Source organism: Solanum lycopersicum, chromosome 4 (assembly GCF_036512215.1).
Source record: "Solanum lycopersicum chromosome 4, SLM_r2.1".
NCBI classification, from domain to species: Eukaryota; Viridiplantae; Streptophyta; class Magnoliopsida; order Solanales; family Solanaceae; genus Solanum; species Solanum lycopersicum.
In genome coordinates, this window is record NC_090803.1 from 62,593,312 (window position 1) to 62,662,801 (window position 69,490).

Sequence of the window (69,490 nt, forward strand, 5' to 3'; positions counted from 1 at the left end):
TAAAAAGATATTTAAAATTAGCAAATCGCTGCTATTGCAGCGATTTTACTTTTTTCGGCGAGCAAAATCGCTGCTCTACCAACGGTTTTACCGTTTTGGTTAAAATGAAAATTTATATACCGTTATGAAATTTTTGTTAAAAAAATTTTCCCTTTAGGCTCCAAACTCTCATATTGTATCCCAAAAATAGTGAGTACACATGTCATATGTGGCAATTCACGTGAAATACACTCAAATTAATCTGTATTATGTCACATAAGATGCATGTGTTTGCTTGTTCAGACAAAAGAATCTATGTACACACACCAAAAATAATTTTTAATTGTCATGTTGCGCTATTCGAAAAATTGAACTAATTTCAAAGTGAAAGTAGATTTCATTAATTCGATATTTTAAAAAAGAATTAGATATTCAAAATTTATACGCAAAGTACTATAAATTGTAATTTTTTGCATGTCATCAATATGATGAAAATGTACATTGTAAAATATTAGTTAAGTACATATCGTTTGACACTAAAAAAAATGTGACAATTAAAAATGGACCGAAATAATATATACTTTTCTCTTTATATATTAGAAAGAATAGCATATATATATATATATATATATATATATATATATATATATATATATATATATATATATATATATATATATATATATATATATATATATATATATATATATATATATATATATATATATATATATATATATATATATATATATATCGTTTGACACTAAAAAAAATGTGACAATTAAAAATGGACCGAAATAATATATACTTTTCTCTTTATATATTAGAAAGAATAGCATATATATATATATATATATATATATATATATATATATATCTTTGACTTCTTTAGAAGTGCCAATAGATGGTGTTGAATTATTTTTCAAAATAGTGTATTTTGAAAAATCGAGTGTGACATAAAAATAAAAAATCCGTGCTACTTAGCTTCAAACTCTTTTACGAAAATAATTTTTTAAAAATAGAATAAGTTATGTTCTTATTAAGAAGTCAAAATAGGAAGAATTTAAAACTCATGTATATATACAATGAAGTAACCATTTTATATCAAAGAAAAAGAAAAGAATGCTTGGACAATAATTGATTTGGTGAGGAAGACTTGTTAAGGACTGCCCACCATCACAGAATATGACATTACCAATAAATTAATGCAATAAACATAATTGAATACTCTAATTACAGTTAATTAAGGCATTTATAAGTCACAGTATAGAATATCATGTAATCCATTTGTTCACAATTGTTTGACAGATATACTAAAAATAGATATTTAAATTAATTGTCAATTTAAAAAATCAAAAAATAATTAATTTTTTTTTTCAATTTTGTCCTTAATAATTGCTCCATTTTGTTTAATTGAAAAGTTATGTAGACTTTTAATATTCTTAGTATTGTAAAATTATATTAGTCAAATTATATTTTATTTTAATTTTTTCTTGAAAAGAGTGCATGACTTTACCCGACAAACAATCGTGGACGAGGGAGTAACTTCCATATACTACTTGCAAGGTAATAGACAATATTTTCAAAGTTACTAGTCTTACTTATTATAAAATATATTGCTCCCCCGCGTAATTTATGTGTTCCCTTCGTTTAAAAAAGATTGTCCTAATTTGACTTGGAATGAAATTTAAGAAAAGAAAGAAGACTTTTTAATCTTGTTGTTCTAATTTAAAGTTATGTCAAATGCACCAAAATACCCTTTAATCTTGTGGTCTTAAACATGACACATGAAAAATTAAAGTTAAAATGTTGCCAAAAAAGAAAAGAGGTTATTCTTTTTTAAACAAAAGGAAATAGAGTTATTCTTTTTGAGACGGAGGAAGTATCATTTTAAAATTATCATACCTACCTTTTGTGAAGAGTGAAATATTATTTTTGAAAAACATATCAAAGTAATTGAAAAAAATGTATATACAAGAATAGAAAAGACATATTTACAAATTGTTAAACCATATCATTGGTTTATGAATTGTAGCATAAAGAGCATTTCATTGAAGAAGAGAAAGAGAAAGTATTTTCATATATGAACCAGATCCAAGTTACAGTCTATTTATACATCACACTCACTGTAACTAACTTTCTAATGTGCAATTTGATATAACAAATTTTACGTGACTGCTTAACAGACTTAACCGACTCTAATTACACTGTATTATTTAATACTCCCCCTCAAGCTGGATGGAAGACATTTAGGACTCCTAGCTTTGAAAGAAGAAATTGATGTTGTACAATCCCTAAACCTTTTGTAAGTAAGTCTGCCAGCTGAGATTTAGTTCCCACATATTCGAGCTTGACCAAGCCATCTTTGATCTTCTCTCTTATAAAATGACAGTCAATCTCAATATGTTTAGTTCTCTCGTGAAAGATTGGATTGGTAGCAATCTGCGTAACAACCTTGCTATTACAATATAATATGACTGGATTAGTAATGTCTACCCTTAGGTCTTTTAATAATCCAGTCAACCAAATAATCTCTGTTACTGTGCCTGCCATGCTCCTGAGTCACAATATGCTGATGGTATGTTGCTTCTTTGACTTTCATGAGATTAAGGAATTTCCAAGTTGAATTACATATCCTATCACTGACCTCCTGTATTGGGGAAAGCTGCCCAATCTGAGTCACAATATGCTGTCAAGCTTGTGATGGGTTTTCTTGCCAATAACACCCCTTGCCCAGGTGTTTGTTTGAGGTATATGCACACTCTCAATGTTGCATCCCAATGTGACTTCTTAGGATGTTGCATAAACTGACTGAGGACTTGGACTGCAAAACATATATCAGGCCTGGTGATGGTCACATAGATTAATTTCCCAACTAATTGTTGATAACTATGAATATCACTTAGCATAGGATCCTCAACACTTCCAACTATTGAGTCATACTCCAGTGTAGTATGTTTTACATTCATCTCCATGGGAGTGGAAGCTGACTTAGCTCCTCCCAATCCTACTGTGGAGAGTAATTTCAAAATGTACTTCCTTTGGTTAAGTAGTTACCCCTTTTCTGACCTCAATAATTCAATCCTTAAAAAATACATGAGTTGCCCAAAGTCTTTCACTTTGAACTTGCTATGTAGTGTCTTCTGGGGATCATCTATCAATTGTTGGTTGTTTCCTGTGATCATTAAATCATCAACATAAACCAGGATTACAACTATGTCATTCCCACACTGTTTAATGAATAAGGAATAGCCATGTGAGCTTTAAGTGTATCCTGCTTCCAACAAGGCAGTAAATAGTTTGATATTCCATTGTCTTGAAGCCTGTTTCAGGCCATACAATGATTTCAACAACTTACATACTTTAGTTTCCCCCTGTCTGTGGAAACCTTGAGGTAGGAACATGTAAACTTCTTCATGTAAATCACCTTGAAGGAATGCATTATTGACATCCATTTGAATCAAGGGCCAGTCTTGAGAGGCTACACCACTAATTAGAGCTCTCACAGTTATCATCTTTGCCATATGTGAGAATCTTTCATGGTAATCTAAACCCTCCTTTTAAGTATACACTTTAGCAACTACCCTTGCCTTGTATTTATCAATAGTGCCATCAGCCTTATGCTTTATCTTAAACACCTATTTAGATCCAACAACTTGTTTGCCTGGTGGTAAGTCAACAACTACCCAAGTGTGATTACTTTCCGAGGCTTAAAGCTCATCAGTCATAGCTGCAATCCATTTAGCATCTTGAGATGTTTCTTTGAAAGATTTTGGTTCAACTTGAGGAGAAAAAGAACACAAGTATATCTGGTAAGGAGTGGAAAAATGTGAGTACTGAAGGGAATCAGAAATAGGATATGAACAACTTGCAGATGATGGTTTATCCTTGGAAGAAGTGACATAATCACCTAACCATCCAGGTGGTTTAATATTTCTAGAAGCTCTAGACTGAAACTGATCAATAATTTGGAAAGGTTCTTCTGGAAATGGTAAAGGGGGTAATTCAGCAGTTGGGTTATTAGGAGTGGTTTCTACAATGAGACCAAGTATAAGAGCAATGTTGCAGTCAGTTGGAGGACCAGAAAAAATAATGAGATGAGGGGAAAAATAATCTAAATTTTGTAGTTCAAATATGTCAAGATCAGTAGAAACAAATTCAGTTTGGTAAAGGAAGGTGGATTCTCTGAAAGTTACATCTCTATACACAAAGAATACCTTATCAATCAAATCAAACAACCTATAACCTTTTTTAGTTTCAGAATAATCAAGAAAGATTGCCTTCCTGGCTCTAGGAGCAAACTTGTCCCCTTTTGGCAATTGAGCTGCATAACATAAGCACCCAAAAACTCTTAAATGATCAAGTCTAGAGATCTTCTTTAACAACATCTCATAAGGTGACCTACCACCAAGTACTTCAGTAGGGAGCTTATTGATCAAATACACAGCAGTCCTAACACATTCACCCCAAAAATGAATTAGGATAGAACTTCGAAATCTCAAAGCCCTTGTCATTTCCAAGATGTGTCTGTGTTACCTCTCTACTTTTCCATTTTGTTGAGGACTGTATGCCCAACTACTCTGATGTATAATACTTTGAGAAGCGAGTAAATCGTTAACAGAAAAGTTAAAAAACTCAGTACCATTATCAGATCTTAAGGTTTTCACACACAAACCAAACTGATTCTTTATTAAAGCAATTAAATCCTTGAGCACTACAATAACCTCACTTATAGAGTGAATGAGGCATAGCCAAGTATCTCTACTATAATCATCAACAGTAGTGAAAAAACATTGTTTCCTATCAAAAGTAGGTTTTCTTATATGGCCCCCAAACATCTACATAAATTATTTCAAATGCCTCTAAAGTTATGTTTTGCTAGGGGACAAATCTCACATTTATGTTGTACATACTTGTCTGAGAAATACTTCATTGATTGAATACGTTGTAGAATACCATTTGAGGCATGTCCTAATCTCAAATGCCATAATGTTGCATCCTCACTCATATTTGCAGTAGCCATAGCTTGTGCTGGTGACTGTATTTGATTCTTTAAAATGTATAATCCTTCAATTTCCTAACCAATCCCCAGCATCTTGCCATTGTAGAGTCCGTGAAAGACACAAAAATCAGGGAAAAAACACACTGAACAAGATAATTCCCTAGTTAACTTCGATACTGACAACAAACTAAATTTGAAGTCTGGCACATGCAAGATATTTCTAAGTTCACAATCCTATAGACACTGTGCATTGCCAATTCCTTTGATATCACATATACTTCCTGTTGGAACTTATACTCCTCCGCGATTTTCTTGTATTCTTCTAATAGTGGTTAACATCTCCTCATTATGTGTTATGTGGTGTATAGCTCCACTATTGATTATCCATTCATAAACTCTACTTGTTTTTTAGTTTAAAGAAGTCAAACCTGACATATTAGCAACACAATATGATGTTCCCGCTCTATCCATCCTATCTACCAAATCTTGATATTGAGGTGGTGTCATGTGACCTTCAACTTGCTTTTCTTTATCATTGAAGTCATGAAAATTCCTTGTGAAATGTGCATTTAGTTTGAAGTCAGGCCTGAAACCTTCAGCTGCTTTGTAGTCATTTTTGTAACCATCAATTCCTTTTCTTTTGCTTTGAAATCCTGGTGGATATCCTACCAATTTGTAGCAATCACCCTTGTAGTGACCTTTGAATCCACAGTGATCACATATTGTTCCAGAAGGTACAAATTTCTTTGGCCTAGGATTGTATGTTTGAGCTTTTCCTGCTAAGAGTGTTAAATGATCTCTTGTTCTCTCTGAAACTCCCAATGCTCTTTGACTTTCCTCTTGTGTTGCTACTGCATACGCTTCATTTACAGTTACTGTTGGTTTCCCAGCCAAAATGTTACTTCTAATACTGCTAAAACTCTCATTAAATCCCATTAAGAATTTTAGAAGACTTTGTGATCTTATATGTCCCACATAGGCTGTTGAATTCTCACAATTGCAACCTGGTGATGGAATCATCACATCCAATTCAGCCCACAAATCCTTGAGCTTCGAGTAGTATGAAGTTACAGAATCAGTACCCTGTTTAAGAGATGCAATTTCAGACCATAAATGATAAATTAGCGTTAGAACTAATCTATTAAACCTTTCCTCAAAATCTTCCCAAACCTTTTTCGCGTTTGAGGCATATATAATCCTTGGCATTAATTCACTTGTAACAGTAATCGCAATCCACGATAACACTATCGCATTACATTTTTCCCATTGTTCCTCCATTGCTCATTTGAAAGTTGTCTTCCTACACGATCCATCAATAAATTCAAGTTTCCTTTTCCTCTAAAAGCCAATTTCATCGATCGAATCCATAAAGAATAATTTTCTGGTCCAGTTAGATTGATTGGGACCAAAATCACTCCAGGTGCATCAGATGCTTGAACATAAAGTGGATGATTGTGATTCAGAGATGTAACTTCATTTTCTGCCATTGTTGTTGCTTCATCTGTCGGCATTGATGTTTCTTTAATGAGTTTTTCTTCACTGCTTCTCAGTACCTTTTTCTGTCTTCTTCTGCCGAGATCGATCCCTCACGATATGGGCTCTGATACCATGTTAAACCATATCATTGGTTTATGAATTGTAGCATAGAGAGCATTTCATTGAAAAAGAGAAAGAGAAAGTATTTTCATATATGAACCAGATCCAAGTTACAGTCTATTTATACATCACACTCATTGTGACTAACTTTCTAATGTGCAATTTGGTATAACAACTTTTACATGACTCTCAACAGACTTAATCGACTCTAATTACACTATATTATTTAATACAAATAATAGCAAAAGTTTAACTTAAAATTTAATAACAATTAAAAAAAAACAGTAACAACAATATGTCAACAACTAACACACAACATATAATGCAGTAACAAAAATTGGTGGATGAGAATTATGAGATTAATGTTACTGTTAATTTTACTGATATAATAGTATGAAAAATAAGTACGGTGCACCAAATTAAGACCAAACCACGACACATGCTCAAATATATGTCTATATACACCAGCCTTTCACTTTAAATCGCGATTTTTAATTTTTTTTGTCTAATATCATATTTTGTTATCTAATCTAGATGTAATTAATATGGTATAAATGATTTTTATTCTTACCCATATTGTTCAAGGAAAAAAAATTAGTAAATCTAATAATAAATCGAGTTAAAACACTCTTCTAAATTTTTTTCCCCATAAATTTAAATATTTTAAAATATAAACACGATCTAGTTCACTAGTCTATCATACCAAAAAAATAAAATGAAATTACTGTTGCGAAAACGGCATTTTAACGTGGGTTGGGGAATATTTGGAATTGTTATAAATAGTCAACCATTGAGATTTCCATTTATACATTTACGATAAACCAAAATAAGCAACACCAAAAATCGAAAATGAAGAAGCTTATCTTCCTAATTTTCAACATAATTATGCTTTCCATCGGCAATTGCGGTGGCCCTTTAATCTCTCGACTCTATTTCATTCATGGCGGCCAACGAATTTGGATACCCAGCGTATTACAAACTGTTGGTTGTCCAGTTATTCTCATCCCTTTAGCCATTGCCTATTTTCAACGCCGTAAAATTCAAGGACCCGAGGCTAAAATCGTCTTTATCACACGGCAAGAGTTCATCGCATCTGCCGGAGTCGGAATCATCGTCGGACTCGACGGTTACTTAAACTCATGGGGACCCGCGAAATTACCCGTTTCAACTTCGACTCTAATCAACGCGACTCAGCTTGCGTTCACTGCGCTTTTTGCTGTGCTTATAGTCAAACAGAAATTGACTGCGTATTCGACGAATTCAGTCGTTTTGCTTATCGCCGGAGCTGCGACTTTAGCCCTCCGGGCGAACGGTGACCGTCCGGCCGGCGAGTCGGCGAAGGATTATATGTTGGGGTTTGTGATGACGTTTGTTGGTGCGGTGTTATATGGATTGATGTTGCCGTTAATTGAGTTGATCTATATGAAGTCGAAGCAAGCTGTTACTTACATTACTGTATTGGAGATTCAGATGGTTCTGGGAATTTCTGCTACTGTTTTTTGCACTATTGGAATGATTATCAACAAGGATTTCCAGGTACATATTATACTCTTCTTCACTCAATTCAAAGGCTTTTCAATTTCTGCAGCAAATCCAATTTCAGATAAACATAATTTTGAAACTTACAAGATTAAAACCATTTTTCAATTAATTAAAATTTTAATTCTATACTATTACATTTAATAACAATTTTAAATAAATTTTGAAATAAATATTTAACAATTCGATCAAATCCGCATTGGGGTCTATAATGTCTATCTACTCCGTCCTGCTATTGTTAATAGTGTGATCCATCCGCTAGAATAAGTACACCAATTATAATCTTCCACCTGTCTTGTCTTTTGAATATTTACACGGTGGGTCCTTCGTTAATTAATCGTTTTAAAAATGCAGGTTTCAAAAATATCAATTTATTTATTGCAACAGAAAAATAATATTTGTTTCTATTTTTTTAAAAAAATGAAAATGTTTTAACTACAATAATCAATTTCTTTATTTCACACACCTATAAACTCGAGTATTATTAGCACAAATTATAATTCTTATAGATAAATTCAAATTAACCAAAATTTAATACGAATATATCGAAGAAAAAGAAAGGAAGTAACTGAGTAATTGTTTAGCCCATGTTCTGATTGGCCAGGCAGGCTCCCCATTTCTAGCTGTCATATGAGTTTTTTCGTCCGTACATTAAATAAGGATAGAGTTTCCTACATTTTTTTTCAAAGCGGAGCATATGACATGCAAATATAATCTTTTTCGTATCAATACGATGAAAGTATATTTTTTAAAAATAATATAAATTAATTCCTAAAAAATAAAATTTGATAAGATAGTGCATAATAATAAACTTATTTACCTCTACTCTTGTACCTACTTATGTATTGTAGAAAACAAATGTTACACTTAAAAGGAAAAACTATTTTTGATAAAGCTAATATTTTTACCATTATTGTTAACTCTTTTCTAATGTCTAAACTTGTTGCTTTCCTTTCATATCAATTATTTTCCTCCTACCTTTTTTTTTTTTTTTTACTTTGGGAAACTAATTAAAATGGAAGAAAATTAATTAGATTTGCAAAATCTAATTTCTAAAGCTAATCTTTTTGTTAAATGTAGTTTCATTTGCATTATTAACATCATATTTAGAATTTTTACAACATAGGTGCACTACTAAAATTGAAGAAAGAAGATTTTATTTTTTCTAAGTAGGTATTGGTCGTCATTTCTTTAGGTAAAATTATTCTAATAGTCGGTAGATAATATTAAATTAATTTTAAAAAATTTATATATAAAATACCCATTCACTAAAGTAATTATAAAATACGCTGTAAATCCGCTCTTGTAAATGCAATGCAAGTGCGCGCATCTAATAATAAATAAGAGAACAAATTCATATGGTTTGTGCTTTCTGTTCTGACAAAGAAAAAGAACGAATTTCCCTCTATTCTATACTTTTTAAGAAATAAAAAATAATAATTCTATGCTTTCACATATATAAAGTGAGTTTATTCAAGTTGGATTAGAAAGAATAAATAACAATAACGACTTATTTTGACAGGCGATTCCAAGGGAAGCAAGTCAATATACAATTGGAGAATCTAAATATTATATGGTACTCGTATTGTGCGCTATAATTTGGCAATTCGCGCTCATGGGTTTGGTTGGAGTTATTTTTTATTCTTCGTCTTTACTCTCTGGAATTATAGGCGCTTTTTTACTTCCTGTTACGGAAGTTTTGGCTGTAATTCTGTTTCACGAAAAATTTCAAGCGGAAAAAGGAGTTGCTATTTTTCTAGCTTTATGGGGATTTGTTTCATATTTTTATGGTGAATATGAACAAGGAAAGAAGGAGAAGAAAATGAAGTTGAAGAAAATTGAGAGTCAAATATCTCAACAATTAGATATGGGCCAAACAGGCGCAGGGCATGTTGTGTAGTAAATTTAACGTGATTGGCCAAATATTTTATTTTATTGTACTTGTATGAAAATTAATTAATCATTAGGTGCAAAAAAAAAAAAACAGATGCAAATAGTGTCTGTTTTTTATTTAAAAGATGTGATTCAAGAATTGATTGGTTAACCCACAACTACTCAATAGTCAATACACAGACCCTGATTAATAAGACATTTTATCCCACAAAATTGTTTAAAATATAGTTGTGTTGATCTATTATGAAAGAGTGAAATTTATCCTCATTGTTCTTGTCATACCAATATATATATATATATAAAATCCAATCCAATAATGTAACCTGCTTATACTATTATGCATATAAATCAGTCTTATTTTTAGCTACTCCTTTTGTTTATCCGGAAAAAAAATAAAAAAAGTTTAAGCGACAGGTCATGTCAAAGACGGGAACGAATATGTAGTACTCTGTTTCATTTTATGTGACACTTTTCATTTTTTGAGAGTCAAATAATTTAATTTTGACCGGACATTTGAGTATGGAATCATCAAATTTTTTGAAGTGAAATTCATATATTTGTAAACTACGTAAGAGTATTATAAGTCACAATAATTTATAATTCAAAATGTTAAAAAAATCTATGAAAAACTTACGATCAAAGATAGACTTGTTTGAATCTCGAAAAGCGAAAAGTGTCGCTACTATATATTATAGGAATATATTATATCTACCCATTTGCCTTTTTCAATTTAACGAGTTGAAATCAATATTAGAGGTTTGGATTTTTAAAATTTAAGGATATAAGAGAAAATTATTACTATTACAATACTTGTTTTTTTTTTATATATATAAAAAAAGAATTTTTTGTTGATATAGTACGGCTTATACCCATAAAATTAGTGTGAAAAGCTACTAAATTTTTTCAAACTTACGAATCCATAGTTAGCTCACATATTGCTCAATTATATATTTTTTGAAATTAATTAAAGTTAATTATGAGGTAGGTATCTTAATTAGGCATTAGTCAAACTACACATTTTTTAATACCTCAACTTTACCCACCATTGTCAATCTCTATGGTAGTTAAATTAGAGGGAAATCCAAAGATTTTAAATCTTTATAAAGAAGATTCGTTTGTTAAATTAACTAGTAAAAAGAAAAGAAAAAAAAAGCTTATGTACCTTACAGTGTGTCAAAATACAATAGATCAATCAAAACCAAAACCACTTATTTAATATGCAAATTCTAGATAAATCACTGTCTCCCACTTGGACAATCAAACCTAACAAATATTATTTCATAGGGTCACAATATCTATCTTTTTTGCACACACATTTGCATTTACTTTAGATTTAACGAGGTACATTCATTTTCCTAAGGTCAACTCTATTAATATCATCAAAAATGTCAAAAAGTCAAATAAGTGAACCACACTCAAATAGCGGGTGTGCACGATCTACAATTATGACAACATGAGGTCTCTATCTGATCATGTGTATAGTTAAATCGTTAAAGCAATAGTCTAAGTAAAAAATATCTCTAAAGATATTCAAATATAAAGAAACGAATAATTTTTATATAATCTTTAAGAATATATGCAGCAAATGTATAAAAATTGATAAATAGCTCTACAAATAATAAAATTTTCCTTTTTAAATCCAGACCTATTGACAAGTGTCTTGTTGCTCGAATAAAACCAACATTTTTCCTATGAAAAAAATGTAGAAATTAGTGACAATTGTATTACGTTGATAAGGTTATAGATTTACCTACATATATCAAAAGAATATGCAATTTAGTGAAAAAATAGTTGGGCTCAAATGTTTTGGGTTCTGTTAGGCTTAAACAATGTTATTAGGTCTGCTTCCTAGCCCTTTTTAAGTTTAACTTCAGACTCGTGAATTTAAAAGATTTGGAAATTTTCGAACATGGGCATAAATTCAAACTTTGGACATTTATGCATTGATAAAAAAATGTGTTAAATAATTCTTTGTTTTTCCTTAATAATTTTGAATTCCTAATTAGTTGTGCAGGTTTGCAGGCTTATAAAAACAGACTTTAATTTGATGCTAATACATGACGGTAAATTAATTGCATTAGTATGTGAAAAAGGGAATATCTTGAAGTAAAGAAAATAAATCAGAATTGGTACTATTGCAAAATTGTAACAATAATTACATGAGCCTCATCATGACCTAATTCTACAAAGAAAAAATAATAAAAAATAAAGTTAATGGTCTTGTTGCTTATGAAGAAAACAAATGAGACAACAAGACAAGTTCTGCTTATTACTGAACAGTCGAGTGACAAAAAATTTGGAGAACAAGCAGCTAATGCCAGCCCATGTTCGAGGCCGAATCAGAATTTAAACTTTGTCAGTTTTTTTTTAAGTTAAATGTTGTTAAATCTAATAACTTGCACAAACTCGATAAATTTTTCAAATGAAATATAAAATTTCGATCAAAATTATTGAATTTGACCGACTCATAAACTATATTCTAGTTCCGTCTCCAAATGATACCAAAACGACTCTGCCCTCAATCATTTACTTATCCTTACAATTATTTATTGTTCTACACCCTTGGATTTGGATTTTTCACTCCTTCCATCCCAATTCACCAATTTTTTATTACAAAAAATTTCATATACACTTAAATATTTTCACATAAATCGAGATGGAACCAATAATTATCGACAAAGTTAAACAAAATTGGAAATGGATAATCAAAGCAGCAAATGGAGAAAATTTATACTTGTACTCAATTGTATCACTCTTGGCATAGGCTATTGTGGTGGCCCTTTAATCTCACGTCTCTATTTCCTCCACGGTGGCCAAAGAATTTGGCTTTCGAGTTGGCTAGCATGCATTGGATGGCCAATTGTTCTCATTGTTCTCATCATCGCTTATTTTTACCGTTTAAAAACTCTGGGCTCTGATACCAAATTTTTCTGTGTAACTCGTCAGGAGTTCACATCATCAGCCGCGATAGGCATTCTAGTCGGCCTAGCTGGTTATCTTTACGCGTGGGGACCCGCGAAACTCCCCGTTTCTACTTCAACCGTTATTTATGCAGCACAACTTGGATTCACAGTAGTGTTTGCTTTTCTTATAGTAAAGCAAAAACTGACTTCCTATTCAGTGAATGCGGTTGTTTTATTGATAGTTGGAGCGGGAACTTTAGCGCTACGAGCGGAGAGTGATCGACCAGAAGGCGAGTCAACTAAACAATATGTTTTGGGGTTCGTAATGACACTTTTGGCTGCTGCTTCAACAGGGCTTGCTCTGCCTCTACTTGAGTTGATTTACGTAAAGGCTAAAAAAGATGTAACTTACATTATGATTTTGGAGATTCAAATGATACTTAATGTTTTTGCTTCTGCTTTTTGCACTGTTGGAATGATTGTTAACAAGGATTTTCAGGTACATATATGCATCAATTGTTATCTATTTCTACTAAACATGATGTGTTTTGGTAACTGTGGATGCAATTTTTGCAGGTGATTTCGAGGGAGGCAAGGGAATTTGAGCTAGGAAAAGCTAAATATTATTTGGTGCTAATATGGAGTGCTATTATTTGGCAATTTTCGACATTAGGAATCGTTGGAGTAGTCCAATATGGTTCATCATTGCTGTGTGGAATTTTGATTGCTTTGTTACTTCCACTCACTGAATTATTAGGTGTAGTTTTATATCATGAAACATTTGAAGTTACAAAGGGGCTTGCTATATTCCTTTCTCTTTGGGGATTTGTTTCATATTTCTATGGTGAAATGAAACAAAATCACAAGAAGAAGAGGGAGGAAGAAGAGAATCCAATTCCCCAAACAGAAATGGATCAAACTGATCTCTTTGTGATTTAAGTATGTAATTTTATTTTGTATCATGTTTTGAATAATTTCTACATTGGAAGTTACTGTTTAGTTTTTCTAACTGATATAAATATTATATACATTAAGGTCAAAAATGGTGGTTTAGTTGGAGCAGCCCATTAGGTTTTTGTTGGACTTCATGAACACTGACCCGTGATCCTTTCCACTGCACAGAGCGGGAGTTATTCGTTGCTCTGTGAAACCAGCCTCACGCGGTCCACCCCACTCTAGGAGCCAAGCAGCCGATGCCTTCGCTTGGGCTACATAACCCAACTCTATGCTTGGATAGGGCAGGCCAGAAAATAGCCCACAAAGTCCAGCCTTCTGGATCAGCCCAACATTCCACCATATTAATGCCCTCACTTGAGTTACAAGCTCATGTTACAAAGCTCGGCAAATAGTGTTCCTTTCTAATCATTTTTAAATAAGAAATATCACTCTTTGTTTGTCGATGTGGGAGAATCTATTTTATTATTATTATTATTATACTCCAATGTACCATAAATTGTGAAAACTTAAGGTAATTAAAACTTAATTAGCAGATTTCTCTGCGTCAAGGATGAGATGAAATCAAAAACTCTAAATATATGGATTAAACAAGTGTTAAAAGATGCAGAATTTCGTCTAGTTTTATGTATGCCCTAATGTTGTCATTGGAGTTATTAGAAGGAAAAGAAAATTTATCATGGGATGATATTAAAATACCATTATAATTATGGCTATAGAGAAGTTATAATACTTATGGCGGCTGACAAACTTTCCCAAGTTGGACTCCTACATAGAAATGAAAGATTCTTCACCCAAGCTATTTAAAATTTAGAATGTAATTATTAAATTTAAAACGTTTAACACTATAATTTGTTAAGTCATTGTCTATTATTGAGACTCCAAACTACTACCCTTTTGTCCATTTTTGTTGACCAATGATTAGTAGGGAACAATTGTCTATTTTTTTCATTCTAGGTAGCACAAATTATAAACCTAAAATTGAAGTGGAGCAAAATAATACAACTTGGATTACCTTAACGGAGAATATGGCACATGGACCAACTCAGTTTCGTTAGATTTGTTTAGCAGCCATAATATTTAACTCTTCCTCCGTTTAAAAAAAAAATGATCTAATCTTATGGTTCTAAATTAAAATTATGTCAAATGTACCAAAATGTCCTTTAATCTTGTTATCTTAAAAATGTCACGTGAAAAAATAAAATATTACAAAAAAAAAAGATCATTCTTTTTGAAACCCAATTAAAAAAAATAGGGTAATTCTTTTTTAAGCGAAAGTTGTAACAAATATAAATTCTATCCACCAAGAGGGTCGATCTAGAGTTGATTGTGGACAAATATAAATTATAATCACCACGAGGATCGATCTAGAGTTGATTGCGAATTTACGTGGACTTGATAATTTTATTTAGATGAGTAAATAAAGAAATTATTCGGTATTTATAAATATCTGATGCAAATTAAAATATTTTTTTTGGCATGTGCTTATTATTTATTTTTACTGTTTTGAGGTGGCTTTGCTCCATGATCATTATTGCAACAACCCCACGTTTATTATAAAGTTGAAGCAAGTCATATAATCAATTATTTTAGAGTTGATAAACTCTAAACAATAAGTTAGGATAAACATTAATACGTTGATTAAAATGTCATTTTTACCAAAGTTCGAAAGTTTTTTTATGAACTAAATTATGATACGTATATATAATGCACTATATATAGTCACATACTAGACGTGCCTGCTGCCCATAAAATTAAGTTATAAGAAGCACTCTTGGAAGAAAAAAATGTTATCTCATAAGCGCATTGCAATGGCTTATGCATATTACTCTCCGCCTCCACCTACTATGCCGGTGAATAATCCGAAACCGCCACCTCCGGCGGTGGCAGCACCTATAACCCCACCTCCAAATTTAACACCTCCCGGAGGTGGTAATAATATGTCACCTTCAAACCCACCCACACCACCAACATTGCCACCCCCATTATTTCCTTCGCCTCCATCAAGTTCAAATCCTGGATCAACCAATGCTCCTCCTCCTAGTCCTCCACCATCACCACAAACTCCGAGTTCACCACCAAACACTTCAAGAAGTCCTCTTTCACCCCCACAAACTCCGAGTTCACCACCGAACTCTTCCAAAAGTCCTATTTCACCTCCACAAACTCTGAATTCACCACCAAACACTGCAAAAAGTCCTCTTGCACCCCCACAAACTCCGAGTTCACCACCAAACTCTTCCAAAAGTCCTATTTCACCTCCACAAGCTCCCAGTTCACCACCAAACTCTTCAAAAAGTCCTATTTCACCTCCACAAGCTCCCAATTCACCACCAAACTCTTCCAACAGTCCCATTTCACCTCCACAAACTCCAAGTTCACCACCAAACTCTTCCAAAAGTCCCATTTCACCTCCACAAACTCCGAGTTCACCACCCAACAATTCCAAGATTCCGCCCTCACCAACTTCTACACCATCAAATGCCGCACAATCTCCAACTTCATCTCCAGGACCGCCACCTTCTATGCCACCAAAAAACTCACAATCGCCAAGGTTGGCACCGTCACCACTAGATGGTGGTAAAGTTCCTTCACCCTCTCCATCAACCCCCTATTCAAAACTAAGCCCACCTCCTTCAGCATTAACACCACTTCCCGCACCAACTTTTCCTTCAACTACCTTTCCTCCTCCACCATCAAGTAATAGTATTGATGTTGCCCCACCTTCAGGGGGAGGCGGAAAACACACTACAATTATCGCTGTAGGTGTATCAATCGGGGGTCTTTTCTTCATAGCATTTGCTATTGCTCTCTTTTGCTTATATAAGAAGAAAAAGAAGCGTGTCATGGTTCCAGCTGCAGCTTCTTGTTGATATATAAATATATTAATAATGCCGATACATAAAGCTACAACTCTTGTATTATTTGATTGTTAATATTTGTATCTTGTACCCCTTTTCTTCTAATAAAGATGTTATTTGTGTAAAGTTTTCATGTTATACTATCCCGTGATCTTAACTGACAACTAATTTAATATGGCAAAGAAGAAGAAAAACAGGAGATTTATGGTATTTGAGATCAGATTATCACTGGTTCATTTAAACACACAGTTTGGAATTTTGCAAGGAATTTAATAAGATCACCGATGTCTACTGTACATCATGATGGAATATTTCATGATTACTGGTTTATATTTGTATATGATAATGACACTACAGTTTCTCAAGACGAGAAAATTGCAAATTTTTTTATTTGGTCTGGAAATGCATCAAGGATGTGCCACAGAAGCACAACGCAAAGATTTGGATTGACATGAGAACTGCAGTTTTTAAGAGGCAAAAATAAACTTAACTATGCAGTGAGAAAAAATAAGATTTTTACGGCTATGGTGTTCATCTCACAAAAGTTTAGAAACAAATGACTCACATTATGCTCGATTCCAGGAAATGAAAAAGCAAAGGTTGAAGGGGAGAATCGGGAAAGAATATCAAAGAGAGAAAAAGATAGTCTACTTCACTTTAACCATTGATAAAAGCAAATAGAAAACTCTCATTGTTGTCCAACTTCAGCTTTTTTCTTTTGCCAGAGCCTATCAAGAGCACTATCGGCGTCACCCTGCAAAAGTGTTTACAAGTCAATTATTGAAGCACACAAATGATGAATGTCAAAAGAAATTGAAATAGAGATCATAAGATACATCCCAGAAAAGCAGAATTGTGTATACCGAATTATAAAAGAGTGATCTCTCTGTAACAAGTTTTTGACAAGGGATGATAAACGTAGCTGAACGACAGCCACCAATACAAGCAAAGAGCTAATAATGCTATTATATTACAGTACCAAAACACGTCACAAATGCTCAATTTTCTGTTTTGCTGGAAGAATGGGAAAAGAAAAAGTCCAATGTATAGGCCTTATAGGTACAAATACATTAGGCTAGTGAGCCATATGAAAAAGCAACCATATCATTCCACATACAATGATAAGTCAAGCATTTTTAGAGTCCACATCACACAATAAACAGTTAAATCTTCGTAAACTAATGCAATTTGAAAGGTACAGAAAACAAGCTGACTCAAAACAATCCAAACGTAAAACATGATATTCAGAAGTAACAATGAAGTTACCTGGGCACGAATAAATCCACAGAGAGCATAAGTTGTGAACTGGCCAGTGTATCGGCCAGACTCATCTAAATGGCCAACGTTGAGCTGGACAGATGCATGATCCTTGGAAGTGATCAGCCTGTTAGTGGCAGAGCTGCATCCAAATAGCACGTTCATTTTATACATCTATCCCTAATTGAAAGTATTAGGAAGTAAGAAATGCATACCACTTCCTCGGGATGTAGAGGTCCATGTTCTGTCCCTCGTCATTCTGCATCTTGACAATGGCTTTAAACTAATAGACTTTAAAATTAGAAAGCTCCTGCAGAAAAGCAAATTAGATGGCATGTCACTAAGGAAACAGAATTAGATTTTCTTTTTTTCATGTATAGCAAGTGTATCCAGAAGTACTTCAACATTTTCAAAGGGCATCCACAAAACTGATAACTAATTAGAGAATCCAATTCTACTTAATACCAGTTTGAATCAAATAAATATCAAGAGATTTCGAATGTCTAGACTTGCTTGGAGATTAAAATCATACAAATAGTCACAGATGTAATGCAGGAAAAAGCTTGATTACATGAACATGAATTGTGCATCAATAACCCCAGAATATTACAGAAATAATACGGGAGACGAGAACGAGATTGTACCTGGAATTTTGAAGAGAGACAGACAGGGCGCCGAATAATGGGAGCACAACGGCTGGTTAATGGTTGGAATGTAAAAAGCATGGATTGACTGAAATAACCTAGTTATTTTGTGCAATTACAGAATCTGAACCTTGACCAATCCCACAAATAACTTGACCAATTTCACAAATGATGGATGAAATGTTGAGGAATTTATGTATAAGTAAGAATAATTGGTTGAATAAATATTTTGATGAAATTAAAAATGCTTGATGGTGACCAATTTCTTTTGCTTGATTGACGTTTCTATAAGAAATTCTTGACATTTATTATATTAAACATATAAAATTTAAGTCTGAAATTTCAAAGCGGTTAAAAGTACGTTTTTAATTAAATACAGATCATCAAGTAATAACATGTTCGAAAGTAGATTTGAATCATTTTGCATAGTTCGATGCCGAGCATATTCATCATTAACACCCACATACAAAAGTCTCTATTTACCATAAAATCACTCCAATTCGTGTTTGACTTCCATTAAAATCTAACTAATAACTCCTTCAAGGACAAAGGATCAAGACAGACAGGAAGATCCTTTTCATTACCCAAGGGACGAACACATACACATATTTAGTCCTATAGCTGTGTTAATGAATGAAGAAAAATAGAGTGCAAAAGTAGTTAAGAAGAGAATTTTATTAAGTTGAGAGCAAGACACCTACTCCTCGGCCTGAAGAAAATTTGTTGCAACACCAATAGGCATATATAAGATAGCCTTCCTACACAGGTGGGATGGAATAGTTGAGGTACACAAAAACTGCCCCAAGAACCACCATCATTTCTTACTAAAAAATAAAGAAAGGCATAAAATCAAAACACCAAGAAGAAAGCATAAAACCCGTTCCAACAAGCACAAGTTTAGTGCAAAGTAAATAGCAACGTAAGAAAACCAGGCCAATTCATTAAAACAACAGCACATATTTGTTATCTCCAAAAGTTTTTTAACGGTAGAAAATCAAGTTAATGCACTAAAATAGTAACAAGCAAGTTCCATTTGTCTGATAATGAACTTTAAACATAAAACAGAACAGCCACTAAACAGAGAACTGCTGGTAATACAATACTAAATTGAAAACTCTCATTTTTCAAGAATGGTAACACCAAATAGAAAACTCTCATTGTTGTCCAACTTCAGCCTTTTTCTTTTGCCAGAGCCTATCAAGAGCACTATCGGCGTCTCCCTGCAAAAAGTGTTTTCAAGTCATTTTCACTTTTCAGTAACAGACAAATGATGAATGTCAAAAGCACACTACATAAATCACCATAACAAGATCCTAAGATAATATTCCAGCAAAGAAGACCCATATAATAGATCTTAAAAAGAAGCATCTCTCTTTCTGTAAAGTTTTTTGACAAGGAATAATACTAATCTAGCAAAATGCCAACCACCAATACAAACAAAGAGCTAATACTACTTTTAAAGTATACCTAAGCTAGTTATGATGATCAATTTTCAGTTTCAGTTTTGCAGAAAGAAGAATGGGACAAGAAAACAAGCCGAAGGTACACCTCCGGTTGTGCAAGATGTATTTGCATGAGAGGTAGTCACATCTCAGGTTAGTGAGCCATGAAAACAGCAATCATTTCACCACACACACAAAGATATGTTATGCATTTCAAGGCCCAGGAGGCACAATGAATAGTTCAGTCTTAGAAAACAAGTGATTCAAAAAATCCAGAAACGAACAGTTTGGCATGACTCAGAACAATCCGAAGGTCAAATTCCTCTACCATGATATCAAAGGTAACAAGGAAGTTACCTGGGCGCGAATAAATCCACAGAGAGCATAAGTGGTGAACTGGCCAGTGTATCGGCCAGACTCATCCAAATGGCCAACATTGAGCTGAACAGATGCATGATCCTTGGAAGTTATCAGCCTGTTAGTCGCAGAGCTGCATCCAAAATGTACATTAATAATCTAGGACAACCTAACATCTGAATCTAGTCAAAAGTGTTGGGAAGTAAGAAAAACATACCACTTCCTAGGGATGTAAAGGTCCATGTTTTGTCCCTCGTCGTTCTGCATCTTGACAGTGGCTTTACACAAATAGATTTAGAAGTGGAGAACACCTGGATTTAAATAGAAAGCAAGTTAAAGTGCAACTCACTAACAAAAGAGTCTCTTCTTTCATAGGTAAGCAAACCTACTCGACTCACACTTCCACAATAGATTATAATATAGAAGAATTCGGACGCAAAGTATTAAAACTATTTAAATTCGACCATCCAGCTTCACATTATACAAGTTTGAATCAATTGAAATACTACTATACTTCAAAAGTTCAAGCCATTGAGATTTGGAGATCAAGTACCTGTTGTGGAAGTGTGAATACAGAGATGGCTTGATAACAAAAAGATAACATTGTTTTTTAAAATCTTAATAATTGAAACATGTAGGGTTTAATGATCACATATTGGGATAAAATCAGAATTCTGTCATTAATCTTAACAAACAAAATTTCGAATTCGTAAAAGAAATTCCAATTGTGCCCATCCAGGATGGTTGAAGAGAAATGCAGCAAAGTGAAGATAAACATTGCAAAGCAAACTACTCGTAACACAATCAGAAAAGGATACAAATAGTAACTAACAAAAGTAATTAATGCTTCAAACAAAAGACGACATTAATTTACAGCCTCTTCTATGGTGATAAATCAATTATGCTATACAGGAAATACAATTTTCAATTCCAGCACAAAGCTTGATGACACGAACATGAATAATGAATTATATATCCAAAAGAAAGAGACAAATCCGATATACACTACAGAATTGGTATCATACAAAGGAGAAGAAACATGAGCTGTGCTTTTACCTGCAAGACTGACTGACGACAACAATGGATGTGCTTGGAGAAGACGAACGGCGCTGCGGCTTAAAGGTTTATTATAGCAGAAACCCTAAACCAGAGCTCATTGACCTAAATAACCCTAGTTCTTTGGCGCAATTACAAAATAAAACGATCCTTTGCCCCACCCTGACCCGACTCAATTAAGAAAGACCCGTGAAGAATTTCTTGCAAGTTTTAACGAGAAAATGACTAAAATGATCTTTAATGTATGAGTAATTCTTTATTCTGGTCCTTAATATATTTCAATCGATTGAAATGGTTCTTAATGTATAACAAAAGTTTATTTTGGTCATTAATATATTTCACTCAATCTAAATTATCCTTAATGTATAATAAAAAATTTTATTTTAGTGTTTTACACTAAATCTAACAGATATATTAAAAGAAGGTGTAAATCTAACAGATATATTAAAAGAAGGTGTTAAATATAATTGTTAGCTTTAAATAAAGAACTCCATAAATTCCAGCATCATAAACTCCTTTTGATATACATTAAGGACCATTTCAATCCAATGAAATATATCAAGGATCAAAATAAAGCATTACTCATACATTATGGATCATTTTGGTCATTTCCTCAAGTTGTAACTCATAAAACTCTTTAAGGGGTCGTTTGATAGATTATATTAAAATAATGTTAAATAGAGTGTATTAATAATGTTTATATTAACTATGCTTGCATTAATTATACATTAGATTATTTCTTATGCATTGTTTTGTTTGGTGTATAAGAAATAATATTAGATAAAAATATTTATTTACAAAAATATCCTCCAAAATTATGGTGAAAAAAAGATGTAAAAGGAGTTTTGATAGGTAATTTGGTATTTACCATGCAAACGCATGCATTTAATCCTTTTACATTACTAATACCTATAAATTCAATAGTATTAGTAATACACGCTCTCAATACACAATAGAGTGCATAATTTATACATAGCATGAAAAAGTATGTCAAATAAGGTACTATTAATACATAGAGCTAATACATGCAATAATTTTGCTTATATACTTTACCAAAAGCCCTGTAACACTTTGTTTAGAGGTATATTATTTCATAATATATTATATTGTATTATGTCGTATTATTGTGTTTTATACTCTCTTTTTTTAATGAATGTAATATTTTGAGATACTCCAAGGAGATCTCGACAAGGTGCCAGGGAAGGTAAATGCAGCCCAAGTGTATAAAATATCTTTTTTGGCTGTGAAGAATTTAATGGAAGGTTGACAAAACTAGAAAAGAAGTACCAAAAACAACAAAGTTTAACGCAAAACATGGCTCCATCTCTGACCTTACACACTTCTATCAACTAAAATATTCACTAAGCATACATCTGTAAACATTGAAACTATTGACAAGGAATCCCTCAGGCCTCATTACTATCTATGTTTTATGTCAGCTGGTTTTATATAATATATAGAGATTTTAACTTTCAATCTTGACATTCAATTTGCTCCTTAAAACCAGAGAAATAGTATTTTGATGCTTCTTAACTCAATGAAAATGGAACATCAATCCAAGTCATGCACTCGAAATAAGACCAAAATGTTAACCATCAAATTCATCACTCTCTCTTTTTTCACCTTGTTTCTAGTTGTCATCCTTTTCCATATCCAGTATTCATCCCCTTTTGATTTCTCCTTATCAGCAAGGTCCCAAACTCGACGAGCTTCTCTTTACCAAGAGAATTACTCTAATGTCATTGAAATGATGACTGCAAAACTCAAACATTCTGTCACTTTCCTCCCACTCCAAGACTTTAGATTCAGAGAAACAGCTACAACAGGACACACTTGGTTTATGAGCTCTTTGAACGATACACGCGAGGAAAATGAAGCAGAATACTTGTATTTCCCTTCTAAGGCATCTAGAGGACGGCTACTTTGCTTCAAGGGACGAGATATGAAGGATGGAACGAAGAATTCATATGCTTTGGCATGGAGAGAAAGTCTTCCAGACTCTGCTATTCTATTGGAAGGACTGACATTTGTATCGTATACATATTATGATCACACAAATTTGTGGCATGGGTTATGTGCAGTGGCTCCTTTTGTAAGATGGTCAATGAAAAATGAATGTCTGAAGCCAGAAAGATGGGTGCTATTCCATTGGGGAGAACTGAGAGTAAGAATGGGATCATGGATTCAACAACTTATGCAAACGAATTTCGGTGAAGTTAAGGTGGAAAGATTTGACAGAGGAGATAATGTACCTTATTGTTTTGAGAAAGCTGTTGTTATGAGGCATGAGATGAGTCAAATGGGGCAGGAGAATAAGCTGAAGACATTCGACTTGTTGCGTTGCAAGGCTAGGAGTTACTGTGGCATTAATCCTGCAGGCAAAGGTAGAGAGATTAATGAAAGAGGAGTTCCGATTACAAGACTTACTCTCCTGATGAGAAGAGGTTCGCGGTCATTCAAGAATGCAACTGTTGTGACTGATATATTTTCAAAGGAATGTGCCCGCGTTGAAGGCTGCATTATGCACGTAGTCCAGTCAGACGATCTATCTTTCTGCGACCAGGTACACATTTTTCCCTTTCTTCCTTCAGTACTCAGTTGTCACTCAAGAAAATTTCGATAAAACTACCAAAAAAACAATTCATCTGCAAGCACTGAAACAAAACTTATGTCCTTTATCAGGTGAAAGTGCTGACCAACACAGACATTGTTGCATCTCCATGTGGAGCACAGTTAACGAATATGCTCTTCATGGACCGCAAGAGCAGTGTGATGGAATTCTACCCGAAAGGATGGTTCGAGTATGCTGGCTCAGGCCAATATGCTTACCACTGGATGGCAAATCAATCTGGGATGAAACATCAGGGTGCATGGTGGGATCCAATAGGCGAGGAGTGTCCATCCCCTCAAGATCAGTGGCAGTGTTTTTCATATCATAAAGATGGCATGATTGGACACAACGAGACCTATTTTGCAGAATGGGCTAGAAGAGTCATCGATGAAGTAAGGCTAATGAAGCAGGAGCAAGCCTCTGCAGATCAAGCAAACAAGCAACAACATGATTCAAAAGCATGTGTTTGCTAGCCTTGTTGAAGTATTGAGTAGCACCTTTAGTAGTAGAGTTTATAAGAGTTGCAATCAAATGCATAAACTGTTTTGCCGAACATCATTAGCAAAACAGGCTCCTGTTTTAAGAAATGAAATATTGAACAATCTCCATTGCACAATAATCAATTTATTCTTGGAACACACACAGTAATCATTGTCATATACCAAGTATTATAATGAAAAAAGGATAAAGTGCCCTTTGCAGATTAGAAGAATTTACGTTAGACTAATATTCCGAGTTCCTACAATTGCATCCTTGATGCCCCCAATCACTGAAAATCAACCACTGCTTAGCATTTGTATGATGCCTATTCTGTTTTCCTCTCATCTTCATTAAAGCTTGCATCAGAAATCGAAAAAACAGCACAGAAAGATAGGATTGCCCTAATCTCCGTGAAAATGTGGACAAGTATAGATCGCAAAGAAGCAAAATAGTGAAAAAAGAACCACATGAATCATATGGTTTGGTTTCCTTTCTCGATGATTCTCCTGTTCAACTATCTCGTGTTTTTTTAAACCCCAGTTCAGTTTTGATCAATGTCATTTGCAGTGATAATGGAAAAAGTGTAAATTGTTTACGAAATAGGGAAGTCATTTAACTTGCAAGTAAGAATGATTTCCATAATCAACAAAATAAGCATACACCATGAGAATCACAGATAGACCGATCAATCAACACGTTTATAAACACTGCCAGACTAACTCTATAGGAAAGTTTATTCGCTCTAGCAAGCTGAAGCAGTCTAAAATGTTAGAAGTTTGCTAGAACTCATTCAAATTTAAAATCAGTTGAATATATACAGTTAGTTGACAAATTTCCGTCGCCTGCACACTAAAGAACAGAGGAAAGAAAAAATGCAATCGGGTTTAAGCTGATAACGGACAGTTGATATATTCATGGAGATCTGGCAAGGACGTATCTGTTAAAGCACCATAAAACCCATTCAAATAGCATAGAGCAACAAAGCATTCACGAATCTAGGCATGATAGCATCGACAGAAAGGAAAAAGAAGGTTACAAGTACACTGCATTTCGAAAAAATTTATAATAATAACGATTTAAATTCCAAACGATTATAGAGGCAGAAAGCTCTAACATACAAAATCTTATTCGTTAAGGTACATGAATTACAGAAAAGTGACTAAAAAGGTCTAAAAGAATGTCAAACATACTCGGAAAAGAGGAGAATAAATATTCATGGCATACCTGTTGGTTAATAAAACCATTCTGAAACCTTTCTTCTGACTTGATTTCTTGTGCTACCTGCAACAAGAACTATATACAAGTACTAGCAAAAAGGTAATTTGGGATAGAAATCTGAAACCTTGCAAAGATAATATAACAGGTAGGCCAGTAAATGAGAGATTCGAGGCGATGCACACCTATAAGGAACATATCGTATAAAAATATTCTACGACTCCTACATAACTTACACTCAAGGCAATGTTCAATTAGAAATACAAAACTACCGTCCTGTTTGAAAATTCAGTCTAAGATTGCAACTAACACACCTATGCTGCTGTGCCAGTTCTAGATACGGAGAGTAGAAGGTAGATAGATGCCGGTCTTTGTTCTATATCGAATATGTGATGACAATCAGAATGGTTAGATTCACTCACTTTCTTCTTCAAATAAAATCAAACAAAGAAGTCCTCCTTAAACTTCTAGGGACTTAGGCGTACACTGGTTCCATACTGAAATGGGGACAGAGAAGAATTAAGGCACTATCCATGTCTTTTGGCACCATTCGCAGCTCTACAGTATCAATATGGGTTCATAGGATAGCGAGGAGACGAAGAGGACTATACTGGCAGTGGACTATGACAAATGAGAAGTTGTATTACCTCAATGATGAGCCCAATTAAATAAACCAGTAAAAAACAAAATTAAGCCAAGTTGATTTAGACCACAAAATGTGGGATTTAGTCTCAAGATTATTGGTCGTCTGAATGGAGTAATATGCAGGCTATAGGAACCATAACTTCTGTCTGAGACAATCATGGATGAACTATATGGATAAAATAACTAATAGAACAAGAACTCATTTCTCCATGGATAGTAACTGTTAGAAAATTATTATGGAAACACAACCATGCTAATAGAGTAGTAACTCGAAATAAGTTAGTACTTGCTCCATGTACAAGTCAAACGATTAACTCCATAGAAACCAACAAGTGAAGAAAAATATTTAACTCAATGTGTTTTTATGCAAAGTTTGAGATTATATTTAATTGGTTACTGTAGGGAAGAAATCCACTCTAAAAGTTAAGTCCTCATTGGTGATTGATTGAAGAGATTAAAAAATATAATTATCACCCAGTTTAAACCCTGGAAAAAGCTAGCTCAATTGTATGTTAACTATGCGTTCCTCCACAACTGGAGTGTTCGCAGACCTAATACTTTGAACTCATTTACAATGCACTATTTGACGTAACGAACAATTTGGTTTGCATACTAGCCAAGTTTAATCAAAATTCTCAATCTACATACTACCTAAATTTAGTCAAAACTTAAAAAAAATACACAACACTCTCAAGAACAGCATCCTTGTTGTCAACGAGAATTATGTGGCTGACCCTAACGTGTTTCGGACTGAGGTGTAGTTATTAAGCAACATTTGTATCCGTTTTTCTCTTGAGAGAAGAATCCAACTGCGCGAATGGATTTCCTCACTGAAACTTACAGAATATTGCATAGATCTTGATTAGGGCCATGGAAGGTGGATCCCCAAGTTTAAAATACTATTATTAGTTGTGACTTGTGAACAATTTAATGCAAGTTTGACGAAACCATAAATCAAGTACTTTAAAAACAATTAAAGTAACGCAAAACATGGCTCCATCTCTGACATTAGACCCTCCTTATAAATAAAATATTCACAACGCATACGTCTGTATATGGGGATTGCTTTTCCAAATCTTGCATCCTGTGCGTATCACTTGAGTAAGAAATGCTAACATTAGCTTTACGTCAACTAGTTATTTCAATAGAATAATAGATTAACTTCCAATATCGAGACTAAGATTTGCCACAGAAATATTCAGCTCTAGCATAACTGATGGTAATGGAAGATCATCTCAAGTTATGCACACAAAGCAAGAGAAAATGCTTCTCCACAAAATTCATCAGTATCTTTGTTTCCTCCTTGTTCCTGGTTATCATCCTTTTCCAAATCCAGTATTCATCCCCTTTTGAGTTCTCTTTATCAGCAAGACCCCAAAGATGGGGTTTTCTTTCTCAAGAAAATAACTCCGGTGTTATCAAGACCATGACTGAAGAACTCAAAACCTCTGTTACTTTCCTCCCCCTTATAGACCTTAGATTTAGAGAAACAGCCACAACTGGCCACACATGGTTTATGAGCTCTTTGAATGACACACTCGAGGAAAATGAGACAGAACACTTGTATTTCCCTTCCAAAGCATCCAAAGGACGCCTTCTTTGCTTTAAAGGAAGGGATACTAGGGATGGAACAAAGAATTCATATGCTTTGGCATGGCGAGGAAGTCTTCCAGAATCCGCTATTCTATTGGAAGGCCTAACATTTGTATCGGACACATACTACAACCACGAAAATCTGTGGCATGGAATATGTGCGATGACTCCTCTTGTAAGATGGTCAATGAAAAATGAGTGCTTGAAGCCCGCAAGATGGGTGCTATTCCATTGGGGAGAACTGAGATTAAAAATGGGATCTTGGCTTCAACAACTTATGCAAGCTAGTTTTGGTGAAGTCAAGGTGGAAGGATTTGATAGAGGAGATGTACCTTACTGTTTTGAAAAAGCCATTGTCATGAGGCATGATCTAGGCCAAATTACGCGGGAGAACAAGCTGAAGGTGTCCGACCATTTGCGCTGCAAAGCAAGGAGCTATTGTGGCCTTAATCCTGCAGGCAAAGGTACAGAGACGAATGAAAGAGGATTTCCAATTATAAGACTTACACTGTTAATGAGAAGAGGTTCTCGCTCTTTCAAGAATGCAACTGCTGTGAGTGATATATTTGCAAAAGAATGTGCCCGAGTTGAAGGCTGCATTCTGCACATAGTTCAGTCGGAAGATTTATCTTTCTGCGACCAGGTATATATTTTTCCCTTCCATCAGTATTAAGTAAACCCCATAATTTCACTTGAGCAGTACTTTACAGAAGAAATATACAACTAAATCTTACCAAGAAACTTCCATCAGCAAGATTCAGATTACACTAAATTCAACTTCAGTAGTATACAGGTAATCATTGATTTAATGTCAATGTCAGGTGAAAGTGCTGACCAACACTGACATTGTTGCATCTCCACATGGAGCACAATTAACAAATATGCTCTTCATGGACCGCGAGAGCAGTGTAATGGAGTTCTTCCCAAAAGGATGGTTAGAGAATGCTGGTGTAGGACAATATGCTCACCACTGGATGGCAGATCAATCGGGGATGAAACATCAGGGTGCCTGGTGGGATCCAATAGGCAAAGATTGTCCGTCGCCACAAGATCATCTGCAGTGCTTTCTTTTTCATAAAGATGGCATGGTTGGACATAACGAAACCTATTTTGCAGAATGGGCAAGAAGAGTGATTGATCAGGTTAGGCTAAGCAAGGTGGGGCAACCCTCTGAAGATCAAGCAAAGCAACAACATGATTCAAAAGCATGTACCTGCTAGCTTACTGTTAAAGCATTAAATAGCATAAATAAGGGTAGACTTTAAGAGTTAAAATCATATGTATACACTGTTTTGCCCGACATCATCTGCAAAACAGGCTCTGTTATTTTAAAGAAAGAATTATATAACATACTCCATTGCACCATAATCACATTTTTCTAAGGTAAGCACCCACTGGTCATTGTCATATAGCAAGTATTACAAAGAACAATAAAATGAAAAGAAAAAGGTTAAATAGTAGCAACCCACGGTTTTCTACAGATTAGGAAGCTTTACATAAGACTAATATCCGGAGTTCCTACAGTTGCCCCCCTTGCTTCCCAAATCACTAAAAATCTGCCACTGCTTAGAATCAGTTTGATGGCTTGAATAGATTGTGTCTTCATCAGAACTTGTACCAGGAAACAGCAAACCAACATAGACAGTGAGTTGCACTTATCTCCGTGAAAACTTGGCCAACCAATATATTATAAAGAAGCAAAATAGAGCAAAAAGAACCACATGCATCACATGGTTTGATCCTTCCTGGATGATACTCCTGTTCAACCGTCTCATGTTGTTCTTTACTCCTGCCTGAGCTTTGATCAATGTCATTTGCTGTGATAAAGGGATAAGTGTGAGTTTTTAAGGAAATGGGGAAGCCATGTAACGTACAAGTAAGAATGATTCCATAATCAATAAATTAAGCATACAGGATGAGAATCCCAGACAGACTGACCAATCAACATGTTTATAACCCGCACATATTACCCTCAATAACGAAGGAGAAAAAAAGTGGGCTTATCAATTATCATAGTCAGTTGATGGAATATCTAACAAGGACATATTTTCAAAAAACTTGAGAGAGCATAAAACAACGAAGGCATTCAGGCAGGCTGGCATGGTAAGGAAAGGGAAAGGAAGGTTACAAGTACAATATCAGTTCTAAGAGAGTTATAGGAATAACAAATGTAATTCCTAGATTATAGAAGGAGAAAGAGTGAGAAAGAGGGGGCATAAAGGAAATAAAGGTAACCAATTAAAAACTTTTTCCTCATTTAGAAAATTAAATATAATTTTGGTTCATGTAAATTGTTATCTAGTAATAGTAATAAGAGAATAAATACCAAAAAAGCTCCAATATACAAAAATTTAATTGTTAAGGCATACATGAAATAAATAGAGAAGTGACTAAGATGTCTTGAAGATGTCATACATACTAGGAAAAAGGGAGAATGAGTTCATGGCATACCAGTTGGCTAATAAAATCATTCTGATACTTTGCTTCCGACTCAATTTCTTGTGCTACCTGCAAATATAAAATATTTATAAGAACAAGCAAAAGGGAAACTAGGTATACAAATTGAAACCATGACAAATATAATATACTCCCTCTATCCCATCCCCAGTTTATGTGACACTCTTTCTTTCGTATTCAATCCCTAAAAAAATGACACATTTCTATAATTAGTAACAATGAGCTTTAAACTTCCATTTTATCCTTACTAAGATGATTTATAGTCACAAAAATATCTATACCTTATTTTAGACCACAAGCTTCAAAAATCTCCCTTTCAAACGCCATCCCATAAATTGGGACAGAGGGAGTAGCAAGTAAGACCAACAAATGAGGGATTGGAAAAGATGCATCTAATAAGGGCATATGGTACATAAATATCTTCAGGATTTACACCCAAAGCAATGTTCAACTAGAAATACAAAACTTTAGTCCTGTTTGAAATTTCAGCCAACATTTGGATCATTATAACACTAACTACATGATTAAACTAAGCTAAAGTAGCATCAAATATAAATATGCACATCCATTATATATTTTCGGGAAATAGAAAAACTATTATTTGGCTCAAGACCTGCAATTTCACTTATTTATCCCTATGAAGTTTGAACCTAAGATAATTTGACTAGGTAGAGTATCCATTGAGTACAATTAATTTACAATACGCGTTATTATCATTCTTTTACAAGTTTCAACCACCGACTCTTCATCTATCTTTTAGACAGAGAATTAACCAAAATAATTATAGGTAATGTAAAAAGGATCTACTAAGTTAGACCAATAATCTTCTCATGTGACTTGTCTCGCTTTACCATTGTACAATCACTTGAAGCCTAAACATAGCAATTTATTATCAAGTTAAGGCATCGTCATTGACTTATATTACTAGAACTGCCTCTTATTTTCATATACTGAAACTAGCGGGAGATTGTTAGATGATGTCTCAATATATTTTGAAACAACGGATTTTATTAAATAGTTTCAAGTCTTTTGGATTTCTAAAGTAGTTTATTAATATCCAAAATGAATTTTGTATCAGATCCATTCTTGATGTCTAAAATTCATATAAGGGAGACATTGATCAAAAATATAAATCCTAGATTCATGAATAGAAGATCAACATTTTTGAAAAATCACCAAGATAGAGCTACCATAATATTTCTGTTTGGTCGTAGAGAGACTTCAACTATCTATCTATTTGCTCGCTGAGATACTTCAACTATATTAAAGAAGCGTGTTTACGTGTCTCCAAGCCTAGCAAGTTTCATGTTGGTTTTCTAATGAATATTATGTTCTAACAGAACAACACATCACCAAATTTCAAATTTAAATTATTCGTACAAACGCCACCAGTTATGCAATAGCTATTCTCCTACAAAACCAAAATCGGAAACAAAGACAAAGTGTTGGGGAAACATACATTTCTGAGCTGTTTTACTTGCTTGCGAAGACCTGTGATCTCATCATCTAAATCTCCGTGCATCGGATCAATCCGCAACTGTATTTCATCTGCACTACCTACTTGCCTCGTGCTCAATCCATCTCTGATTAATCAAACACATTAAACAACTTAATTTCCTCAAAAATAAACCAAAAGAAAGTGTAATTTAGAAAATGATTTAAAAAAACTTTATTTCCATAAATACCTGGATCTATATGAAGCAGCCCCGTAGAAATCACCGCCTCTATGAGAGCTAGAAGCCATTGAAAGAGAGTACTGAAGAAACCTCGAAACCCTAAGAAAAACTTGAAACTATCGTACAGGGAGTGAAACTTGCTGCCAAAGATCGTCGAGAACTCGAATTTTCTGTTCGGTTACAAGAAAATTGCTGTGAGTCACAGCCTGTTACCTTTTTCATTTGGTATATCTGATGACGTTGATAGTGCATGTTCACCGTTCGATTAAACAATCTAACGGCTATTAATTTGCCAATAATATGAGTTGTGCTCAAATGTAGACCCAACTGCTTATTGGGGTGATGGGTAAGCTCAACCAATGATTTGATGCCACGCAGGATAAAGTTATGTGTCAATTTCGATGACCGTTCACCTCCTAAAACAAATAAAATTAAATAAACATGCAGTTTCTCTATATCTTTTTACCAACTTACTTCTAGGAGAGTTTTTCGAACGAGTTTTTCTATCCTTACCTACTGAGATCTAGTTTATGAAATTTTATTTATTATATTGTTGTGAATTTTATTTAGTTTGAAATTTGAAACTAAAGCTAAGTTATTTGGCAATTGGAAGTGTAATTACTAGGGTAGTAATTATCAACCGAGGAATTATTTAAATCTGTTTAGTTATCACAAAGTAATTACACTCTAATTACATATATTTTATTTGGATGTCCAACGTGACTGCAAATGTTCTGTTTGAATGCACAATTACAAATATAAAATTTATTAAATTATAAAAATTAAACTAAATTATTTTTAAAAAACTATACGGACAAATAAGAATCTTTATAAATGACATTAAATTAAATATTTAAGATAAATATTTCATTGTAAAATATATTAATTAATAAACATTTTCTTTAACTAATATTATGAAAAATATTTATATTTTTTCAAATTAATATATTTCAATTGAATTAATCATAAATTAAAAGTATGAAGTTTCTACGAACATCATGAAATGCATGTTTGATTACAAAATTACTATGTAATAAAATGTCATAAATTATTAAATGTTTGACAAAGTATAATCTAGCAAGTCTAATTAAAAAATGACGTGTAATGTGAATTCAATATTACTAAAACAAATAAATTTGAAAATACATTATAGCTTATAATTCAAAATAAAAAATTGTCATACTACTCTTATAGTAAAATTCAAAATATGGTGCATAAATATGATTTAAAAAAAAAAATCGTAAAAAAAAAACTTCAAGCATATAACCTTATTGAATAATACATTTTATTTTAATTTAAAAATCAAAATATTAATAAAAGTATGCTAGTGAAAAAATAAACATGGCATAAAGAAATAGATAATAATACGAAAAAATTGAATAGAATCACGTAAAGTGAGATTGAGAACAAGAAGAAAATAAGATATAATAGGAAAAATTATGCGAATAAACAAACTTATACTATTTAATTACTCATCATGGCTTTAGTTTGATATAATTACCATTCGTGACTAACATTATACATTAATTACGTGGGCTGACTTCAGTTTGTATAATTAGTCATGTTTGTATATGTATAATTCGCCAGGATATACAAATAAATATGTATAATATACAATTTGTTAGCCTATATACATATACAATTCACCTCTCTCCCGCTCTCTGCCCTCTCTCGCTCGCCTCTCTCTCCCAATCTCGCTAACCATTTATACATGTGTATATGTATATGTATATGTATATGTATAATATACAGTTATATACAAATATATACATATACAATTCACCTCTCTCTCACTCTCTGCCCTCTCTCATTCGGATCTCTTGATCTCGCTTGCCTCTCTCCTATCTCTCCCAGTCTCGCTCGCCTCTCTTCTCCCTCTCCCAATCTCTCTTGCCATATATACATTACATATGTATAATATAAAATTATCTAACCAATATACATATACAATTCACCTTTCTCCCACTCTTTTCCCCCTCTCTCTCACCTCTCTCTCCCAATCTCGCTCGTCTCTCTTCTCCAAATAACATGTAGCTACAAATTGTAATTATCAAACTATAGCTATAGAGAGTAATTTATTATTTTGAAGTGGCTATATGTGAAAGTTTCTCCATATAATAATAAAAAATAAAAAATAAACTTTTACAAATTTTAAAATAATAAATATAAAAAAAGAACTTAAAATAATAAAAGTAAAAAATAAAAATAAAACTAGAAATAAAAAAATCAAAAAGTAATCCGCTAATAGTTACAGTATATAATTTACCAGCAATTTATCGTCTCTACTTATAAATTATAAGATGTAATTACACCATACTTATTAATCATATTGCTCATTACTGACCAAATAATTACTTATTCAATCAAATAACTTGTTCAATTAAATAGAATAAATAATATAATTATATATAATTACACCAATTTAATTATCAAAATATTCTTCCGAAAACCGGCCCAAAAAGAAATTGAAATAGGGATGGCAAGAAACTTTGCCAACCCTATAATCGAGGTCCACACTAAGCTGAAACAATAAATATCCATAAATATAACTATCAGCCAAATACTTACTTTATTATAAATTATAAATATAAATATAAATATCATTTATTTGTTTGTTGTCTTGGAAGTTGATACTATCTGTTACCGTCATCGATTACTGTTATCAATTGCTTCCTCTATTCTATTTACTTCTTCAAAATTATACATATTAAAAAAAGAATTATTAATATAATAAAAATAAAACTAGAAATAAAAAAATCAAAAAGTAATCCGCTAATAGTTACAGTATATAATTTACCAGCAATTTATCGTCTCTACTTATAAATTATAAGATGTAATTACACCATACTTATTAATCATATTGCTCATTACTGACCAAATAATTACTTATTCAATCAAATAACTTGTTCAATTAAATAGAATAAATAATATAATTATATATAATTACACCAATTTAATTATCAAAATATTCTTCCGAAAACCGGCCCAAAAAGAAATTGAAATAGGGATGGCAAGAAACTTTGCCAACCCTATAATCGAGGTCCACACTAAGCTGAAACAATAAATATCCATAAATATAACTATCAGCCAAATACTTACTTTATTATAAATTATAAATATAAATATAAATATCATTTATTTGTTTGTTGTCTTGGAAGTTGATACTATCTGTTACCGTCATCGATTACTGTTATCAATTGCTTCCTCTATTCTATTTACTTCTTCAAAATTATACATATTAAAAAAAGAATTATTAATATAATAAAAATAATTAGTTACTAAAATAAATAAATAGTTATAAAAAAAGAATAAAAAAATAATTAGGAAAATATGAACAAATATTAATATCAATAACACTATGAATAACCAAATCTACTCCAAAATCCAAATCAGCAATTGCCACCAACAACTATTAATCAGGATATATTTGTTTAACTTTATTTTATTAGTATAGTATTAAAGTATTTTTGTATTTACCGATTTTAAAACAAAAAGAATTTTTATATTAGAAATATAAATAACATGAATTACAAAATATTCCCATCTTAAGAGTTAAAAAGACGTAATATCTTAATTAGTATTCTCTTTCGTTTAAAAAATAATAATTTTATTTTTTTTAGTCTATTTTAATGATTAATTTCTTTTTTCATAATATTTTAATTTTAATTTTTTTCACGTGGCATATTTAAGACCACAAGATTAAAGGATATTTTTGTACATTTAACATACTTTAATTTATAACCACAAGATTAACAATTTTTTTTTCCTTTAAATCTATTTCAAGTCAAATTAGACGGAGAGAGCAATATATAAACGTGTTTTTAGAAGAATAGATAGGTGACGTGGCAAGGTGGTAGCTAAGCAGTGACAACAAGTATACTAATTTTGAAAGTCTAAAAAGAAATAGGTTGAAAGTCAAAAACGCCAGACTATCATATTCCGATATACTATTTGATATGTACATTATCACTCTACTTTTGTAATATTCTAGAAGTTTATTTCATTAGTTTAGATTAATAAGTAATTGTAAATATAATTAAAATAAACCATATTTCAAGTTCAATGACTCACTCTTTTAACTTCTAATTTTATAATATAAATAAAAAATATAAGTTGGTCAAAAGTTGAAGAATCCCTTTCTAAAAATAATAAAAGAAGAGCATGTATATATATATATATATATTATCAGAAAGTCACTTTACTTTAACTTTTAACTCAAAAATCATTCAAATCTGATTTATTTTTTCAAAATGTCACTCAACTATGAATTCTTACTTAGAAAGTCATTTGACTTTGATTTTTAATTCAAAAATCACTCATTCAACTATATATATTTTATTTATAAAGTCAACTCAATCATAAGTATTTTACTTATTAATAAGTCACTCAATCTATTCAATTAATTTTTTAAAATTAAAACTTACTGACATTAAAATTTTATTTCTAAGAAAAAAATTTAAAAATAAATAAGCATCCATTTGAACTGTCAATTATATTATGCTTAAAAAATTATCTAACCTCATCAGTATAATATGATTAAGAAATTAGCAAACATCCTCAGCATACTATGCTTAATTTTTTTAAAAAAACTGTATCGATGTTCCTATTAACACAAACTAAACACAGTACAGAAAAAAAATCACAAAACATACCAATTTTAAAGGTTCTTAAAATAATAAATCCTGACTATTAAATTTTGTTAAAAGGTAAAATAAGATACTTCTAATTGATAGATCGTCTTTTTACAATTTTAATTAAAAATAAAGAATTTCATTCAAGTAAATTTTAATTTTAAAAAATTAATTGAAAATTAAATAATTTGTAAGTAAAATATTCATAATTGAATTAAGTGACTTTTAAATTAAAAATCATAGCTTAAGTGATTTTTTTAAAAAAGAATTAAATGAATTTTGAATATTAAAAAAACAAAGTTAATAACTTTTGTGAAAAATAATTAATTGTTGACTGATATGACCTCGTTTTTTTCTCTTGACAACTCATTCTCCATGTGTCATTTTGCATGTAGGGTGTCGGACAATTGTCATTGTTGCATGATATTCTTTCCCTATATTTTAGTTCATTATATATATATATGCCAAACAATCTATATATTAATAAATTAATGTTTTTTTTTCTGAATCTCTCGTTTCCTCTTTCTCATTTTGGGCTATTTTAATTAATAATCAATGCTTATTTTCTAATATATAATCGTAAATTAATAATTTAAAATAAATAAAGTAGCTAGCGTTTGATTTAATTGTGTTTTATAGCAAACATTTATTAAAAAATTGTCAAGCGTCTCTCTCCCAAATATCTCGCTCGCCACTCTCGTCAAATCTCTCGCTTGCTTCCTCACTTTTTATACAAACACAAGTGTATAAAAATTGTTTCTAATTATATAAAGCAGAGAAAATTGTATAAACAAATATATTTTTGTTCCCCTCTCTCTCCTCTTCCAGATCACGCTCGCACCTCCCAAGTCTCGCTCGCCTCCCTCGCCTTTCTCACTTATACAAACAGAAGCGAAATGTATAAATTGCGTTTCTGTTTGTATAAAACGTGAAAAAATTGTGTATACACATGCAAGTACATATATTTTCGTCATATACGCTTATAATTATACAATAAAAATACTCTCCTGTCCAGTTTTTTTTTTGTCTTTCTTTCTTTCTCGTTTTATACAATTTTCAAACTGTATCTAATTTCTCTCTTTCTCGTTTTATACAATTCGATTCAATTATATATATTCTTTGTCAAGTCTCTTTTGTCCTTCTCTTTCTCATTTTATACAAATTCAAATTGTATATAATTATTTTATACACTAATAATAATATAATTATATAAATTTTGCTATAACATATAATATAAATTTTTTATTTTGCTATATACGAAAGTTATCCTACTTTATTTCGCCATTAATAACTTGCTACTGCAATTTCTTTACCGATTTATCTCTATTCAAAAGGAAAGGCTTGTTCAATTTACTTCGTTGAAATAATTTTTTAAAATTATATCCAATACGATTAAAGTATTAATTTTCTACACTTATATTATCGAAGTAATATTCATCTATTGTGATTGGTTACTTTTACCGTCACGTAATATCCCACGAGCCCCAAATCCCGTAGACAACTCATCCGACGCGTTCCCCAAACCACGCCTAAAAAAATTCTGACATTTCTCCTTCACCTTTATATATATTAAATGAATTTCTCTGTAAATCTACAAAACAGACTCATTTTAATTTCTGCAAAAAATATTGCTACCATGGGAAGTGTAGGTGATTCGAAAACTCATCAGAGGAAACCCAGATTTTTGTGCCTTCATGGATTTCGAACAAGTGGGAAAATTTTGAAGAAGCAAATATTTGATAAATGGCCAACTGAAGTTGTGGATAAATTAGATCTAGTTTTTGTTGATGCGCCTTTTCCATCTCAAGGAAAATCTGAAGTTGAAGGCATCTTTGACCCTCCCTATTACGAGTGGTTTCAATTCAATAAGGTCGCTTCATTTTTTCAGTATTAAATCCTACTTGATTCGATCAGATAGCTCTTCCTTCGATTTCTATTAACAACTAGTGGTTGTTGTTTTTCAATACAGGAATTTACAGAGTATGAGAATTTTGATAAATGTCTTGAATACATAGAAGAATGTATGATTAAACATGGACCTTTCGATGGTCTTCTTGGTTTCTCTCAGGTAATTTTAGTTTTTTTCTCTCTCTTTCTTCATTTTTGGGGTTCGTTATAAAATTTGGTCCAATGTTTTTTTGCATTTACTTTGGAAGTATCTGAATTCTTTTTTTTAAAAAAAAGGTCTGTTATTCACTCAAAAATATTTTTTTCAAAGCAGAAAGACATAATTTAGACTACTATATACTATTACTAGTATTTTTTTTTTCATATTTCAAATTTATGATATTGCATGTATTTTTATTACTAGAAAATAAATTTGCAGAATTTGATTTTGAGTATCTCTGTTTTTTAATTCAGGGGGCAATTCTTTCCGGAGCATTGTCCGGGTTGCAGGCTAAGGTAATAAATTAAGTTTTTGTTTTTAGTTCTTTGTGTGAAAATGAAAATGTAAAAATTTGAATCGTAAATATCATAATTATTAAATTTTCCATAGTTATTGATGATAAGTTGGTGTGATATTAACAGGAAGTGGGACTTACAAAGGCATCAAAAATTAAATATCTGATCATAATTGGAGGTGCTAAATTTCGGAATAAATCAGTGGCCGAAAAAGCTTATTCACCAGCAATTGCATGCCCTTCCGTTCATTTTTTAGGTACCTTTCTGTTCCTACAAAAAAATTCTAACACGTTGTATTGTTGTTCTTTGGCTATTTTACACCACTCGTAGTATATGATTATTTTTCTTTAAAACGTTTAGTTTATTTTGTTAACTACGACAAGTTAACTATTGATTCTGGCCAATTTGGGCCGATTCGATTAAATTGAATTTGTTAAGAAATTTCATGGAACGATGGAAATTAAGTAAACACCACGTCCACTTGACAACTTGACAAATCAACAAATGATGATATATTTTCATGTACTCGAATTTCTTAAAAATTTTCAAATTTTTAATTAATTTACTCCATAATAAATAATAAATAATTAATAGGAGTAAAATGATAAATTCACTATATTAATAATTATTTTTTTAATAGCTACTTTAATTTATAAATCTTGAAGTACAAAGAGTACTAATACGGAGACTAAAGGGCAAAAAAAAATTGATAAAAATTCTAAAGGGTATATCAAAAGTTTTTCTAACCAAACGGTAAAATCGCTATTTACGTAGCGATTTATTTTGACGGAAAGTAAAATTGTTGCTCGAGCAGTGATATTGCACAACTTTTATTTTTATTTTGGAATTGCTGTCTTGGCGGTGACTTTTGTTATTGTTTTTTTAGTAATTTTTATCAAATTGCTGCCAAAGACGGCGATTTTAGTGAAATTTTAATTTTTTATTTGTGTATGTTAAATTCATTTGCGGCGATTTTAATGTTTTTTATTTTAAAATTATGAAATGATTTCCAGTGATTTTAGTTATTTATTATTATTTTTAAATAAATACCGCAAAAGCAACGATTTTTTTTTAAAAAAAGAATGTGTTGTATAATCGCTGCAAATGTAGCTACTTTTAGTTAGTTTGTTTTTTTTTTTTTACAAATTTTAGTGGATTTTTTTTAAATTGAAACTTTTTCTTTTATTATTTTATTTTATAAATACTTACAATTGATAATTAAAAAAAATTCACTAAAATCGCTGCATTTTAAAATAAGCAATTAAATAAATTTAAAAAAATAAAAAAAAAAAAAGAAAATTCAATTTAAAAAGAAAACTAAAAAATTGTTAAAAAAAACATACAAATTTTAGTGGATTTTTTTTTAAAAATTGAAACTTTTTCTTTTATTATTTTATTTTATAAGTATTTACAATTGATAATTAAAAAAAATTCACTGAAATCGCTGCATTTAAAATAAGAAATTAAATAAAATTAAAAACTAATTTTATAAATAAAATTAAAAAAAAAGAAAATTCAATTAAAAAAAATAACTAAAACATTGTTTTAAAAAAACAAACTAAAAATCGCTGCAAATTTTATAAATAAAAACTAAAATCGTTGCTTTTGCATGATATACTTAAAAAATAACTAAAATTGCAAAAATATCACTATTCGAGCAGTGATTTTGATTTTGCTTTAACGCCGTCAAAATAAATCGCAACGTTAGTAGCGATTTTACCGTTTTGATTAGAATTTTTTTTTGATATACTACCTTTTTGGAATTTTTGTTAATTTTTTTTTACCTTTTAGGCTCCGAGCTCGTACTAATACATATTATTTGTTTAATAAAGGCATGTCGAGAAACACAATGTATAGTTCTAACTTATTAGATCGATAAATACGTCAATATTGGTTAGAAATATTTAGAGGATATGCCTTGATATAAAGGAATCCCTAGACAAAGAGGAGTTGTTTGGTCGATATAAGGTATATTAATTTCGAAATATTTAATATTTGTTTATGAATATCAATTAATCTCAAGAATTAGTTATTCATAGGTAGTTAAATTGTGTGAGACATTCCAACCCCCAGGCCCAACCAATTAACTCCTAAATTTTGGTGTCATAACTAATTGCAGTTAATGAGTTGTTTTAATTGACTTATTAATAAGCTATAGCATAAGCTAGAAAAATCCAAACTTATAGCTTCAACATGCCTATTTTTAGGTGGGGGTGGGCAGCTGCTAAACTTCAACATGTTATTATCCCCAAATGTATCAAATCTTCTTTCTAATTTTTTTTAATTAGGATATTAATTACTGGTTATTAATTAATCATTACAGGTGAGCAAGATTACCTAAAGAAGTATGGGATAGAACTGTTGGAATCATGTGTTGATCCAGTGGTGATTCATCATCCTAGGGGTCACACTATACCAAGATTCGGTAAACCTCTTTTAACTATTTTATTAATTCAACTTCATTTAAATGTTAATTATATTCTGTGCTAATTAATTCTTCTTTTTTTTTTCAGATGAGAAAGGATTAGAGAGTATGCTTAGTTTCATTGAGAAGGTGCAAGAAGAGATTAACAAGTGATCAAGTTTGATAATTTTTTTTCAAAAAAAAAAAATAGTGGTAGTCCCTCGTTTGGGACATGTAGTTACCACCTTTTTTTAATATAAATAAAATAGCTCCGAGTAATTAGTATTTTACAATGTAGGAATGAAAAATACCAGACCATGCTATTGTATTTACCGCACTTTGCCATTCGATTATATTAATATAAAAAATCTTTTATCAGTTCAAACTTTTTAGAAATTTATAGTTTAAAATATGTTTGCAAAAACATATATTTTCATTTTCATTTTGGAAAACATGAAACATAATTTATATGTAAAATTATATATATAAAAAATAAGTTGACCAGAATTTATTATTTTTATAATGAACTACATCATAACATGATATTCCAAAAAATATTGTTAATAACATAATTACTAGTAACTACAATTAGTTAAAAAGGGAAAAGACATGGTGTCCTACAGAATTTATTTTGAAAATACAATTACACCCATAAATTATTATGGTACTCTATTACACATTTTAACAACTCAAAAGTGAATTTAGTATCAATGAAATACCACTCTCATATTATGTGGTGTATTATACTCGATTGTCACGTTAGCGCTAAGTCAACATTATCTCATAAATTATATTTTTTTTTGTTAATTATATTTTACTTTAATTAATATCTGTTAATTGTTTTAATTTTCAATTAATTTTATCTTATTCATCATTAATCTCATTCATTTTCAATTTCTCATTTGATTGCAAAATGTCATATCCTACCCCATCTTCACTGTTGATTTTTTTTCACCACCATTATTCAATTCTTAATCTTCTTGGTCACTCAACACCAAATATCATCACCACCATTATCAATATTAACTTTTTCTTCTTCACCACCTTCAATTATCTGTTTTAATGTTTGTCAATCGCTGTCTAACACCACCAAATCTATAAAGTTGCTATCACTATCAAGCCCAAAATTGATTAACAACTAAATATATAAAATACGATTATTCACTAACAAATCTATATGAATTAACCTAATTACAAATAAAAAAAATTATGTTTTAAAATTGTGATAAAAAATAAAGAAGTTTGATGAAAAATAAAGAATGAAGAAGAGGTGTGGAGGGGTGGGAATGGAAAAGAGGATTCTATCTTTTTATTACTTTAATTTCAGATTGACGCACATATTTTTTATTTTTTTGTCACGTCAATTTTAGGGGATAAGAAAATTCACTTTTAAAAAGATAGGTATATAATTGATTATTATGATAATTTAAGCGTGTAACTATCTCTTTTTGAAAATTTAAGCCTTTTTTCTTAATTAGAAGACAAATAATGACATCATTGATAACTAATTACTCTATCTGCCCTAATTTTTTCAGGTGAGCAAGCATTAGAGAGCATGCTTAGTTTCATTGAGAAGGTGCACATATATTTAACAAATGATCAAGAATGACAAAATATGCTAGTTCTTTGTTATGGAAATAATTCTTTCCTTAGTTTTTAGAAATAAAACGCTTCTATTAATTATTTATGATATTTAAAGGGAGTGTTATAAATTCATTAAATTAGTGAATTATCTATATTCTCAATAGACAAACTATTTAAATTTATGTATATAAATTCTCTAGTTTCTATGAACCATTTTGGATAAGAATGTATCTACGTATAATGACACTTAACATGGTAATTTTTGGAGTGATTTCTCAATCTATAAATAAAATTGTTCTTTCATTTATTACATGAGATATCTAGAGACATTTGAATAAGACGATATACACATTCTACTCTCTTGTATCACTGGTTTATATTCTTGTAGGATAAAGATCCGGTCGAGTTATGTTAGGTCAAATAATGTTTCATGACATGTGTGCTATAACATAATTTATTGTTGAGATTCATTTATATTATATACTCATTATAATAATAAAAACAATAAAGCTGTCAACTTTTTTATTTTTTAAAATTATCAAATAAAGCAATTAAGTGTACCCAAACTAATATTTTCAAGAAAAAAATTTAACATTGACAAGAATAAGCGAACTTCCTGACTTTTTACCCGCCTAACTTCTTTGGGAGTAATTTCACACATGCTTTCTCCAAATTCTGAAGCAATCTCCAAAAATAGATCAAACCTAAAAACACCATTGAATTATAAATAAAAATTCAACTAATTAAGAACATGATAATACATTTTTAAAAAATAATTATTTAGAGGTTTTCAAATAATTATGAAAATATATTTAATCAGATTCTTCAAAAGTGTTGTGTTCTTTAAAATTAGTATTAATTTTAAAAAATTCAATACAAGTACGAGGTTGGCAGGTAAAAAAATCAGAAAGTCCGCATATTTCCGCTGTCTTATTTTTTCCTTGAAAATATTAGGTAGGATACTCTTAATTATTTTATTTGATGGTTAAAAAATAAAAATAATTGACGATTTTGTTGTTTTTATTATTAGAATGAATATATAATTTAAATAGATCTTAATCATAAATTATTATATAGTACACGCGACATAAATCTATAAGACAATTAAACATTACTTGACCGGATCTTTATCCTTATGGGATATTACTTATATTTACAACATGATCTCAGTTTTCATTTTTTTTTAAAAAAGCATGAAACATCACTTATACTCCTAAGAACTAACAAAACGAATGATAAAAGAGTTCATAAATTTGGTACAGAATATAATGAACTAGATAATACATATTCCTAATACCATGACATGATATTTTAATTAAAAAATTACTAATAACATAATTACTAGCTACTCTAACTCGTTAAATTATTTTTACATATTAAAAACAATCTCTTCAGGAATCATAACAAACATGCTTTTTCTAATCATATAACCGAAAAGTAGATAGAAAATTAAATAGGATCATAAATAAATTGTTTTATTAAAAAATAAAATACAAAAATTTGGAATAAATTTTGAACTTTACAAAGAAATCAGTATTATATTTTTTCCCCAGTTTTCTTTTTACAAATTTTGAAATCTATTTTCAAAAAAATAGAACATATTCTATGAGTAAGCAGATACTGTACTATTTACCCAAAATTTTCTCCAAAAGTAGCTGCAAAATGTACGGGAAAACTATGAATATGACAAATTCAGCCGCCACCATGGCAGGTGAAGGAACTGCCAACGCCAATCAGAGGAAATTACCCAGATTTTTGTGCCTTCATGGGTTTCGAACAAGTGGGAAAATTTTGAAGAAGCAAATATTTGATAAATGGCCAATTGAAGTTGTGGATAAATTAGATCTAGTTTTTGTTGATGCGCCTTTTCCATCTCAAGGCAAATCTGAAGTTGAAGGCATCTTTGACCCTCCTTATTATGAATGGTACCAGTTCAATAAGGTTGCGTTGTACGCCTAATTAATTCTTGCTAATTTTCAAATAAAAGAATAAAAATTATTTTATTTTATAACTGTTGTTGTTTTGAAATACAGGAATTGAATGAGTATGAGAATTTTGATAAGTGTCTTGATTATATACAAGAGTGTATGATTAAGCACGGACCTTTCGATGGTCTTCTTGGTTTCTCCCAGGTATGATTTAATCTGTTTTTGCTTATTATTTTAGTTGGATGCTTTGATATAAATTTGAAAAAAAAAATTGATATTGATTTAATTCGATATTTTTTTATTTTCTCTTGCTTTTCTTCTTGATTCTGAATTTTTTTGAGTTGACTCTTTTCTCTTTCTTTGCACGATCTGATACTGAGTAGTGAGTATTCTCTGTTTGTTGATACGATTCAGGGGGCAATTCTTTCTGGAGCATTGCGTGGATTGCAGGATAAGGTAAACACTAGCCATTTTAAACCACAATCTTATTCCTCTTCTTACTTATCCATGGTTATTTTTGGTGTGATAATGGCAGGGAGTGGGACTTACTAAGGTTCGCAAAATAAAATATCTGATCATAATTGGAGGTGCGAAAATGCAGATTAAATCACTGGCCGAAAAAGCTTATTCACCAGCAATTACATGCCCTTCCGTTCACTTTTTAGGTACTTTCTGTCCCTACAAATTATCAAACACTTTTGTATATATGTTTCTGAGTTAAAACTAAATACTTATGAAAATTCTACACTTACATTCACTGGATATTACAGGTGAGAAAGACTTCCTGAAGCCGTATGGGATGGAACTTTTGGAATCATATGTTGATCCAGTGGTCATTCATCATCCTAAGGGCCATACTATACCAAGATTTGGTAAACCTCTTGACATTTCTATTAATTCATTCAACTTTATTTTAATGTATTTTCTCTTGTGTTGCTCGGACTCTTTAAAATTGTCCGGTTTGGAATCCTTTTGAAGTAGCCTTTGTTGTTTAACAACAATGACAAATACCATCTTTTTCTTTTCCAGATGAGAAAGGATTAGAGAGCATGCTTAGTTTCATCGAGAAGGTGCAAGAAGAGATTAGTACAAGTGAACAAGTTTGATGAAATTACATTTTTATATGATAGCTCCTCCTTTGGGAAGTATGTCTATCTTTAATTTCTTAAAAATAATATGGCTTTAAATAACTTAAGCTTTTTGACTCTCTATAAAAAGAAAAATTCTAGACCTTATAAGAAAAGTTACAGAACTATGGCCTTGCTATTGTAATAAAAGTTACAGAACTATGGCCTTCGATTTGTTTCTCCTGGCTTTAAATTCGATGTGCAAATATTGGCAATACATCAAATTGACCAATTGGTACTTTCTTACATGTGACATATTTGATAATTGGATCCATATTTTTTGTCTTATAAAAAAGTTTATTACGCTTCCTACTTACTTGTGTTATAATAGGAAAAGATAAGTCATAGGTTAAGAAGTCTAATAACAGAAAAAGGCATAGGCAACTGTTCTTGTTATGTATTTTTGTAATTTTTTTCCTAATAACTTAGTTTTTGGGTTGAGTTGTGCTCAAAATCCATTTTTATATAGTATCGAGTCAAGAGTTAGACTCATTTCAATTCTAATTCTTTGATCACTAATAACGAACCCCATATTATATTGTAATGCTCCAATTATGTTGTTTGAGAATCTAATAACTTTTTTGAATTTTTTTTATATTATGACTATATATAACATATCAAATAAGAAATAATTAAGACAGTTTACTATGAATCAATTTTGAATCGCATATCAATCCTTTCCTAAAACCGTTTGAATTAAGCCAATGAAATAGCCCGAGTTAATAAAATTAGCAGGTCATTAACTCACCTAAATCCAAAATGGGAAAATTACACGGCTAAGAAAATTTATACTATTTAACTACTAAAATAGCTATAGTTTGGTATAATTACCTCTCACGATTAACATTATACTTTAATTGCGTGGGTTGATTTTGAATTGTATAATTAGTCACGTTTGTATATGTATAATTCGTCAGGATATACACATACATATGTATCATATACAATTATTTAACCTATATACATATACAATTCACCTCTCTCCCACTCTATGCTCTCTCTCGCTCGCCTCTCTCCTCCCTCTCTCAATCTCGTTCGCCTCTCTCCTCCCTCTCCCAATCTCTTGCCATATATACAAATGCATATGTATAATATACAATTATATACACATACAATTCACCTCTCTCCACTCTTTGACCTCTCTCGTTCGCCTCTCTCCTTCCTTTCCCAGTCTCGCTTGCCTCTCTCCTCCCTCTCCCTATCTCTCTTGCCATATATACAAATATATATGTATAATATATAATTATCCAACCAATATACATATACCATTCACTTTTCTCCCACTCTTTTTCCCTCTTTTTTGCCTCTTTCCCATTTTTGCTCCCGTCTCTCCTCCATATAATATATTGCTACAAATTATAATTATCAAACTATAACTATGGAGAGTAATTAATTATTTTTCATTAGTTATATATGAAAGTTTACCATCTAAAATTAGCAGGCCCTAGTTGCAACTCACGAGGACTCAATTGGCAATTCTAGTGTTGTACATGCACTCTATTGCAATTAAGTCAAAATTTTATTTATATGAAATTAAATAAGAGACGTAAGAAAGCAGCAATAATAGCCACTTTCCTCCACAGCAAGCCGTTACAGTGTGAGGTGCAATGGGCTCCGATTGCGCTGACTGAACTCTGAAGGTACTTACTAATTTCCTTTGTTTTAATGGCATTCCTATTTTACACTTTCACTAATGTAATTGTATAATAGCAATGCCCTGAATTGAACAAATAGAGAGTTGTGCTGGTCCTGTGTATATTTTTGCAGTGGTAGGGGATGGGAGGAATAACTTTGTTTGTTAAGAGGGCTTAAGAGTGAGTAGTTTCTGGTATTTGTTGTTGTTGGTGGTAGGTGACAAGCTTCCCGTGAAATTATTCGAGCATAGTCTGAAATCATGGTTGTAAAAAGAAAGGCATGAGGAAGACTTAAAATCACAGGGAAGCAATTTGTCTCAATGAACCTCCAATTTCTTGAAATCCATGTAATAATTGTGATGAACAGAGACAATATGCACCGGTTAGATTAAAATAGTCGCTAATTACATATTTATGTTAGATCCTGTATTTGATACGAGTCTTTTAAGTTTGTTTAGAGATTGTATACCAGTTTAGGGATTGGTTCAGATATAGAGAATCTCTAATTTGCCTTATAAGACAAACAATTGAGTGGTATAATGGAACAGCCCAACTCCAATGGAATGGATATAGATTATTCATATAGCCGACCTTAACTAGTTTGGGATCAAGGTGTAATTGTTGTTTTTACCTTTCCTAGCCGTCAATTCTGCTCCAAAAGGAAGGATCTTCTAATTCCTCCTTATTTATCAAAATTATTTGCATTGCTCAAGTATTGCAAGATGTAACTTGCTGTCAATACTTTTATGAATATACTAGGATTAAGCTACCAATATTTACACAATTCCCACCCTTACCAGGGTACATTACTCAATATTTGCAAGCCTATGTCCATCAGCTTCTTCAACACATATTAAGTGCTTAGGATGGAGGTGAAGATGAGGAATGTTATGATATCATGCATTTCTATGAATCGACCGAGTCTTCTTAGTCCTCCATTCATGCATGCTCTAATTCCTCCTCTCGTGGTCTCTGACATCTAGCTTGGTCGAGTATTGATGCAGATATTAAACATCTGAGACCTTGGTGGTTCAATTCTTTTTGTTCCTCAAGTAGTATGCCAACTTATCCTTGGCCCGGTTAAGCACATTAACATTTTAAATGAGATATAACTTCAAAAATTACCTTCAGGAGTCTCAGCTCAAATGGAAATTCATGATTTTAAAAGATACAAATCAAACACATAACAAGTATGTATGGTTGTCTATCTTCTAATGATTACTCCTTACTAAATGAATCTAGTTAGAAAGGGAACTAGAAATATTTTGAAAGACTAGATCATTTACATTGGGTTTGTTGTTGTTATAGATCAAGTTGAGCGGGTACAATTTGTAGGTGTTGATAAGAAAATATTCAGAAGGACAACTTGCACTTTTGTTCAATTTAGTTCTTAATCTCAAACCCTGGATTATTGCACTTGGCTGATCTTTAATTTGTTCAAAAGGAGACAATCTGGACCTTTCAGTAATGTAATCAACAGATCTTTAAGAATCCCATATATTGCACAGTCTTCCACCCCTTTCTTCTTTTGCCCATTCCTCATATCCTTCATCAGCCCTTACAGACCTTGTCCCCTTATGTACTCCTAAACTTTGCTCCCTACTTCTAGTAACTTTGCTGTTTGCCTTGCAAACTGCATTTTTTAACAGCCTCCCCCCTGGTTCAGAAACGAGGATGCATCATGTGCAATAAGATTGAGGAGGAATTGCATGCATAGCTTGAGGGTAATTAAAGATGGGGTTGCAATGCAAGGTGGCGGAGAAGGTCTTAAAGCCACTCAGTGTTCATTTGGATGCCACTTCCACAGTGGTGATCACTCTCTTGCTATTCAGTTTTCACCTCCATTTTGTTAGTATGGTGCATCAAAAATACACCACGCTCTGATAATTTACCACACCTGCTACGATGTTGTTAAAAATGTTTTCTTCACAAAAATTAATTTGAGTGAGTTTGGTTTTTTCAATTCAATCGTAGATAATTTCTGAAGAAGGGTCATATATAGCCATAAAAGAATCCAAATTAAGTTAGTTGTGGATCTCTTTAGTCCGTTGTTGAGTATCTTCATTGAATTCGTTCGTATTAAACCTATTCAGGGAGGATCCATCAAATGCTGAATTATTTCATGCTCATCTCATCGACATAAGCATGCAGTTGACTAGTGTTCTTTTAAATCAAAACAGAAATTTTCTTATTGAGGGTTGGATACCCTCAAAGGGGGTTATTTTTAGTGTTTAACCATAGGATTATTACTCGCATTTCCTTACATCATAATCCTATTTCTTCTTCACTTAAAAAATGTGTAATCTTAATAGTTATGAAGTTTGCAATGCCCCTAGAACTAATCTAATTCATATGTGCAGTATTCATGTTGAAACCTTTAGAACTGGGTTTAATCTTTTATCGCGATGATGAGTAGTATTTGGTGATGTATTGTTGATGATTCTCAACTCACGTACTTATGACAGATCCTCATATGTCAGAGTTCAAGATTTACCTTAGAAAATGAAGGTGGACACCATTGTACAACTACCTCAAATGTTCAACTGTAGAGTTGGTTACCTCCCTAGCTACCACCTATGTAGGTTTTTCAATTGGAGGTTTGTACAAAGACGCACTATGGAGGAATTTAATATAATTGATAGAGTTGAGACTTGAGAAGATACTAGCTAGGTTACAAGGGAGGAACTTGTCAAAGAGAGGAAGGGAATTCCCATTTATCAAATGTTACTTTTCCGCACACCAACTAATAGGACAAGAATCTGGAGAGGTTAGAGGAATTTTGTATGGAACTTAATAGCAGAAAGTTAGGATCATAATTTGGTTAGTTGGAAACCGTCACTTCCCTAAGAAAACAGAGAGGAACAAAGCATGCATCGAAGGGAGTAGGATTCATGTTTCTAGAGTCAAAAATCAATGTTTGCATAATCTTTCTTTCTGGTGTAATAGCAATCTGTTAGTTAGATTAGACCACTACATGGATTTCCTCAATTGTTAGGAGGGAAAGAGTAATAGTTTGTCTGTTTGGTCTATGTATGAGTCCTGATTCCTTTTATACCACTTTGTTACCTCTTATTTAATATCTTACCTTATAAAAAAAAGGGGACTTGAGTTGAGGTGAAAAGTCTCGGACTGTTCAAGAAGGCATCGTGGGAAAAAGGATGTGGAGTTTTGAGACTAAGTAGCAGGCTATGTGGAGGGATGATAGCAAAAACTGTGGACAAGGTAGGGAGCCCGAGGATCATTACATTAGCGCTCCTTCGTGACTTATTGAGAAATATCATGAAGGGAAGAAGAGACTTCAGAAGTAGTAGCATTTTTAAGGTTGGATGGAAGAAAAATTAGCCTGAGAGATGATAGGTGGAGTGGAGATGTGTGCTCGGGATTTTTTTCCGAATATATGCAGGATCTTGAGTCTGTGGGAGTTGAAAACATAACATATCAGGAGGGCTTCAAGTATGGGAGTTATATGAGACTTGAGTTTTGGGAGAAATTTGCAGGATTTGGAGGTAACTGAATTATAGAGATTGCTCGTGGTGCTTTGAAACATCATCCTTCACTCACTAGCCAGGACTCGTGTAAGATGAGAAAGGGGGAAGGATGGATTGTTTTCAATTAAGTCATTTATCATAGAATTTAAGACTGGGAGATTATTCTCATCAGCTGGTGCTTCATATGCATGTGGGGTGGGGTGCAAAAGTTTGGACCATCTCATTTTACTTTGTAAGATGGCAACACAATTGTGTATAGAATATAATCATAAAGGGTGCTGAAATGAAAAACAAATATAAAGAAAGAGCAAACAGGATACATTTTTATTTTGATAAAGTTCATAACAGAAGCTCAAGAGTCCTACATGTTATGGATTCACTATACAGTATCTCAGTAATATTTTACAAAAGCTACCGATCCTTTGTTTCTCTCTTAAAATTCCTTTGTAGTAAAAGTCATACAAGGTATCATCAGTATTTTATTGCAGCTAATCAGATGCATCATCTTTGTAGGTTGAGATAGTTCAGTGGGGGCAAGGATCAAATATGGAGTGAAAAAATAATAATAGGGCACACGTAAAGCATTTAGAAAGATGAGGATGGCAATTGCTCCCAACAAAACAATGTAAATCCGCCACTTGAGAAAAAAGCACAGAAATAGATATCTTGGATTCACTGAGGTAACTCTTCCGCTTCCAAGTTATTTAGATCCACACAAGGAAAATATGTTTTAGCCTTAGAGACTAGTTTTATTAATTTATAAACATCTACTGCTGGTTTTATACAGTTCTCTCTTTCATTAAAACCTTATGAAATGTTGGATTAATTGCAATAGTTGAGAATCCCCACAAAGTGGAACTCTCAGCCTTGATAAGGATTTGGTTTTTATGTGTGCTTACTGATGGGTCGCCGTCCTATTATATTTTTTTTTACATTTCACATAGTATGTCATTTTTAGGAGACTGACAAATTGCAAGCGGGAGAATGAATCAACTAACTTCCTGATTAGTATTTTCGGCATATGGGAATGAATATGTAGTGTCAACTATTCTTTTCCTTTATGACTTGACTTCTACTATTTGTAAAGACAAATGTATGTTATGGTGATTGATAAAGTTGTGTTGTTTCTCATATCTCATTTGTGCATACTATGTATGCAACGATATATTTACATATTCACATGGGGTATGTACTTAATGAAACAAAAATTCATCAATACTAACATAGCCAGATCCAAGATTTAAAATTTATGGGTTCTTACCATTTTAAAAATAATACGAAAGAGAGAGAGAAAATAAAGATCGGCATTTTTTTGTTGAAAATAGAAGAAACTTATAGTGCTCCAGGGGAACTGTAACTCTCATCAAAGAGCTTCGAGCTTTGCTGCTACTTTTAGTAATGGGTTCCCAAGTAACAGTTTCTTATATATTTAACGGATTCTCAATAAAATACAGGGTTTGGACCAAAGTTACTGGGTTTTTGGCAATCCACATAGTATACACTGCGTCCGCCCCTGAATACTGATTGTAGTGGAGCGCCTTCTTTGAATAAGAGATGACTGCTACAACCCTTGTGAATATGTGTTAACTGCTAACTAAAATCAATGTTCATCAATGAGTGCATGCTCAAAGAATACAATGTAAGATGGATGTGCAGTTATACAAGAGTAGACAAGATTAGAAGTGATCACGTTGGCAGGAAGATTCAAGTAAGGCATCAATGATAAATTAGAGAAGATCGCCTTGAATTGATTTGGTTGTGACCCACGTCAACCACAAAATGTGTAAGTCCATAGATGTGAAACCATGGTGAATAAAGGTAATAAAAGAGGATGAAGTTGTCTCTAAGTATATACAATCTCTTGGGATCCATGCAGATCTAGTAAAACATAAGGTGCAATGGAAGAAAAAGATCTGTATAGGTGATACCTTAGTTGAGAATATGTTTTAATGATGTTGGCAATTTTACTTTACATCCTCTGCTTTTCTAATAGGTAGTATTATTATTACTTTGAATAATATTGATTTGCGATGAGTTTATATAGAGTAACATGGTCAGTAAGGATTCATATAGCAAACCCAACTTGTTTGAGTCTGAGATACGACTGTTATTGTATTTGTTAATTTGATAATGGTGATTGAAACAACATAATCATCCTAAAGTTATACCTGCATCGCCATGTTATGTGTGAGATCTCTTGAACAACTAAAAAACCAAGAATATATACGTTAATTTCAACAGAGTGGCATCAAGATCTATGTTCTCTGGTGCATTTGAGGCGGAAGTTACAGACAGCCTTTCCTTGGGTTACATTGTATCGTATCATCTCATATGTGGGAAACACTACTTGTCTCAGCGGAGAGGAGATGACCTGGAATTCCTAGGGTAAATATTTTGTTCGATTGACTTCCATAATCGAGTTAGATAACTACTTTTTCTTTTCGACTTGAAGGAGTTATGTAAGTCTTTGAATATGCAAAGTTTGTCAAGATAATATTCGAATGCTTCATGACATTTGCTCCTTGTAAATAACCTGATCATGTAGGGACAATTTGGAGTCTCCTGCATGAGCTTATCGTCATTACATCTGATGCTTAGTTCAAACTTTCCTGTAGATAGTTATCAGGCAATCATGTTTATATCAACTAAACCGAAAAACAAATAATTGATTTGAATGTTGCTTGGTCATGGTTAACTGATCAAAACATGATATTTTTTTTTAGCTTTCTTTCTTGTTTTAATTCTTTTGCCCCATGTGGATGATGTAGACTTGCTATTATGTTTGCTTGTGTAGTACTTAAATCATTTTTCTCCTTTGGTTGGTTTGAGTGGAATGGGCTTAGGAAGGATATGACATATTTGTTCCTCTTCTATGTAATGACTCTATACTCTAGTTTCTAGTGATATGCACTAATTAAAGTTTGACTTGATGATTAGACATTTTTTTGTTGAGAATATGGTACATATAAAAAAGCTTGAAAGCAAAGCTTACATGTATTTGATCAATATTCTAGCTATGCTTAACATCATTTCAACTAGGTAGAACCTAGCCTAAGTATTTTAGATTGTTTATTTTTTGGATTCTTTTGTTGATTAATAGCATTGTATCTTACATTTACTTTGAAACTTAAAAGAGTTTAAGGCTGATTTGGGACCACCATGAAAATACTTTAAGAATATCTTTTCAAAGCTTTTTTGACCACTTGAACCTCAAAACTCTGATTCTTTTTTCCTTTCACTGAAAGGCCATCCTGATGGAGAGTGACCATACCACTTTTTCTCCAGAGCATAGATTTCCCAAGGAGCTCCGATTAAATCCGGATCACGGACTGCATGTCCCATTTGGTGGTGATTTTTCTCCATACCCTGGGATCGAAGATCTCTGGTTACTGGTGGAGCAGTCCCACCACTGCACCACAATAGGGTCAGAGGGTAGACTTTTCATTTTTCATTGAAAACAATAAATTGAAGATCTTACGAGAGTATTTTTGTGGATTAGAATTTGAATTGAAAGGCACTACATAAATCCATCAGAAAATGACAAGTACTAAAGGGGAAGATTGAGGGGGGAGGGATGAGTTTTCTTTTTCTTTATTTTTGAGTTCTAAAGTTGAAATGATTAGAAGATTCCTTCCTTTTTCTCAGTCCAAATCAATGCATCATTTTTTTGCCCAAAGCTTTTTATCATCAATGAGTTTTTAGAGGCTGTGTTTTGTGTTTATCATTTCAGTAGTGGGTGAAGCTGTTGGATTAAACTTTTTCTTTATAGAAAAGAGAATTGGAGTGATTTTCTAAGAATTGACCAAGGTTATCTCAACATCACTAAATCTTGAACCATTCATAGAGTAGTGAACAAATTGAATGATAGATATTGACAACCTCGAAAAAGATTGAAAACAAACATTAAAAGTATCAACTTTTATTTACACTTGTCGCCAACTAAGGAGAAAATTAAGAGTCTCGTATACGAGGCAATCCAAAGGTAATCCAGAATCTAGACTCAATGATGTAAACTTATTCTATGTATATATGTTCATATATATATATATTGATCGCAAGGTTCACCGTTTCGATTTTGAGTATTTATCTCTTTTTCACTTCATTTTCATTATTTTTGGCCTTCCACAAACTTAAAACGTGACAAATTCCATCTGATTTAGCTTAAGTATATACTAAAAACTACAAAAGCATAAGTAAATGACGCTGGATAAGTGATAAAATCACCACTTTATCACCTTGCCCCACCCAAAAAAATAATCAAATTGTAACCATTGATTAGATGAGTTGATGTTCTCTCTCACAGATGTCATTAAGAAGGAGCATAAAAATTGGCCCTTTTAATTTTTTGAAGGTATACTTAGTACATGGGAAGATTGGGTAGACTAAAATAAAATAGTTGATTGGACTTTTAATGTGTTTGTGTTAGCTAAGTAGTCATGAATCAAAATAATATCAACCAAAGTGTGGTGTGACACTAGTTCTTTTTTCTTTAAACATCAATGGCACTTATCTTTATGGATTGATTCTACCACAATACATCACATTTTACCATTTTGTGTCAATTCAATTGATTTAACTTGGTAAGTAATATCTACCAGCCAATTTCTAGGTTTTATTTTACACTAATCCTATCAAAGTTCCTCACTTGCTTAACTTGGAAAGTGTAGTTAAACTTTCCTCTCAAATTATTGCTATCAAAGTGAAATACAAAATAGAAAAGGGAAATTTGCGATGAGTATGTAGATGTTCTATTTAAGTATATCATTGAACTTTGAGGGAAAGGTTCATCTATATCATTCGTTAATATTTTAGCTTATTTATATTATTTTCGTTTGAGAAAAGACTAATCCATGTAATTGGTTTTTAACATAAAACAATTTTGATTTTGCAAAATTATTTTCTATATGTGGTCATAACTGATCCAGCCACGTCATTAATTAAATCTTTTTTTAAAAAGGGAAAAAGATTCAAATATGTCATCAAACTTTAAGAGAAGGCTCATCATATATGTCATCCTTTAAGAAATTTGTTCAATTATGTCATTTTAGTTAACAAATAATGATATGAATGAGCCTTTTTTCCAAACGAAATGACATAGATAATCAAAGTTTTTCACACATGGTATATATGAGCATATTTGAGTCTTTTTCTTTTAATAAATCTTGGGCAACCTTGTCGTTGTCAGCTAGTTTTTGTGGTTGAGCTAGCCTCTATATTCATTTCCTTACATAATATCAGAACAAGATTCCTCTAAATGTTGCTTACCATTAGTGAACCTTCAGATTAAATTATCCACACACCAGATGTTCAGTTCCGAGCATGAGAAGACTACCCCACCCCACCAACTGCCATGTTCGGTAGAAAAGAAGCTCTTCTCCGGGTTATGCTCGTTTAAATTTGGAAGCTTATTAACGATCATCAATCAGATCTTAAAATTAGTACAACTTGTAGATATTCCAAAAAGAACAAAATGCAAATGGGAATTACAAATTGTGCTTTCAAGTTTGACCACTTTTTCCTAAATTCTGCACCTACGAAGTGGCTATAGTTTAAGTGCAAATATTACCTTAACAATGTCAGAATCACACTCACAAATGAAAAAAAAAAAAAAAAGTAGCAAACTTTAAGAAGTGTTAAATTAGGTCATGCATAGAAATAACAATAGGGCTTCTAGATCAATTAACTTTGTTGACATAATTGACCACTTTCTTTCCACAACTAATCATTTTAAGACACCACAAGTATTCATGTATTCGGACGTAAATATGTTTTTTAAAGTCTTAGGAAATCATTAGGGGAAACTATCATAAAATAAATAAAAAGTAGATTGATAAAAACATACAAAGAAACAAAAACAAAAAACACACATAGACACACATAATATTAATGCTTACCTTATGAGTTGGCCTTTTGTCTTCTCATTCTTTATCATGTGATGTTTGTTAACATCTTGGTTAGAGCCTTTTGCTTGTCAAACCTACTCATGTGACTAGAATATGAGTGAATAACCTTACACAAATCTTGACAAAGCTAAAATTTTGGGTTTATTATTTAAAATTCTAAGGTAATTTATTAAATTTTGAATATATTATTTATTTATATTAAGTATAAAATATAGAGTTTGGATCAAAGTTATCGAAATTGTTGAACTGATAGATAAACTTGTAGCTTCGTCACTCTATACAGGACAAAGATAAAAGGCCAGGAGCGTAAAGGGTTTATCTAAATTTCCTTCAATGGAAAATTTCATAATATTTGCAAGGTCAAAAGTATTTCTTTGACCTACTTTGTATATTTACTTTTTTTATATTTTGGATACCGCTGTAAAAATTTCTGATTCTGTCACTGAGCAGCGTACCCTCTTACTTTTCAGATGGGGGTGGAGAGGTCTTCAAATAAGTATATCACTTGAGTCAAAAATTAGGCTTGTGATTTTGTTTGTATAGCCAATTTTTCAAGTTGATGCCAACATTTTCCAAGAAAGTGTGTTTGTTATATTTCTTTTTCTAAAAACAAAAGAACAACATCTTACTCGTTCACATGATCCATCACCAGACATCACACGTAAGTATGACAAGAAATCTAAGTAAATATAATTCATTAAGAATTCATGTCTTCTATAGTGGACAAAGGAATTTATTTTTAGAATAAAAGGAAAGAGAGAAAAAAAAATTATATAATGCAAATCTAAACTTTTTTGGAAAAATGAATTGCCCATCAATGTGATCTCATTATTTTTTTAAAAATTGTGGGATCCGATCACAACGCAGGCCGAACTAATAACAAGTACAAAGTCTCAGTATTTCCAAAATATAAAAATCTACCTAAATATTACTCTCAGTTTGACTTACAATTTATGTGATATTATTTGACTTGATATAATATTTACAAAATTGAAAATTTTAAAGCATATGGTCTAAAGCGGACTTTAGATACTTGCGTGAATATAAATGATTTTATCAAAACAAATTTATTTTAACTTTAATGATGATTTGCAGGGAATTTTAATTCCTTATTTATGCTTCTCCCGTATAAAACTCTCAAAATACAAAATAAAAAAGTTTTTCATTTTGAGTTTGATATCAATATTTATAACTTTGACTAATTCAAATTCATACAGTTAAACGTTAATTTAAGAAAAAGCGCTCTCTAGTAAAAATCTGTTTATATTCCACACTTAAATCGAGACCCGTAAAATTAGGTGGAGAAGACTAAAAACTTTGAATATTAGGTAATTCAGCGGCATCTAATTATTTCTTGCTCTTCTAGATGTGCCGTATCAAATCAATCAATTATGCCCGAATGAATAAATAGTTAGATTATTAATAATATTAATATGCATCATTTATTTTTTTTCATATATATATATACCTATTTACTTTATTACACTATTTATTTTATTAATTTTAAGAAAGAGAAGAAGACACGTATGCATTTATTTAAATAAATAGAAAAAATAAAAGAAGAAAGTGGAGGAGCACGAAGGGATATACTTTAGTGGTTGACCTCGTGCTTAATTAGTTGAGGCATTAATCCCCCTTTTATTTGGATTCACCGACCTTACAAATTTAAAATAAATATAATATTTGACAATTCGTACGATTATATTTTATATTGTTTTATAAAATTATATTGAATATGTTATTATTGTTGTTTTTATTTTATAATGTACAAACTAGTCATACCAAGACTAATAGACTGATAAATAAGGTAGGAAAGAAAATGAAAAGTATTATAATTACAGGCATTTATTGCTTTATTTTAGGATAAAATGTAAACTATACAAGTTTCTTTAAAGAAATAATCAACCAACTAGAGTGTATCACGTAAAAGGAAAATATTTTTTTCATATTTTATCCTTGGCATTAATATTTATTTTATGAATTATTTTTTAATAGATACGTCAAGTTAAAATGTGACAAATAAAAATAAACAGAAGAATATTTATCATTTTACAAAATCAATGCGTCAACGACATTAATTATTAGTCTTGAAATATAAATTTGATCAACATATGAAAAATAAATGATTAGTTCATGTTTATTGATCAATTTAATTAATCAAACCAAATTAATTTATTTTCAATTATTAAAAAAAATTAACTTCGAGAAAATATTAAATAAGTTATACAATGATAAATCTATCTAATTTCTTAAGAGACATGAAATCTAAAATTATGACATATATATAAAAATGAAAGAGTACCGATAAAATAATTCAATTGTGACATATAAATAAAAATGAAAGAGTACTGATAAAATAATTCCAATCATACTTTCATTCATCACATACTAATCATCCGCATTACTGAAATAATTGACCAAAATTACTTGTTAATATACAAATCAAGCGAAAATTAATTAATTTTAACAGCTCGTTCTTTTTAAAATAAAAATATGTAAGCAAATTCATGAAGTTTCCACAATATTTCTTTAGGAATAAATTAGCAAAATTATTTTATTATTTTTATTCAAGAGATATATAATTTAAAAAAAAATAGATAACTAATATGAAACGATGCTAATATTTTCTATCAATAGAAAGAGGTAGAGGAATAGTAGAATTGAGAGAAAGGCGTAGGCGGTGACGAGATCATTGAGCAAGTTGGAACATGAAATAGTATTTTCATTTGTGATTTTGAGTGATGGTCACAACTCACAATTAGTACTCTTAATTAAGCTATTAAACATGATTACTTAATTTAATACTCCTACTAATAATTTGAAGGGTGCAATTAATGTATTCCACCTCCCATACCGTACACGTGGCCCACAAAAACTCAATTATCAGTTCTAGTAAGGGTCCACTTTTTCATATGATTTTTGTTAAAGGACTTCAACTTTGTAGGCTTAAAACACTTTGATGTATGTGTCTACCTAATTTCTTCAGTCTCAGTGTCTAGTGAACCTCTCATTCATTGCTATCAAATTATTTCATAAATCCTCACTCAACCTTTTATTATATTACATCAAACTCACTGCTTTATGTAAAGAAAATCACTCAATTTTGCTTTTAAAATGAGTTAAATATTATATATTTAGAAAATTGATGATAGAGATCGATGAAGTTAATCAACTGAATTATCAAGATTCTTCTTTTCTACGTTATTAAGGCAAAGTTGATTGAGTGGACTTTTTCTTTTGAAAAAAATAGTTTGAGAGGTTTCTTGTGACACTTGTGGAAAGATGAGTGACCATTCATATAAAATAAAATTATATATATATTATGTTAAGTTGTCCATATTCATTAATTATGTCAGAAGTGTCCATCAGAAGTGGTCTTCAAAACGCATAGGATGGCCAAGATTGAAAGATGCTTGAGCCTGTCCTTATTGTTAGGTCACTTTCCATGTATTTTCTCCTCACTTTTTTTCCTACCAAAGGCCAATTTTTCTGTTTGAAAGTGAAAAGCAACAAAGACACCCCCCTAATGAAAAAGTAAATACTCTTTTACTCCTTCAAAGAGCTTGGTGAAAGATAAAGAATCAAGTAGTTGACTTGAGTAGTCTATTGGACTGTGAGGCAATTAAGAAAAGCAAAAAAAAAAATGGGCCACTTATATCCTCTACAAATGTTTAGATATAAAGAAAATGGAAGTCTTACTTCCATTCAATTTGCATACTCAGATCCCACTTTGTTAAATATGATTTTGCTTTTTTACCATTTGATATTATCTGTGTATTGTCGAAGAATAAACAGCCTTTTCTTGAAACTCAACTCAGAAACAATATAAAAGGGGCTGTGACAAATAATAATCCGTTAGTGATTGGTCCCACTTTGAGTTGTTGTCAATAATAGAGATGAAGAATGCTGCAGCAGATAAGAGAGCAGGCTCCTCAAGACTGTTATCCAAAATGAATTATTATAAAGTTGTTGCATCAGGCAAAAAAAAAAAAGAGGTGTGCTGTACTATCCATCTATAGTACAGGCTCCTGGAGATACAAAGAGAAATAAGGGCCATTCATCATCAGCTGGAAAGGTAATAGAGGATAAGAGGGTCCTGCATTTTTGTACTTGTACAAGGCTTTCCACACAACATTTATGGGTCTTCACTATCAAGCTGATCATTCCACATAAAGAAAAGGCATCATCTGGTCCATGCATATTTGGCATTTATTACCCATCTCACATTTCTTCTAAAAAATAACAATAATAAATTCAACAGTCAGGTGCTAAGAAACAACACATCCTGGAAAGAACCAATATTTTTCTAGAAAGCGAGATGGAGGAGATTCTTCTGACTGACCATTAGGCTATCCACCAACTAAAAATAAAAAAGAACTTCCAACTCTAAACTAACAATGAAACAAAAAAAAAAAATAACAAGGTATGAAAAGATACTACTTGACCCAGCATGCACGTGTTGATTCTGCAAAAACATCTCATTCAGCTGCAATTTGGAACATCTACCCTTACTGTGGCCTTAGCATTTGACTCCACTTGCTAATTGAAGGCTCTCCATGAATATGAAGAAAAGAAAGTGAATAGAAAAGATTACTGATACAACAACGTTTTGTCTTCTAGATTTTCCTTGCTGGAAAAAAACAATCTCTGTACTGAACCATATACAATGACATCCATGGAGACCAGCATTGAATACATTACACATTGGCTCACTGCTTTTGCAAGTGGATCACCATTCGTTTTCTCTACAAGGAAATTTGCAACAGATTTCCCGAGAGCATCTCTTCCCAAGAAAATAGTTAAATCATTTCTCAAAGGTACCAATCAATTGACTGCAGAAAGTTCCTATCTTCTATAAAGGTCGGTCACAGTATTTGGACAAATGAGGGTACATCAGCCCTCGGTCCATCAAGAGATCGGTACATGTACAAGGTATTGACATGCTCATTAGTCTCACTCCCTCCCTCATCATCACCACTAATGACTTCCACAACTAGACGGGGCAATTGGCGAGCAATCTCCTGACAACCTTGTAGAGTTACTCTACAAGATGATAGCCAAAGGAACCTCATGTTGTAATAGTGGTGTAAACCAGAACGCAAAGACAAATCTCCAAATGGGCAATCCCTGATCTCTAACTTCTGCAACTTAGGGCAGCCCTCGAGCACATACTTCAGAGCCAAGTCACTGTTTCCGGCAAAAGCAACTGATAAGGTTCGGACTAGTTTTCCATATTGTCCAATGTAACTGAAAGCCCTATCAGTCAGTAAACCAGATACAGCAAGTCTAGTAAGCTTCTTACAGTTCTTGACAATAGCCCCAAAGCCTTCATCCATCGGTTCATTTGTAACATGGTCAGGCAAGTGCCGACCCATAATGCATAGCCGGAATACCACAAGGTCCGGGCAGTTCTTTGACATAGCTATAACAGCTGCATTTGTCATTCTTTGGCAGAAATATAAGATGGACTTGAGTTTCCTGCAACCCTCAGAAATTGCAAGGAGGCCTACTTCAGAAACTGGGGCATCTGCATCTTCCCGAGCTTCGATAGGGAAAACTCGAATCTCCCGCAGATCCTTACATGTTGCAGCAACTGCCTCAAGGCCTTCGTCACATACAGAATCAAATACCTGAAACATCAAAATTGAACTCAATATAACCCTATTACAGAGTACAATTTAATTTAAAAGAACATTTAGCAAAAATTCAAACCACATACCCACAATACTTGGAGCTTATGGCAGCGGCTGATGACAGACTTGAATTGTTCGGTATTAATGTTGGCACCATAGCTTAAATTAAGAGAGGTCAGATTGCCACAAACTGGATAGATTGCAGGCAGATATTCAGGAGCAATTTCCCTGAAACCAGAGAGACAGACCATGGATTTGCAGGCAGCAAATGCTGAAGCATAATCAGGATCTGGTTCATCAGTGACCGTTGAGGCGCCAAAAGAGCCTGTTCCCAGATTGGTAAGCTGTGGAGCTCGAATCATCAACCGATACAGTTGAGTAATAGAAACAAACCGATTCAACCTTAGTCTCTTCAAACTAGGTGACCTGATTACTAGCTTCTCCAATGCCTCAAAGTCTATAGGGCATTCAACACAATCAAAGGTCAAAGACTCCAAACACGTTTTGTTCTCAGGGAAGTAGGAAATCCAGTCCACTTCATCGTCAGATACCTCAGACTCAATCAGATCAAGCACTCTAATTTGCCTGCAGTAAAACCTTCTATTATGTACAAGAAAATCACACTACCAGACCATATTTCACAGCCAACATACTCACAAATCCAATACAACAAGTCACTTATTATTACAACTTCAATGCTAGTGTCCTCAGGAAGTATCATTAAGTTTCAAATGCAGAAATAAAACAGTTAAAAAGAACAACTCAATCACATAACTAATTCAAACACCAGCACACATGAAGCACCAATTCAAGTAACAGAATACATCTACACTAGTTTAAGCTGTAAATTTCCCATTACAGAAAAAAGAATTCAGCTTCTAACAATTAAAAATCTGAACTTTTTTACCAAAAGGGTTACCACATAGATAGATCTATATCCCAACAAAACAATACTAACCTGCAATCACGGGCTACAATAGCAAGTCCACTAGTCCCAAAACCGTCACAGCATACAAGAACAAGCTCTTTGAAACTGGGGAAACAACGCGCCAATAAACCTAGATCATCATCAGATATGGACATACGTTTGAGGTACAATTTCTCAAGGCCACGATAAGAATCACCCAAAACAGAACCCCAAGGAGTAAAGTGAGCACCCCAATCTGGAGGAAGCAAACTGAAATCAGCAAACCTAGGTTTCCCTTTAATGGCCACAGAGGTCACCCTCTTGAAACGGGTCGTAACCCGGGTCGGCGAAACAGCATAGCAGTTGCCAATAAACACTTCGGATCTGGTTAAAGCCTCAGCCCGATACCAAGATTTGCTTACAAGGGATGCAGCGTTACGGTCACGGCGATCAGTTAAGAAGCAAAGAACATTTTCCAGCACATTTTCAAGAACTTGATCTGGGTGTGGCGAAAAGTTAAAAATCCCCCCTCCACCACCGGTAACGGCGGCGTTAAAGCAACAGTTCCTTGCTTTTGCAGTAACACCACCGGTGAGATCTGAAGGACAAGGACGCTCCTCATCTTCAGACATCTCTGAAGGATTGTCACTACCACTCATGTGGGGGGTGGGTAGGTGGGTGGGGGTGGGGGTAAAAGAGGGTCTAGATTTATGGGAAGTGTTTCTCTGAAATCTGAATTGAATAATTTATTTATAAACAAAAATATTAAACAAACCCCCTCTTGAAGTAATAAAATATCTTTTTTTCAGATCCAGGAAGAGTTGAAGAAGATGAAAAAAAAAAAACAGTTCTTTATCACTAATCAAGATTTTAAGCTTGGTTTTTTGGGGGGTTTAAAAACAGAGAGGTGGTTGGGTGAAGATGAAATGAAAACTGAAATTACAGTGAAGTAATATGGGGTGGGGGTGGGGTGAAGGTAGCATTGGGATTCTCCAATGGCTTCTTTGTTAGTGATGAAAATGGTGAGCCTGCAAAATCTAATGGCTCTCAACACATCTGCTTCTTCATTATTTGAGGGGGGGCTTTTCTTTAAGCCTTGCTTTTGTCTTTTTCTTTTGCCATTTCTTTTGGATTTTGGTCTTTGTAATTGTTTATTACAAAATTCATTTTTATTTTTTGAAGGGAAAATTACATTTTATTTTTAAAATAATAATAATAATAATATGTTAAGAATATTCTAAACTTTCTTGTAAAAGGTTATTGTCGTTTAGATTTGATTTTAGTGTGTATTTTTTTTTCTTTTAAAATAAATTAGTATGTGTTTTGATTTTTTATTTTTTATGAAAATTTGAAAATCTTTATTATTAGGTATTGTATTTTGAATATCTCATGTTGTCTTTAATTATTTTTAAAAAAAAATAATAATTCTAGCATACGTCTTAATCATATGTTGTATACATGTTAGGGGTTAATGCCAAAGTTTGTTTGGTGAGAGGAATCCCTTGTCTTTTGGCAATTTGCCTTTTGGGCCATTATTGTTTTGTTATATTCAAATTTGGAATTGTAGTTTTTTTTATCGAGAGAATCGAAATTTGAAATTTAAAATTTAAAATAGTTCAATACTCAATAAAATTAAATTTATTTTTTTGGAAAATTATTCTATTTCTAAGTGAAGGTGTTTACGAAGCTTTTTATCTTTATATATAGTTATAATATTCGATTTATTGCTATTTTGATTTAAAATACAATCGATATTTAACTTTAACTATTCTTCACATTAAATCATAACTGAAATCAGTGACTCCCTTAGGATTCCTTCATTTGGAATCTCTTGGGAAGATGATCAAGTTAAACCTTGCAAATAGCTGAATGGATTATCAACCTTTAATTCATTGAGCAAAAGAATAAAAATTTATGAACGATCTCATCATCTCTGTCCCGTAAAAAAGTTGAAATCACCCCAAAGGATGACTTTAGCATCCACCGGTCATGGAACCCTATTTGTTCAATGAGTAGAGCGCATTAGCTATCCATTTTCAGATGGGAGGATGACAACGACTCACTCTTTAAAGCAGTGTTCATAAAATTAAAGAGTCGGGTAGAAAGATGGAAAAGTTCTTCATTCTTGATTCTTCTCTAGTTAATTATATATAATTTTTTTAAAAAAAAATTGCGTGAATTTATTTGATTATAAATGAAATTTATGAAAGAAATTATTTTTTTTAAGAAAAATATTGGTTTAAATATATTATAAAATTAGTGTGGCTATATATATGACTTTTGAAATTTAAAAAAATTTATGTAAATTGAAATGGAAGGAGTGATACCAAAGAAAAACTTTGTTGTGACTTGTGATGATTTGCAAAGAAAAAGGGGAGAACAACATGTATATGTATTGGTTTAATTTTTTGGAATACAAATTTTATTTACTAATGAAAAGACCTCAACTAAGCTCAATATATGTAAACAAACTAAGGATTTCACATCATCCTATGAAAGTAGAACAAGATAATGAGTTGCCCCTTAGAGCTTTCTTTTCTTTCTTTTCTTTTGTAGAAGACAACTAGCTAAAACTAATGGTAGGATGATTTGTGATTCCTTCATTATTGATTTGAAAATTTAATTTTTTAAGAATAGAAATATTTTTCTCGTGAGCATGGCGTTTAAACAGATTCAAATTTAGTTAAGTTTAAATACAAAATATTAATATTAAGAAAAAAAAAAAATTTTACCAACACGGATTGTAGTGAAATGGTACGGGATCCTTTCATCGTTAATAATATATCTCAATTTTGAGCCACTAAGGATAGAAAAAAATCTTACTACGAGTGTCACCTCCATATAATGAGCTAATTCAAATTCAGTGAGACTCCGATATGAATACTAGGGAATATTAGGAAAAAACCACATTCTGGACAGATGTTGACTTCATGCTGCATTTATGGGTACTAGAATTGCAAAATTACTAAGTTAAAAGACTGATACGTAAATAACTTAAAAGCATGGGTTATTTAGTGCAATTTGCAGTTCCTTGCAAGAAAATATACACAAGGAAACAAGAAATGGAAAAAGAAATGTTGAATTTGAAGGGTAGGCTATACAAAATGCAAGTGGATTACACCCATCCACTTATGTTGAGAAATTGTCACCTTTCTCTTTCTCATAAACTAAACCTAACTCTTTTTCTTAACTCCTATCAAATAATCATTAATTTATGTCAATTTACCTCTAATTGTATTATTTATACATAAAATCACTTGAAAATAAAATAAGTAATCAAAATTAAGCATATGAAATTGCATGTCTCTCAATAACACAAGTGATAAATTAATGTATGAAATATTTTTAAAATATATTAGTAATAGGTTTATGTCTAATGAGCTTCAGTTCCATGAAGGTTCTTGAGTCACCTAATGTGCGGTTAAAAAATGCGATATGAAATTATGAGATAAAGTTAAAATTTTGTTTGAACATGCGATTTGAATTTTTTGTATTGTTTGTTTTTTCATAAACATAAAAATCTGATAAGTTGTAAAACTATTAAAATTGTCTCAATTATTTATATAATCTTATCAAATAATCAAAAATTGTAAGAATTGCATAACACCATCAAAAAGGTATTCTAAAACATACCATAGTCATTGATCAGACCTTAATTCAATTAAAAAAAATTGAACAAAGATTATAGTGTTCAAGTTGTTAGTAGCTAAGAAATTTATTTTTCAATTAATACCATAGTGGTAAGTCTTGTTCACTCAATATAATGATGGAAAATTATTTGTATTAAATATTGATCTGAATGAAGTAATAATAATTTAAATAAAAAATAATGAATTAGGTGAATATAAATGATAATGTAAAAATTGATTTGAAGTAAAAATAATGTTAGAATGGCAAGAATAATCGTTATTTGAGATATAAACGATTTTTAAGCAATGATATGGATGGTAAATTTTTACCTATGAAACAACTTGATAGTAAATATATGTAAATTAAATATGGATATTTTGATAAAATATAAATTTGTGAATCAATTTTTATATTTGATAAATCTCAAATTATGAATTTTGGAGAATTTGAGATTCATCCGTAAAATCAAATATCCAAACGAATTTATCTCATAATTTCATATCATAAAATGAAACCACATCATCAAACACCTAAATAAATCACATGACCAAACACCTAAATATGAATGATATTATAGTTGTGTGGAAACCTTTCCACGTATTTTCAATGCATTTTAAAATTTACATGGAACATGAAACAAGTTTATATACGTGAATAAAGGACATACTATTCGAGTAATAGTATCTCAGAAAATAAATGGTGAGACGTTTCTCAGTGATTATATAGATTACATTGAGAAATAATGTTCACTTTTATGAATAATGTATAATTTTTTCTATATTTAAATTTTAACCTTGACTTTTATTTAAGAGTAGTGAATTCAATAAAATATATCGTCTATTTATTTTTATTTTTGATTAATTATTAAAAAATACTTAGGAATACCTAAACGAAATATGCCCCAAAAAAAACGTGCAATCACTGAACAAAAACTTTTACACAACATTAACCTAATTAAATAAAAATTATTGTTGTACTTGTATTACATCACTTGAAGATAAGATCAAAATTACGTTTGAATTTTTGAAATCCTATGGGAAAAAGATTCACTTTCTTTTGGAATTCTTTTATATTTCTTCAAATTAGTATTCCTCTATAGTTTTTTTTTTTTTGGTTCAATATCCGATTATGTTAAGAGTAGTGGTTAAGAAAAATATGTATTTTGTTTCAATTAGATATCAAACTCTAACTCTAGAAAACATGTTTGATCATAAAATTTTAAATTATTTTAAAGTTTTTTCAAATTTTTTTTAAAATACTCAAATACTTTTAAATTACTCAAAAAACTAAAGAAACACTCAATTTATTTCATGTTCAAATATAGCTTAATTTTTTTAAATATTCTGTTTCCGTTGAAAAATATTCTATTTTCACAATAAAAAAATAATTAATTACCTTTTTAAATTAATTTTTTAAATATTCTATTTTCACAATAAAAAATAATTAATTACCTTTTTAAATTAAGAAAAAGAAGTGTTTTAAAATGTGCTCTGCACGCGCCAATAAGTGGTGTGGAAGAAAAACAAGATTTTGACTGCAACTTGATTCGTTTATAATCTTTTTTTATATATTGTATGGTCGCTTCCTACAGTATACGTAGACAGAAGAATAATCGTAACAATAATATTATTACAACAAAAATATTGAAAAAGGAGACAACACAAACAGTAACAAAAAGGAGAGTGGAATGTTAACTGAATGTGACCTTTTCCCTTTTGGTTTCACCTTCGATGTTTGGTTCTCAGAATCCGACTCAATTCTAATTTCACACATTGAAATTTTATTTTATAAAATTAGTATTTTTTATCAAAAAAATAAATTATTTTTGAGGGTTTTCAAATCTAATAATTTGAATTAAAAGTAAATAAATTTCAATCATCTCATCACAGGTTAATAACTTTATGTCCCTTTTGGAATCCAACTGTTTCAAAATTCAAGTGAGAGGTCCTGGACATCATCACATGCTTAGTTTATTAGGTAATTTAGATCAATTTCACAACTGTAGGAGCTAATTGTTTAGATACACGTTGGTTTACAATATTACAAATCTTATCAGAT

At 31.8% G+C, this 69,490-nt stretch overlaps 12 protein-coding genes and 2 long non-coding RNA genes across 15 annotated transcripts; 6 read left to right on the top strand and 8 right to left on the bottom strand.

The window, feature by feature from the left end:
- Window positions 1-3,689: 3,689 nt before the first annotated feature.
- LOC138348222 (uncharacterized) lies at window positions 3,690-6,492 on the bottom strand. Its single transcript, XM_069296852.1, has 4 exons — window positions 6,238-6,492; window positions 5,410-6,064; window positions 4,516-4,693; window positions 3,690-4,431 (listed from the first exon to the last, which is right to left on the bottom strand). Exons 1-4 carry the CDS (start codon window positions 6,490-6,492, stop codon window positions 3,690-3,692), a joined length of 1,830 nt encoding a protein of 609 aa, XP_069152953.1.
- Window positions 6,493-7,213: 721 nt separating this feature from the next.
- Window positions 7,214-10,276, top strand: LOC101244366 (purine permease 1). Its single transcript, XM_004237913.5, has 2 exons — window positions 7,214-8,113; window positions 9,639-10,276. Exons 1-2 carry the CDS (start codon window positions 7,427-7,429, stop codon window positions 10,014-10,016), a joined length of 1,065 nt encoding a protein of 354 aa, XP_004237961.2. The 5' UTR covers window positions 7,214-7,426; the 3' UTR covers window positions 10,017-10,276.
- Window positions 10,277-12,557: 2,281 nt separating this feature from the next.
- On the top strand, window positions 12,558-13,911 carry LOC101244659 (purine permease 3-like). The gene is made up of 2 exons (XM_004237914.4): window positions 12,558-13,411; window positions 13,489-13,911. The coding sequence occupies exons 1-2, from the start codon at window positions 12,707-12,709 to the stop codon at window positions 13,849-13,851; spliced, it is 1,068 nt and encodes a 355-aa protein (XP_004237962.2). The 5' UTR covers window positions 12,558-12,706; the 3' UTR covers window positions 13,852-13,911.
- Window positions 13,912-15,691: 1,780 nt separating this feature from the next.
- Window positions 15,692-16,714, bottom strand: LOC138348223 (glycine-rich cell wall structural protein-like). Its single transcript, XM_069296853.1, has 2 exons — window positions 16,547-16,714; window positions 15,692-16,477 (listed from the first exon to the last, which is right to left on the bottom strand). Exons 1-2 carry the CDS (start codon window positions 16,712-16,714, stop codon window positions 15,692-15,694), a joined length of 954 nt encoding a protein of 317 aa, XP_069152954.1.
- Window positions 16,715-17,225: 511 nt separating this feature from the next.
- LOC101244950 (small ribosomal subunit protein eS21-like) lies at window positions 17,226-18,907 on the bottom strand. 2 transcript variants are annotated; one of them, XM_069297342.1, is made up of 5 exons: window positions 18,877-18,907; window positions 18,629-18,716; window positions 18,200-18,294; window positions 17,994-18,126; window positions 17,226-17,481 (listed from the first exon to the last, which is right to left on the bottom strand). In XM_069297342.1, exons 3-5 carry the CDS (start codon window positions 18,247-18,249, stop codon window positions 17,416-17,418), a joined length of 249 nt encoding a protein of 82 aa, XP_069153443.1. In that variant the 5' UTR covers window positions 18,250-18,294; window positions 18,629-18,716; window positions 18,877-18,907; the 3' UTR covers window positions 17,226-17,415. The 2 variants fall into 2 exon arrangements, with proteins under 2 accessions (XP_069153443.1, XP_069153442.1); XM_069297341.1 differs by having other exon boundaries at window positions 18,629-18,690; window positions 18,868-18,907.
- Window positions 18,908-19,587: 680 nt separating this feature from the next.
- Window positions 19,588-21,661, bottom strand: LOC101245249 (small ribosomal subunit protein eS21-like). Its single transcript, XM_004237916.5, has 4 exons — window positions 21,484-21,661; window positions 20,645-20,738; window positions 20,428-20,560; window positions 19,588-19,848 (listed from the first exon to the last, which is right to left on the bottom strand). The coding sequence occupies exons 2-4, from the start codon at window positions 20,692-20,694 to the stop codon at window positions 19,783-19,785; spliced, it is 249 nt and encodes an 82-aa protein (XP_004237964.1). The 5' UTR covers window positions 20,695-20,738; window positions 21,484-21,661; the 3' UTR covers window positions 19,588-19,782.
- A 1,106-nt stretch (window positions 21,662-22,767) lies between these two features.
- Window positions 22,768-23,866, bottom strand: LOC138348345 (uncharacterized). The gene is made up of 2 exons (XR_011220880.1): window positions 23,736-23,866; window positions 22,768-23,641 (listed from the first exon to the last, which is right to left on the bottom strand). It is a non-coding gene; the product is annotated as an uncharacterized lncRNA (long non-coding RNA).
- Window positions 23,006-24,713, top strand: LOC101245251 (uncharacterized). Its single transcript, XM_004238487.5, has 2 exons — window positions 23,006-24,046; window positions 24,166-24,713. Exons 1-2 carry the CDS (start codon window positions 23,006-23,008, stop codon window positions 24,565-24,567), a joined length of 1,443 nt encoding a protein of 480 aa, XP_004238535.3. The 3' UTR covers window positions 24,568-24,713.
- Window positions 24,714-26,716: 2,003 nt separating this feature from the next.
- On the top strand, window positions 26,717-29,395 carry LOC104647151 (uncharacterized). Its single transcript, XM_010321892.4, has 2 exons — window positions 26,717-28,670; window positions 28,849-29,395. The coding sequence occupies exons 1-2, from the start codon at window positions 27,651-27,653 to the stop codon at window positions 29,245-29,247; spliced, it is 1,419 nt and encodes a 472-aa protein (XP_010320194.2). The 5' UTR covers window positions 26,717-27,650; the 3' UTR covers window positions 29,248-29,395.
- LOC101245755 (bet1-like protein At4g14600) lies at window positions 29,288-32,426 on the bottom strand. Its single transcript, XM_004237918.5, has 4 exons — window positions 32,170-32,426; window positions 31,944-32,067; window positions 30,479-30,535; window positions 29,288-29,844 (listed from the first exon to the last, which is right to left on the bottom strand). The coding sequence occupies exons 1-4, from the start codon at window positions 32,226-32,228 to the stop codon at window positions 29,683-29,685; spliced, it is 402 nt and encodes a 133-aa protein (XP_004237966.2). The 5' UTR covers window positions 32,229-32,426; the 3' UTR covers window positions 29,288-29,682.
- A 5,724-nt stretch (window positions 32,427-38,150) lies between these two features.
- LOC101246341 (uncharacterized) lies at window positions 38,151-41,980 on the top strand. Its single transcript, XM_004237921.3, has 6 exons — window positions 38,151-38,661; window positions 38,761-38,859; window positions 39,153-39,194; window positions 39,321-39,450; window positions 41,518-41,619; window positions 41,708-41,980. The coding sequence occupies exons 1-6, from the start codon at window positions 38,365-38,367 to the stop codon at window positions 41,770-41,772; spliced, it is 735 nt and encodes a 244-aa protein (XP_004237969.2). The 5' UTR covers window positions 38,151-38,364; the 3' UTR covers window positions 41,773-41,980.
- Window positions 41,981-44,587: 2,607 nt separating this feature from the next.
- Window positions 44,588-53,505, top strand: LOC104647152 (uncharacterized). Its single transcript, XM_069297343.1, has 9 exons — window positions 44,588-45,123; window positions 45,216-45,314; window positions 45,525-45,566; window positions 45,646-45,775; window positions 45,881-45,982; window positions 46,140-47,877; window positions 49,538-49,680; window positions 51,873-52,039; window positions 52,814-53,505. Exons 1-6 carry the CDS (start codon window positions 44,788-44,790, stop codon window positions 46,214-46,216), a joined length of 786 nt encoding a protein of 261 aa, XP_069153444.1. The 5' UTR covers window positions 44,588-44,787; the 3' UTR covers window positions 46,217-47,877; window positions 49,538-49,680; window positions 51,873-52,039; window positions 52,814-53,505.
- A 1,725-nt stretch (window positions 53,506-55,230) lies between these two features.
- Window positions 55,231-57,578, bottom strand: LOC112941383 (uncharacterized). The gene is made up of 2 exons (XR_011220882.1): window positions 57,254-57,578; window positions 55,231-56,763 (listed from the first exon to the last, which is right to left on the bottom strand). It is a non-coding gene; the product is annotated as an uncharacterized lncRNA (long non-coding RNA).
- Window positions 57,579-61,502: 3,924 nt separating this feature from the next.
- On the bottom strand, window positions 61,503-64,852 carry LOC100316900 (LeTIR). Its single transcript, NM_001247793.2, is given in 3 exon segments — window positions 61,503-62,892; window positions 62,982-63,480; window positions 63,854-64,852. Coding segments are annotated over 3 exon segments (1,872 nt in total). The 5' UTR covers window positions 64,462-64,852; the 3' UTR covers window positions 61,503-62,127.
- Between the last annotated feature and the right edge of the window lie 4,638 nt (window positions 64,853-69,490).

Bases quoted from the DNA above. Each gene is read 5' to 3' on its own strand.
- LOC101246341 (XM_004237921.3), top strand. From the start codon at position 38,365: ATGAATTTCTCTGTAAATCTACAAAACAGACTCATTTTAATTTCTGCA. The intron at 39,195-39,320 runs GTAATAAATTAA...TGATATTAACAG, and splicing joins TGTCCGGGTTGCAGGCTAAG to GAAGTGGGACTTACAAAGGC. The intron at 41,620-41,707 runs GTAAACCTCTTT...TTTTTTTTTCAG, and splicing joins TCACACTATACCAAGATTCG to ATGAGAAAGGATTAGAGAGT.
- LOC138348223 (XM_069296853.1), bottom strand. From the start codon at position 16,714: ATGACACGCTTCTTTTTCTTCTTATATAAGCAAAAGAGAGCAATAGCA. The intron at 16,478-16,546 runs GTAGTTGAAGGA...AGTTTTGAATAG, and splicing joins TTGATGGTGGAGGAGGAAAG to GGGGTTGATGGAGAGGGTGA.
- LOC101245249 (XM_004237916.5), bottom strand. From the start codon at position 20,694: ATGCAGAACGACGAGGGACAAAACATGGACCTTTACATCCCTAGGAAG. The intron at 20,561-20,644 runs GTATGTTTTTCT...TTTTGGATGCAG, and splicing joins CTTTACATCCCTAGGAAGTG to CTCTGCGACTAACAGGCTGA. The intron at 19,849-20,427 runs GTAACTTCCTTG...CACTTTTTGCAG, and splicing joins GTGGATTTATTCGCGCCCAG to GGAGACGCCGATAGTGCTCT.
- LOC101245755 (XM_004237918.5), bottom strand. From the start codon at position 32,228: ATGGCTTCTAGCTCTCATAGAGGCGGTGATTTCTACGGGGCTGCTTCA. The intron at 32,068-32,169 runs GTATTTATGGAA...TTGATTAATCAG, and splicing joins GCTGCTTCATATAGATCCAG to AGATGGATTGAGCACGAGGC. The intron at 29,845-30,478 runs GTATGCCATGAA...CCTTTATCACAG, and splicing joins ATGATTTTATTAGCCAACTG to CAAATGACATTGATCAAAGC.
- LOC138348222 (XM_069296852.1), bottom strand. From the start codon at position 6,492: ATGCCGACAGATGAAGCAACAACAATGGCAGAAAATGAAGTTACATCT. The intron at 6,065-6,237 runs GTAATGCGATAG...TCTCTTAAACAG, and splicing joins GGAGGAACAATGGGAAAAAT to GGTACTGATTCTGTAACTTC. The intron at 4,694-5,409 runs GTTTGACTTCTT...AGGTTATTGTAG, and splicing joins TTGTGTTGCTAATATGTCAG to TGCTCAAGGATTTAATTGCT.
- LOC101244950 (XM_069297342.1), bottom strand. From the start codon at position 18,249: ATGCAGAATGACGAGGGACAGAACATGGACCTCTACATCCCGAGGAAG. The intron at 18,127-18,199 runs GTATGCATTTCT...ATTTGGATGCAG, and splicing joins CTCTACATCCCGAGGAAGTG to CTCTGCCACTAACAGGCTGA. The intron at 17,482-17,993 runs GTAACTTCATTG...ACACTTTTGCAG, and splicing joins GTGGATTTATTCGTGCCCAG to GGTGACGCCGATAGTGCTCT.
- LOC104647151 (XM_010321892.4), top strand. From the start codon at position 27,651: ATGGTAATGGAAGATCATCTCAAGTTATGCACACAAAGCAAGAGAAAA. The intron at 28,671-28,848 runs GTATATATTTTT...TGTCAATGTCAG, and splicing joins ATTTATCTTTCTGCGACCAG to GTGAAAGTGCTGACCAACAC.
- LOC101244366 (XM_004237913.5), top strand. From the start codon at position 7,427: ATGAAGAAGCTTATCTTCCTAATTTTCAACATAATTATGCTTTCCATC. The intron at 8,114-9,638 runs GTACATATTATA...TTATTTTGACAG, and splicing joins TTATCAACAAGGATTTCCAG to GCGATTCCAAGGGAAGCAAG.
- LOC101245251 (XM_004238487.5), top strand. From the start codon at position 23,006: ATGCTTCTTAACTCAATGAAAATGGAACATCAATCCAAGTCATGCACT. The intron at 24,047-24,165 runs GTACACATTTTT...GTCCTTTATCAG, and splicing joins ATCTATCTTTCTGCGACCAG to GTGAAAGTGCTGACCAACAC.
- LOC104647152 (XM_069297343.1), top strand. From the start codon at position 44,788: ATGAGTAAGCAGATACTGTACTATTTACCCAAAATTTTCTCCAAAAGT. The intron at 45,567-45,645 runs GTAAACACTAGC...TGATAATGGCAG, and splicing joins TGCGTGGATTGCAGGATAAG to GGAGTGGGACTTACTAAGGT. The intron at 45,983-46,139 runs GTAAACCTCTTG...TTTCTTTTCCAG, and splicing joins CCATACTATACCAAGATTTG to ATGAGAAAGGATTAGAGAGC.
- LOC101244659 (XM_004237914.4), top strand. From the start codon at position 12,707: ATGGATAATCAAAGCAGCAAATGGAGAAAATTTATACTTGTACTCAAT. The intron at 13,412-13,488 runs GTACATATATGC...CAATTTTTGCAG, and splicing joins TTGTTAACAAGGATTTTCAG to GTGATTTCGAGGGAGGCAAG.